A 72,089-nucleotide genomic window follows, 5' to 3' on the forward strand; every position below is an offset into this window, starting at 1 on the left:
TTCCCACAACCATCAGAAACTAATTAGGCATACATATCATGGTTAACATTTTTGGTTATTTTTTCTCTATGTGTTTTCTTTGCATTTCTACAGTTGTAATATTTCACACACAGCATGAAAACAACATTCATTTTACAGTAGGCTTCTTTGCAGACCAGCAAAAACAAAACTGGTAGAATACCTAGGTAGGATGTTCCTCCAGCAGAACAAGAAAGCTGGGGCTGACAGATGACAAGTGAATTATCTAAAGCAATATTTTCTTGTTGAAAGCTGTAGTGGTAAGCAGATAAAAGCTAGTCTTTGGCTTTTGGAAAATAAGGAAGGAAAGCAACTAATTTTATCTAGACAGTTACAGTCCTGTTCTTCATTGACATTGTCATAGTTCCTCTTGCTGGGCATGAAAGGGACTTCCAAGAGGTTTTATTCTTAGACCAATGTGACAACTCACCTTCTTGAGATTGCTGTTTCCCCAGAGGGAACTTACATGACGGTGTTAAACTGGATACTTATCCTTGGAGATGCTATGTGCTCCATACAGGAAATGGACCACAAGGGACTACATGTGCTTAGCTACCTATTTCTGTCTTCAGACAACTTAAGTTCACCACTTCAATTTTACTAACAATATGTTCACTTCACTCACAGCCCGTCTCCCCCGGTCATTTCAATTTCTTCAGGCTGACAAGTGAGAACCAACAGAAATTATGAGATCACATCCAGACACTACTGAGGGCCCCAGTCTGAGACAATTAACGTTGGCCTCTGGGTGCACCTTCACTTTAGTTTGGATCAGGAGCACACCTTTGAACAGAGTTCACTGATCATCCCCACTTACTGTGCTTTTATTCATGGTGCAGAGTGCCCTTGGAGAGTGCTCTTTCAGATGCAACGCAGTTGGCAGCTGCACTTCAAGGGTACATCTAATGTCCTCCAACTGCTAATGAAATGCACAGCAGTCACATCAGCTCCTCAGCACCAACTCTCTTGTTAAAGAAGGCACTCCTATTAGGCTGCAGTACCTGTTAATGTAGACATAAGCTCAGACAGTTAACTCCAGGAGAGAATTAAAGCACAGAAACTAATTGGAAGGAGACACCAGCCTTCTTAGGGATGGATCTTTGGTTTCCATCGCATCCCTTTTCTGCTGGCTAGCTGAGCTGGACTCTGAGGATCCCTTCCGTAGGCTCCAGTTCTTCCCTGGATGCAGGCTGAGACCTGCATCTACCGCAGGGTTCAGGATCCATCAAGTGACATGGCTTCTAGGAGCCAGCAACCATTTAATACCCAGAGAAAGTGTGCTACGTGGCAGTACTGCTACAAAGAAGTAGCAGTACTTCCTTCAAAAACTACTTACCTTCAAAAACTATAAGATAAATCCTAGGATATTTAAGAAATGACCTTGTTTATATGCCTCAAGTTTAATTGTAGATAAATGAAAAGCTTTTTACTCCACTAGGTGGTGTAATTTGTCTTTCTGTCAAATGTGTCCTTACAAATATTCCCCCTAATCCTTCATTCAAGATGGGGCCACAAAATATCATACGAAAAGTGAAACGGGAATCTGGTCTACAGGAGTCGGGTTATCCTTCTTTGGTGTTTCTTATGATTCCTTAAAAAAGCTTCTGTCGGGAAAGGATAACTTACCTTTAGAATATTCCTAGATCCATGAAGGAATGAAGCAGGAACCTGAAACAAAAATATAATGGTCACCCTCTATTTCCCCTTACACCCAGGTGCCATCTAAGCTGTTCATGTGATTCATCTCAAGTTTTTTACAGTGTAACATTCCTAGAAGCTCTCACCTTGGTTTATGTCAGAGTTACAAGACGATGCAGTCAAACATACCCCTGGATCTTTCTTGGCCAGTTATGCTTGCACTTGTGTGAGTATAGTTACATACAGGAGAAGCAGAGAATGCTAGCCTGCGTAACAGGGTGTATCTTGGAGGATATACCCTGGCTAAATGTAACCCTGGTGGATATATCCCTCTGGCTGAAACAAAAACAACCTCCTTGGCTGATGCCATCCAATTCTTGGCTTCGACTGAAGTCCAGATTAAAAAGAAGTATGTCTGGATCACAGCTTGCTATTTAGACATTTGCAGGCATTTATTTGTTCATGCTCACTAAGTAACATCTACTGACACACATACATTAAAAAAAAAAAAAAAAAGAAATCCAGGAAGCAAGATGCCCAACAACCCATCAGCAGCTTACCACTCTTCCTAGGGTTCTGTAGCTACTAATCTGCTACGTGGCTCAGGTCTCCCTAAAGTTCAGCAATAAAGTAGTCCTTAATGGGAGAATACAACTGGATAATTTTTATAGCATTTCCAGGATGTCTTGTAGGTATTAAGCTTAAACAGAAACAAACCAGAATGAGAAAAGAGACAGTTTTTCAAAGCACAAGACTGAACTGAACAAAACCCATCTGGTGAATTGGAGGAAGCTCAGCTATCCTATCAGCTGCAACTGCTCTTATGCTATCCGCCCACAACTTTGCCTGCTTGCCCTTGGAGAACAGATACTGGTAACACAGGCATTTTTTAACGAACAAACCCATGACAAACCCAATCAAGAAACATATCCAACACAGAGGGAATCATCAGCTTTCAGCCCTGAAACTTTCTGGTACTTCCTCATAGTCACAGTCTGCACAGAACCCACATTAATTCAGGTTATTTACAGATCCAGATACATTGAAGATTAGCCAGAGCAGATAGCTCTGAAGAGTCTACATGCCCACCGTACCCTGTCCAAGCACAGAATTTAAAATACAGGACTGCCTACTGTGCATTATTAATGGCATTTCTAAACATTAGTGTCACTAGAGGATTTCTTTCTGAATGCAAATTTAGCAAACCAACCATTTCCTCTCTGGACGATTGATGCGTAACAGATTTGAGGTATCTGCATCTACAGTTGTGAGTACTACATACTTAGAAAATTTGTCCGGAAATATTCTGCTAAGTATTTCAAGCTTGGGTGGAAACAAAACCAGAAAATTCCTCAACAGCTACAGTAAAGGCTTTAGTCTCATGAAAATAAACAGTTAGCAACTGGATTTGTCTCATAACCACTTCTACAGCTCCAGTTACTCTGGAATAATATTGTGTCTAGAGAAGGGTCTGTATGGTACTGCATTGACCAAAGGTTCCAGAAGTATAGCTCTTGATGTGACAGAAAAATGGGTAAAGGTTCTTCTTGGTTATACGCACTAGATAAACGGCCTTCTTAATATTATCATCTTGTGCACACATTTAATCACAAGAAGAGGAAGAAGTGGTCTGTGCAATTGTAAATTACATACATGTAATAATCTTCACACTAAGTATTATACTGCTCTTCGAAAAAAGAAATCTGAGAAACACCATGACAAGTGTATGTTGACCTGTGCTGCACAGAGAATGTATATGCTATGTCTATTAGTGATTTTGATCAATTTAAACCTGATTTACGGTCTGCTGCAAAATCTCCTACCAGAAGACTGCTTGATAGCACTACCAATGTACATAGCTCTATCATAAGAAAAAAGCACTTTGTGCTGGGAAACACACACATTCTGAAAAAAAGACATTAAGTATTTACAGGATGGAGGTTTGTGATCTAATAAGTCACTTTCATGCTGTCGTTAGAATATGCCCCTAAACAGAGGTTGGTTTAAGGGGTTAAGAAAGAAAAGGAAACTTGGCACAGAGAGATACCTAATACTGGCATCGCATCAACAACATAACTGCACTCCACTCTCAGCAAATGTGAGTTTTGCACATTTCACTTCGCAAATTGTGACAGCAGATGGTTGAAACCTGCCCCCATACAAATCCCATGCCTGAAACGGCATTGCCTACGTTTACACACCCTGAGAAAAGAGACTTGGATTTCCAAAGAACTGAGTAACTTCTATCCCGCATACTGGGAGCCTGTTACAGAGGGCACAGGACACTTGAAACAGCAAAGCACCTGGTCACTATTACGTAGCCAATAAACTTTTATTTAGATGTGGAAGGAAAACATGTTTACAAGAAGAAAGATCTAGGAAGATTTATTGCTCCCCTGAAATTCGGAAAAGTCCCGCAGGCTCCCTGTCAGCATGTCAGTGCTTGAGCAAAAGGATGAGCAGGTTCTTTAGATCACAAGCTAAAGTCGGTATCAGCATAAATTGCACGGAGACTTCACCTCCACGTTGCTTCTCGATTGATACAATCTGTGTATGAGGAGTAATCCAAATATTGGATTGCACATATTTGGCAGGTCTTGCACCCCTCTTCACAGACAATGGTTTTGTCATAACTCACAATGAAGTTACTGTAATACTTCTCGAACAGTGTGCTGTCTGGCACAGACAACTGCTTGGCCATTTCATATAGGCTTTCTGGCTTCAAGTCTTCAATGCCGTAAGCTTTAGTCAGGATGTATTCTAATTTCCAGTTCGATTCATTTTTTTTGTTGGCGTCTCTGAGGTCCAAATAAAACTGCCAAAGATCCTACAGTTAAAAAAAAAAAAGAAAGAAAAAATAGGCACGGCTGTATTGCTTTCTTCCCTGCTTCATTAAGTCTCTAGAGTGATATATTGATTAGGAAGCTGTCACTCCTCATTATTCACAACTGAATAGAAGGTCACGTCCTACCCCAAGAGCTGGGCTTACACCCAAAGCTGGTACTTGCAGTGCAGTAATGGTGGGGGGATGGGGAGGAGAAGAAAAAGGAGCCACAAAAGGCAGCAGTGGCACTGTTAGAGGTGTTTCCTGGCCAAATTGTAAACCAAACTCCACTGTCCTCATGCCTGCTTTAGGAATGGGGCAAAAGGGCAAGATCCAGAAGTTTCTTTTCTCTGGGCACTGCTTGAGGGGCAGAGTGGGTAGAAAAAGAACAGCCCAGGGAGAATTCAAGGGAAAGGGAGAGATAGAGATGCGGGAGTGAATTCTGCACAAGAAAGGCACAGCCTGTATTAGCATAGGTCTCCAGAGAGAAACCTCAGTTCCAGTCAAGCTGCAGAATGCATTGTCACTGAACTCAGAGAGGTCACAATTTTACCCTGAATTACAGAGAGAATATCTGAGTCATTCGGAGCCAAAATAATTATACAGGATTCCCTTCATCTCCAAAAAACACATGAGACTCCAGAGGTATTCTACTTTTTTTCCTTCTAAATTTATCTACAATTTCCTATAAAAAGTATAAACTCTATATAGGAAGGTGCATGATTATGAAAGACATCACATGGTGAAAAGTGCTTTTCTTCCTCTGCTCTTCTACACCCTTTAGCAGCATTTCATGGGCTGCATCCCAAAGCTCAGGCAATCGCCAGCGAACAACACTGGTATGTAAACAAGCCCAGGATTTAGGTGAACCTTTTCCACCAAGCCCAGGATTTAGGTGAACCTTTTTCACCATTGCAGAGCTCCCTGCAAATAGTTTTCGGATTCTGCTCAGAAAATTTCTGCCTGTCTTTGATTCTATGTTGTAAGAATATTCCATAGGGAACAGGCAGTACTGGGTAGTCCTGCAGGCACAGGAAGCCTGACCAAGTTACCTTTCAGATTTCCTTTCCTTCGCCCAGGAAGAAAAATAAGAGTAATGATCAAAGTTCCACCAATCGCCATAATACTACAACAGCTGACATCTCGCTATAATTTTTAATGACGCTATATTTAAAGTCTTAAACAATGCTTTAAAATCTTTACTTACCAGCAAGCTATAATCAAGAAGATCATATTGATACAATCTGACGCCAGGGTTATTGGACTCCATTTGCCATACGCTCTTCACTGGGGTTACAGCAGGTGCGACAAACAAGGAATTTACTGGCTTTTCTGCAGGAAAAGGGAAGGTGAGGGAACAGTTTCCTTTCAATCAGTTTCTTTCTCAAACAAATACTTTTATAGAGAACCAACACAGAAAGAACCAGAGTGAGTGGCTTAGGTACATTAGCATTTTTTTCCCTGTATTAGCTATATCACTGTGATCTCCTTCTGTACTTCCACCGGATATACCAAAATCTGAGTAAACTACCACAATACACATTCCACTGTGCACCAGTTAAGCTCGCCTATACTAGAGGCTTCCCACCAATTCAACCACCTGTGCAAAATAGTCTTGCCTATATGTAAGGTCTCTGTATTTTGCATATGTCTACTGAAGAAATATTCAAAACTTCTGATTGCTGCCTCCATGCTATATTTTACATGTTGCTTTATGCATTTATGATGTTATTAGAAACACCAGGGTATCATCACCTGACCCTGACTTCACTCATCTGAACTAGCCCAGCACCTAGTATATGAACACCAATCTTTACAGCAACTGAAACATGAGGATGTACACGGGTTTTAATTAGACAGAATATGCAGGTAAGTATATTGAGAGGTTCTCTGTGGAACAGAAAAGAAGCCCTATCTATTCCTTTCTCTGACAACATCACAGCAGTGAAATCACAAGGCCAGTCTCCACATATGAGCAGAAGCTTTGAAAGCTTGGAAATCAGTAGATTCTTCTGGAGAAGATAAAACTGAGCTCTGCATCTCACTACACTGATGTTGGCTACAGTATTACATTTATCTTGAATTCTCTGGAATTTCGTCAAGAGGAAAATGGCATGAATAGAAGACAGCCTAAAACTGTACAGATAAACACAAACTGCATTTAGCTACATGCAATTTCACTGTTTAAATTTTCTCAAAAGATACAAAATTATTAAAATAATTTGGAAGCAGTTGCACATGCAAACTGTAATGACAAGGCACCAAGATCAGTCTGTCCTTGGTGAAATTTGCAGTAGAGGTGATGATTTCATGCACAAATGGGACAAGGTACAAAAATATGTAGGTATAAGACTGCCTTGAGTAGCATTGTAAAAAAAATATAAAAAGCCAGTTCTTTCACTAGGGCTGGATTCCTTTTTACTGGAGATTAATTCCATGATAATGCCATGTAAAAAGGTAAGTGATTTAGAATACTGTTACCTCAGTCAGCATTTTGGGCATGGCTTTTATGAGTTCATATAAAACATACATAAAGAGCCAGTTAATATTTGGGTATTTTACATAAACCAAAGCAATGGACCTCTCACTATTCTATGGTACAGACACAAATATTTAACCAGTTACTTGTTAGAGTTCTTTTGTTAAGAGATGTTAGAGTGCTCCATACGGCCATGCCCATGGGATTTCAAAGCAATAAACAAAACTTTCAAAGCTGGGTGCTTTTCTTGAAGGGAAATTAGCTGATCTAAGAGATGCAACAGGCAGAGACTTTCTTTCCCCTGCCTCCTGCTTACCCTTATCTTAATTAACTTTGAAGCAGCAGGGAACTCAGCGGAGAGGCACAGTAATGATGCAGGAAACACAAGAACATAGAGCATGTCTAGTTGGCCTGAGAACATTCCCTTTGACACATTACACAATAGCAACTGGCTAGTATAATTTGCCCATGTCACTGAGAGAGCGGAAAGACTAGAAATTCTTGTCTAGGCGTAAGCATTCATTAAAAAAAACTGGGGAGTCTCTTCTGACTCCAACAAAAAAAGACAGTCTGCCTTGCAAGGTTCTCTTTGGAAAAAAAATTGGGAGTTTGTGAGGCTTGAACTCTTGTAGGTAAATAGCAGTATTTCCCAATTTCCTTTTTCAATTATTTATAACAGAGGCTGACTAATAAGAACATGCAAGAAAGTATTAATTTGCTTTTAATCAAGAAGAAAAAGATTAAAGATTCAACAAGCATCATTACCTTCTTCATCCAGGAGGACCATGATACTATCTCTATGGGTATGTCCAAAAAACTGCCCCGCAATAACACTACTGTATTTGCGAAAAATCTTTACCAGTCTCTCATTGTAATACTCCCTGATAGCTGTAGTATTCCTTGCATATGGCAAGTATCCTATTGGCACATGTCCTATTATATATACCTAAGGAATTAAGATACAGAAAGCACAATTAGCACCTTCATTTGAAACTTATATTTTTAGCTGTAACTTAGCATTATTATGAAACTGTGGTAACTACTTCTCTCTTAGAAATGGCATTCTGAAAGCTAGAAATCACAACAGTTTTGTTATACAAAATACAAACAGTAAGAATGTTTAAATTCATAATAAGAAAAAATAAATAGATTTTTTTTTTTTAGTGAATCCAGTATATTCTTGGGAACAAAGTTCTAATAAGTCAATGTGTGATTTTAGGCCAAAGGAAAATTTGATCAATTATTCCTAATGAAAAAATAAATTCCTAGGGCAAGACTTACGATTTGGCATCTCAAGGGGACAGTAAGAAAAACTTGTGTTAGAATATTACAGAGCCTGCATGGTCAGAAAGTCACCAGAAACATGGAAGAACTAGGTAAAACCCCTCTGAGGTCAAGACTTGGTTCCAGCTGCACACACCAACTAATATGCTGCAGGGTTTTATGAGGAAGAGAAATCTCTCCTTTCCCCCGACTGTAATATAATATTTTTAAAATTACAACACCATAGCGAAATGTAAACATGTTTCAAATTAAACACTTTTTCTGGTCAGATGATGACTCAATCTCTGCTCCAATCAATCAAACACAGGACAATAATTTATAACCTCACTTCAAAACCCGAGTATTATAAGACAATTTATTATAACACTCAAATCATAGCAATTGCTGCAGCTTGGCTAAGTTTTGTGGTTGACAACCTCCTTTCTAATTTCTATTTTTGATACTTGTAATCACATGAAAATGAAATATGCTAGCTTTTGTCTCAGGCCAAGGGTGCACATTTTAAAATTAAAGGCTATGAGTAAAAAGAGTAACAAAAGTGAAAGTATTAAGTATTCTCATCCTGGCTTCTATAGTATTTTACATAGTAGGAAAGAAAAGGTATTTTACTGTGTAATTTGAGAAACTGCATTCAACTACTTTATTAATTGTAGTATAATGTGCATATTCAAGGAAGAATTATTAAAAAGATTAAATTTTGATTTTGCAGTGTCTTTGGCAGCATTAATGTTCTTCTAGTATCATGCTTATGTTTTCCTTGTCTCTACTTCTTACTTTTTTTTTTTCTTTTCAAAGTTTAAACAAATAACACTGACAGGTTCTGTTCACAGCCCCTACCTTTTCCTTCTTTTGTGAAGAGGTTTCCAGTATTCCCTCCAGCCAGGCAAACTGGTTGGCTGGGTCAGTGATATTCACAGTTACACTGTTGGGGCTGTAATATAAATTTGTGTTCAGACTGATTATCCTGAGTGGTTGACAACTATCACTGGATTCAAACAGCTGTGTGTAGAAGCCACCTGTGAAAATAAGACCAACATCATCTGAAAAATGAAAGGCTTCAAAGCACAACTTCAGAATGAAAGTACAGCACTGACAAAGTACCCAGCCTTGCTCTTTCTAATAAAATGGAATATGGCATGTTTATTCAAGCCATGCATCACCTTATCACAACAGAACATCTTAAGAATCTGTTTTTAGCAACATTTTAGGAGAAGCTGACACTGTATTTTTTTATGAATTCTTGCCTGTAATTGCCTTTGTGTTTATTTGACAGTTTTCAGATGGAATTATCCCAGTGACATGCCAAGAAGTGCCCTGTAACATTTTTTCCACATTGAGAGATGCAGTAATTGTTAACAAGTCCACATTTCTTGAAATACTGCAAACATCTAGGTTTCTCCAGGAAGAACTGTTTGAGTTAAGTAGCCTTGTACTTTGAAAGTCATTTAACTTCAGACTGGAACGTGATGAAAAGCAAAGATCACGTTTTTCAACCCAAGCTCCTAAAACTCTCCATGGCATACAAAGCTTCTTCAATGGATGCAATTTCATAGTTCATGGACTTCAGTGGAGCCATGGCAACAGAGCTATAACAATATACCTTAACTGAAGGTCTGCCCCTTTGAGTTTTGTTTTTCCTATTAGAGTTTCTACTTCCACTCTTACCCAGAGTTCCTTCTCATTCAGGACACAAAACCACAAATTAAACTTCCAAATCCCTAATGTTTGAGTGGATTGGAAATTGGGTTGAATTTTTCAGTCCTTTGCTAAAAAGAAAAATCTTAATTAGGATATCAATATTTTCCCGGTTTAGTAAGTTGGACACAAATATGATGCAATTAACAGTATAATCACCAAGACTATGTGCTATCATAACTTGAACAAATATGTGCCCATTCAATACACTCTGAAATACATATAGTATCAAAACAGAAACAGTTCATTGATTTTTTACAGCCAAATTTAAGTTTTCTTGTGCATCATGTGCCTTTATCTAAAAAGTATTATGAGGTCTTGAAGGCAATATTTCACATGCTTTGCTACAAAGCCAATAATACTGTGCATATTACAAGAAGCAATAATTATTGCATCAGAAGAGAATAAATGTACCCTGAAGATAAGCATTGCATTTCAAAAAGACAAGTAACTTCTTCCAGGAGAAGCATTACAGATAATCCATTGTGCTGATTCATCCTACAAGGTTTAGCTAAACAAACGGGACAAATCTATAGAAACATTAGTTCTCTAAGCCCTAGCTTTACAATGCGTTACTGGCATATTTTACCTTTTCTGAAGGTATTGATTGCTTCATCTGTTAGCCAAGGTTTCCAGAAATCTGCTACAGCATTGTAAACTTCACTGGTAGTTACAGGAAGCTGATCCTGTGAGAGAGCAGAACCTGCCTAAGTTTTAGCGTTCAGACACACAGATGAAAAAATCACTATATTATCCCACCTGACCTCTGGCATAACATGTAAGTGTATCCAGTCAGCACCCGGAGGAATTCAAGAAAGGAAAAAAACTTCTGAACATCCAGTATTGCTGATCAGGAACAAATGCCTGAACTGAGAACTGACTGCACGGCCTTGTTAATGCACTGATAAACTAATGCCAGAAATATTTCAAGCCTTAGGAGCACAGCGGACTAGAAAACCATACATTCTGCAAAATTAATAAATATATAAACTGAAGATTCAAAGTCTAAAAAGAAAGTCCCTTGGAGGAAAGCTTGAACATAAGCTTCTTTTATAGAAGGTGAATTTTTCAAGTAACTCGGGGTTCATAGCAGCTCCTCAAAACTCCACTACAGCCCTCAGAAACATTCTGGTGAAATTCACAAATATTTCCATGATATCCTGTAGTTCTAGTAACAAAGCATTTAAAACGTAGAAGAAAAGTTTTGTCAAAGTTTTCTCCCACCGGCTCTAATTAGGACTGTAGCACTCTTCAGTCTGAGCCAAGCAATGCCCAAGCGCCACAGCCTGATAAGAGCCATGCTCTCATCTAACCCTGACAGGAAGATCCCAGCCTGCCCTTGCCTTTCCTAAAATATCTGCTTGGATTCTTGGTGCTAGAAGAAAAAAACAGAGGTTGAAAAACAGCAACAGTATTACAGTGCATGTTTTCTCAAACATAAAATTTGACCTTTCTAAGATCTCTGAAACTAAACCTACGTTATTAGAGGCTTAGGCACTAAGTCTCTGTCTAGGAGTAGTGCAATCAGAAGTCTGTTCAGACATTTGTTGCTTGCAGTGCACAGAAACCAGTTATTAAGAAAGCTTTGAGCCATACTAGTTCAGCCAGAGCTAACAGTTGCTAACAGCCATAGCAAAACCTGATCTCAGATAAGAGGCCACGTTACGGACTGAAGGTGGTTTGGTCCCAGGCAAGTCAGCGCTCTGTGAACTTGGGGATTAGACAGCAGTTCGGGAATTTGTTTTAAGCAGGGGCAAGGATGTGAAACAAATAAGACCATGCAGAAAGACCGAGGTCACAATATACGATCTGAAAGGTACCCCAATGCTTGATTAATCTGAGTAGTATTTTTAATAGGCTCTGCAAGAAAAATCACCCAAGACCATTAAATTGTTAAGACGGACAGGTCAGAACAGAATAGAGAGCAATAAAATTCTCCGGTGCATGGTGAGCACGCCGCTTTCACACTTGCTCTGGAACAGCCTACAGTGTGTGGCTTGCTCCACGTTGCTTCCAGTCTACGGGACATTTGCCAAGCATGTCCATAGGAAACCCAGAAATGTCATCAACAGCCAAAAAAAAAAAAAAAATCCAACAGCCTGAAATGACCCCATAGTGGGGAATTTCTGATCCCGTGGTCTTTTTCAAACAGTAACAGAAAAGTGTGTCAGCTCCGCAGATTGGTGAAGCCTGCCATTTGAAAGCAAAGTATCACAGAAACACCCCTGTGTGGTTTTGTGCAGAGAGAACTACAACAGTTATTCCAATCAGCAGCCAGCTTCAAAATACTATTTGCTGCCCATCTGCCCCTCCTGACCATCTTTTTTCTATCTTCAGATTTAATTTCACAAACAAAACTCATATTTGTTGGAAAAGTCACTACATTCTTTGTCTACAAGGTTATTGTATACAGTTTTTTTCTTCTATATCAAAGGAGACTGCTGAATGACAACTATTTGCTGTTAAGACTTTAAAAAAAAAAAAAAAAAAAAAAATGAAAACAAAACACTGAGTAAGACTTCAGTTAAGGTGTTATTTATCAAAATACTTTACCAGTGGTTTCTGGTGAACCAACCTGGCCCCCTGTCAGTGCATTTGACCAGCTGACGCTGTCTTACCAGAGTAAGAACACAAGAGAGTGAAGTCCCAGCTTGGTTTGTGCACGCACATTTCCAAGATATGTTTAGCTCTTATTTTGTCTCTCACATTTCCCTTTCCCCTCTCTGAGCACCTCTGTTACTCCCTGATTTGGGAATGATACAGGCAATGACACAATCACCTACTACACCAAGATATACCCTGATAGGCCTAATGAATAACACAGAAAGCTGGAATATTAAGTCTTTGGGGGTGTGAAGGAGTGTTACCAAATTCCCATTAAGCATTTCAAACAAAATATTTTAGTTGACCTGCTCCACATCTCCTCCGATCCCCTCAGATCCAATGACAGAATTTGTTTCTCTAGTCCTGTGTGCTGCCAGATCAACCCGCAATATGCTTTAAAGGGCACATGAAGCAACTGTTTACTTTTGAGCTATGCCAAGAACAATATTCGCAGAACACTGAAAGCAAAAAAGCACTGTCCTCAGCTGCAATGGCACGCATATGCAGTAAATCATCAATGCAAATATTTCTAAGTGTTCAATAAGGAAAGAAAAAAAGACATATTTTTAATAAGAGTGGGAGAACTATGGGAACATTACAAAAATTCTGCCATTAGTCTGATAAAAAAAACCCAGTAATCTCAGCAAATAGATTTCCAGTAGGCCTTGAATCTTACCACGGGCTCACAGATCCATTAAGGATGTCATTTCTGTTAGATTAAGTTATTGTACACGCATGCATGACTTACAGAGCATGAAAAAAATAAGTGTTTATTTACTATGATGACACCTGATGATTCTAAGCCATGAGGAACAATTAGCAGTAAATTTGCATGACCTCAGGCAATGTGCAGATTTTACCTGGCATCAACGTTTGCTCGGGTAACTTAACACAGAGAAAGAGATGTACTTTCTGTTCTTGATTGGAACTATTTATAATTTTAAATGCTAATTGGAGAATTGTGGAATACTGTTTTCAGAATAGTAGTTACACAAATTTAACTCTTATTTTTCACACCTGCTTTCTGAGGGATTAGGAACACACTCAATATGATTCATAAACAATTTTCTAACTTGTTTTACCTGTGGCCAGTAGTCATGATTGCCCAAGGCTGGGAAAACCTGAAGATCTGGAAAGAAATTACGAATTGTAGAACTCATATTGCCAATGATGCTAATGACCAACTTTGTGGAGAGTTCTTTTACAGGAACATGAGGAGGGCTATCTCTGAAAAAGGAAAAGGCTTTATTAAGAAAGGCTTATTAGCAACATAAGGAGAGGCAAAAAATTCTGCACACACATCTACATTCTAGCATGTAATGCTACTATAGACTCTTTAATTAAAATCATAGAGTTGCCTGAAAGGCTCTCTGCAAAGGCTTTTTTTTTAAAAAAAAAACAAACAAGTAGACTAATATTTATCCTATGATTCACATTTATCATAACTAAGATTTCTTAGAAACTAAATTAATTCAACTGCATCATTTTGAGCTGCTGTGCAGTTTGGGTTATAAATTTTCCGTCATCTGCACAACCTTGTCAGTTTATTTTTCCCCTTTTAACAACATCCCGTTGAAAATGAAGTACAATAAGGTAAGTGAAATAAATGAATCACTTGTCTTTACATATTCATATTTCTTAACACCCTTCCCCCAGCAAAATGAAGAGACATACCATATATAACCTTTCCAGCAAAAAAGACCCTGTTATTGATAAACAAACTAGTTCTCACAAACACTCGAAGATACTAATCTCTTTGATAAATTATAGAATCATAGAATCATTTAGGTTGGAAAAGACCTTTAAGATCATCAAGTCCAGCCGTTAACCTAACACTGCCAAGTCCACCTCTAAACCATGTCCCTAAGCACCACTTCTACCCATCTTTTAAATACCTCCAGGGATGGAGACTCAACCACTTCCCTGGGCAATCTGCTCCAATGCTTGATAACCTTTTTGGTAAAGAAATTTTTCCTAATATCCAATCTAAACCTGCCCTGGAGCAACTTGAGGCCATTTCCTCTTGTCCTATCACTTGCTACTCGGGAGAAGAGACCAACCCCCACCTCGCTACAACCTCCTTTCAGGTAATTGTAGGGAGCAATAAGGTCTCCCCTCAGCCTCCTCTTCTCCAGGCTAAACAACCCCAGCTCCCTCAGCCGTGCCTCATAAGACTTGTGCTCCAGACCCTTCACCAGCTTCCTTGCCCTTCTCTGGACACGCTCCAGCACCTCGATGTCCTTCTTGTAGTGAGGGGCCCAAAACTGAACACAGTACTCGAGGTGAGGCCTCACCAGTGCCGAGTACAGGGGCACTATCACCTCCCTGGTCCTGCTGGCCACGCTATTTCTGATACAAGCCAGGATGCCATTGGCCCTCTTGGCCACCTGGGCACACTGCTGGCTCATGTTCAGCTGGCTGTTAACCAACACCCCCAGGTCCTTTTCCGCCAGGCAGCTCTCCAGCCACTCCTCCCCCAGCCTGTAGCGTTGCATGGGGTTGTTGTGACCCAAGTGCAGGACCCGGCACTTGGCCTTGTTGAACCTCATACAGCTGGGCTCGACCCACTGATCCAGCCTGTCCAGATCCCTCTGTAGGCCCTTCCTTCCCTCCAGCAGATCAACACTCCCCCCAACTTGGTGTTGTCTGCAAACTTAGTGAGGGTGCATTTGATCCCCTCATCCAGATCACTGATAAAGATATTAAACAACACTGGCCCCCAATACTGAGCCCTGGAAAACACCACTTGCGACCAGCCACCAACTGGATTTAACTCCATTCACCACCACTCTTTGAGCCCGGCCATCCAGCTAGTTTTTTACCCAGTGAAGAGCACGCCCATCCAAGCCATAAGCAGTTTCTCCAGGGGAACGCTGTGGGAAACCATGTCAAAGGCTTTACTAAAGTCCAGGTAGACAACATCCACAGCCTTTCTGTCATCCACTGAGCAGGTGACCTTGTCATAGTCAAGCAGAACCAGGCTTTCATAAACCCATGCTGACTGAGCCTGATCACCCGGTTGTCCTGTACGTGCCACCTGATGGCACTTAGGTCGTTCTGCTCCATAAACCTTCCCTGGCACCGAGGTCAGGCCAACAGGCCTGTAGTTCCCCGGATCCTCCTTCCAGCCCTTCTTGTGGATGGGCATCACATTTACTAACCTCCAGTCAACTGGGACCTCCCCAGTTAGCCAGGACTGTTGATAGATGATGGAAAGTAGCTTGGTGAGCACCTCCGCCAGCTCTCTCAGTACCCTTGGGTGGATCCCATCTGGCCCCATGGACTTGTGCGTGCCTAGGTGGTGTAGCAGGTCGCTAACCATTTCCCCTTGGATTATGGGGGCTTCATTCTGCTCCCCATTCCTGCATTCCAGCTCAGGGGGCTGGGTACCCCAAGAACAACTGGTCTGACTATTAAAGACTTAGGCAAAGAAGGCATTAAGTACCTCAGCCTTTTTCCTTGTCCTCTGTCACTATGTTTCCTCCTGCATCCAGTAAAGGATGGAGATTCTCCTTAGTTCTCCTTTTGTTGCTAATGTATTTGTAGAAACATTTTTTGTTGTCTTTTACAGCAGTAGCCAGTTTAAGTTCCAGCTGGGCTTTGGCCCTCCTAGTCCTCTCCCTGCACAACCTCACAACATCCTTATAGTCCTCCTGAGTTGTCTCCTCCTTCTTCCAAAGGTCATAAACTCTCCTTTTTTTCCTGAGTTCCAGCCAAAGCTCTCTGTTCAGCCAGGCTGGTGGTCTTCTCTGCTGGCTCATCTTTTGGCACATGGGGATGGCCTGCCCCCGCACCTTTAAGATTTCCTTCTTGAAGAATGTCCAGCCTTCCTGGACTCCTTTGCCCTCCAGAACTGCCTCCCAAGGGACTCTGTCAACCAGAGCAGGTCAAAGTGTGCCCTCCGAAAGTCCAAGGTAGCAGTTCTGCTGACCCCCTCTCCTTACTTCTCCAAGAATCAAAAACTCTATCATTTCATGATCACTATGCCTAAGACGGCCTCCAACCATCACATCACCCACGAGGCCTTCTCCATTCACAAGCAAGAGGTCCAGCAGGCGCCTCCCCTAGTTGGCTCCCTCACCAGCTGTGTCAGGAAGTTATCTTCCACACGCTCCAGGAACCTCCTCTCTGCTGTACTGTATTTCCATCAGGCATCAGGTAAGTTGAAGTCCCCCACGAGAACAGGGGCTAGCAATCGTGAGACTTCTCCCAGTTGCTTACAGAATTGATTATTATCCATTGATGTATACCATAAAAAATTATGTGATGGTAGAATGGAGAATTTTGCTACGGCAGAAGGGTAAATTAATGCTATCTTTTATGAATACCTAGAAAGTAACAGGGCATGGTACTATCGAGCTACTCATATGCCTCCCTTTCACACTTCTTTCTCTAGTCCCACTGCTAAGGCCCACAAAGCCACACAAATAACACCTGTGAAAGAGAGAGTAGTATTATGCCCATTTTCTAATACGGAACATTGGCACAGAAAAGGTAAATGTTTTACTCAACAGGGGACTGCACACATCCAAAATACTGCAATGAGGGACTGTGAAACCACACTTTCTTTAGAAGCACATGCCGCTACGAGCGATAGTAATGAAGAGAGCGACAGCAGCATCTACAACACTGTTATCCTCTCCCCACTAGCCCCTGATCTAGAATTCATACAGCTACCGAACCTGAATGGTAACTTTATACACTTTAAAAAAAAATAAATAAGCTATAGTGTTGCTTGATTCTAGTTGCCTCTTAGAGAACCAAATAAAATATAGTCAAAGGGTATCTTCTAAAACGGGATGCACTTTAATGACCTTAAGACCTACAAAATCCAATACCTCCCATAATAATTCATTCCAGTCAGTTATTCCCTTGACCTTTCTTTTTGCTTTTTCCACTTCCCACCCTCCCTGCACTGTTTCCATTAACTTACACTAATACAGCCATGTGGTAAATGTCCCAATGAACAGTCCAACAACATCCAGAAATGATTAGAGATCGAAATCTGTTCCTGAGGCCTTATATTCTCACTCAGTCTCCTACTTATTAGCCATTTGGACAACTAAAGAGACTGTTTAAAAGTAGCATTTGTGAGACACTAAACTCAGATCTGCTGGTGCAAATATAAGCTTGTGAATTACTGCACTACATAGTTATCCAGCTGTTAAAAGCTTTAACTGCAGAGGGACTTGAACACTTACCCTGTCCAAATCATGAATGAAACCTGCTGTTTTGAATCTTTCATGAAAGCAAATGCTGACAAAATAAGTTGATATGGAGAATCACACAAAAAGTCTCCAAAAGGGCCTGGGTTGGAGGCATTGGCTCCTTTGGAAGAAGAACAAACTTTGGTGCGATCAGGGGTAATGTGGTAAGTCGGATCTAAATGTAGGTCAGATACATGCCAGAACTGCCCTGTTTTCAGAAAACAAAGATTAAAGAAAAGGCATTATTTGCAGTTGAACTGGATACACATGGGTAATGCCAAGTTTGCTCCAGTTTGTCTACTGCTATTCCTCTTTCAAGTTTTGAAAAGGAGAATAAATTTAGCAAATTGTTGATTAGCCTGTCTGATAAGTGTGGGCGAGTTCTGCATTCCTGACAAGAGTCCTTCATGTAGTCCGCTTAGAAAAACTGAAAACAGAAGCAGAGGCATAGGTTTAAGCTATTCAGCAGAAAAAAAATGGAAGTTGGTAGGGACTGGAAAATCAGCTCCTTTTCATTAATAGCAATCTGGAAGCTGGAGAGTAGAGGAGGCGATAGAAGGACTTCCCCGCTCCACCACCTGAAAAGAGAGGGAGTTGCATTTTAATCATTTTTCCAGATCTTCCCTGGTTGGAAGCTACTATAAAAGATCACGGTCTATAAAGAAAGGCAAGAAACAGCATGTATGCAAAAATTTCAAAGCTCCTCTTCTCCCCAGCAGACGCAGTAGCAAAGAGACTGGGCTTCTCACCAGAGAGAGGTGTGTCAGCCTTACCTACTCACTGCTTTCCAGGCTGACACATTCTTAGCCACTGCTACATAGCACTGCACGGAAAAAGGAGCTGAGAAGTACAGGAATATGGTGAACAAGATGCATTAAGCTTGTTATTAGACTACCAGCCTTCAAGTTTCATGTAAAACAAGAGTAATTTCTTCACGTCAGTTTCCTAGCACTCGGGAAAGCCACATGAGTGTCTGGGGTTGTGGTTGTGAAATCCGGAGAGATACAAACTGGTTTTTCCCAAAGTCACATGCCCGCTCCGTGGCAGAGGAGGCACCCTGCGCCTGGACCCCGTGGAGTTTTATGTCAGGAAGCAAAGACCAGCAGCGATCTTCACCATCTGCAACGCTGAGACTCCTAGCAACAGGAGACACCGCTGCGGCTTTGGTCCGAGGCACGTATGAGTCACAGGGAATGAAAATCCTCTGGAAACCACTGCGGAGCACTCACCTGCGTACGCTGCCGTACCGCGGATCGCGCCGGGCAGAGCATGTGTGTGTGTGCTGACAGCACAGAAACCAAATTTAATGTTCGCAGTGCGTGCCTCAGGACGCCACGCCACAGGCAAGGCAGGGCTCACCTTACCTGCCCCCGTCCTGGCTGACTAAATACGAACCCCACTGACCCCTCCCGTACCTGGACAGCCATGTATTTACTTATCTAAAAGTCACATGAAGTTGCAGCCAGTTGGGACCGGGCGTACCACTGCAGCAGCCTACGTAAGGGGAGCACTGAGACGGGGAGGGAAAGGAGGCGCCGGAGGGGAGCAGGCACCCCGGGTCTCCCCCGCCGCCGGGCCCCCGCGCCGGCAGCACCGAGGGGCGGCCGGCGCCCCCCGGCCGGGCCTCCCTCAGCCGGGGAGGCACCGCGGGCCGCGGCTGCCGCCCGGGGCCGGGCTGCCCCTCACCCGCCTCCCCCGTCCTCCACGGGCGGCCCCGGCCGGGCCCCTGCCCACCGTCCCCTGCGCGGGGGCGGCCCCGCTCAGCCGCTGCTCCCCCGGCGGACTCACCCACGGCGGAGCGGGGCTGCGGGCCGGCCGGCGCCGCCTCCAGCGCGGAGCAGAGCAGCGCCAGGCCGAGGGCCAAGCGGGCGGCGCGTCCCCCCCGCAGCTCCATGGTGGCCGTGCCGGGAGCGCCCTGCTCCGCCGACGGCCGCTCATGTGACCGCCCCGGCGCGGAGGAAAGGGGCGAGTCCGGGGCGGCTTCTGCAAGCCCCGGCCCTCCGCTGCCTCCCCGGGGCTGCCGGAAGCCGCCTCCGCGCCCCGCCCGCACGACCGGGGGCCGAAAGCCGCCCCTGGCCGGGGCCCCCCGCTCGCTGCCGGGCGCCGGGGGCCGGCGGAGCCGCCGGCCCTGCCAGGGGTCGGGGTGACCTTCAGGAGGTGCCAGCCCCGGGTCAGCACTGAGGCGCTGAGGACCTCGCAGGAGCCAGCCTGGCCGCGGGCAGGGCTAACTTCACGGTACCGGCAGGTTTGAGGCGGCCTCGAAGGAAGGTGAGGCGGGCGGCGGAGTCCCTTCCCCGCTCGGCAGGTGGCCCGTGGCGCCCGGCGGGCCGGTCCCGTCCAGCCCCGGGCTCCCAGCAAGGGGTTACGGCTCTCCGAAGCGGCGGGGACCTGCGGCTGAAAATCCGTCCTCCCCCCAGAGCTCGGGCGCCGTACGGGAGTCACCGGCGTCTTCTGGGAGGAAGGTTTCTCACGCTATACATGTAAAAATGCATCCTGGTTACTTAACATGCTTTAATTTTTTTTTTAAAAAAGCTGATGGAATATGCCATCAAGTACACCTTTAATACAGCCTAAGGAACATGCTGAGGTGCATTGTAAATACAAGTCTCCATTGCTAAGGCTTTATGGTAGCGGAGCTGCTCTTTACTGCTGAAGTCAGAGCAGTTTCCGCTGAGGAAGCGGACTCGGTGTCAGTTTTAGGAGCAGACCAGAGTAATGATGTCACGGACCCCATCGCTTCCCCCAAACGTCCTGCTGCTCTTCAGATCTGCTTTCCAGGGCTTTGCAAAGCCATTTTAGCAGCAGCTGGAAGTCCCGTGTGTCAGTATTTTCCTCGTTTTTTCACTCCTCTGAGCAGTGCCGCAGGCACTTCGCAGGTACCACTTTGCGTTTTTCTCTCCCTTATTTAATTTGACATTAATATTGTTCATCTTTAGAATAGCAAAAGACTTCACCAATACACTTCATGATGGTTTCACGTGACTTACGGAACATATGTATGTAGGGAAAAGTAACCTTTGTTTAAAAGTGACTGTAGTAAATATTTACCGTTCAGGGTTTATTTGTAAACCAAGTCTTAATCTGTCTCTGCATTCCTTTCCTCATATTTAATACAAATGACTTGTCATGAAGACGAATGCCAGTACTGGGGACCCACGTCTGTTTTCCGCAGTGACGACGAAAAAGCAGCTGCTCCCACCTTTCTGAGAAGGGGTGGCTGGGAAGGACAGTCGTGGCAAATGCACCCGTGGGCAAACAGGCAGCAGCCGAGGGGAGACAGATGAAAGCTGTATTAGGTACTGAAGCTGAGGATTAAATGAGCTAATAAACTGAAGGGCAGAAGATGCTGTTTAAAGATAACTTGCACTATAGCAGCTGAAGCAGCCCAAAACAGAGACTGCAACTCCCCATACCACTGGAATAAGTTGTACTTTTCATTTCTCTGATGAAAAAAATGAGCTCCTAAATTTTAAAAACAATCAATATCCACCAAATAAAATATTTATAATGGTTCACAATTAAGGACTCTTAGTGTTCCCCACAAGAGAAAACAGACTTGGATGTTCCTCTCAGGCAGCCTCTTTGTGAAAAAGTAAAGCTAACAACATTAAATTTTGTATTGGTGTTGGTTGGGTGCCATAGTTGTGTGTGAACTTTTATCAGATGAGGTGAGCTACCCAAGTTATCCTTGCTACCCAGGGAAGCAAGAAGCCACTTCCCATGATGCCAGGTAGCAGATCTGAAGGATGGCACAGCGCAGTATTAGGCCCAGGGTTTTGGTGGGCAGGAGGCCCCTCCAGCACCGCCCTCCGCAGCCGCACCCCCACCCCGGAGTACTGACCAGCTGAAGTCACAGCTCAGCTTCCTTCGAAAGCTGGTAGGTAGCTACACACCCCTCCATGTGGTCCACCGAGTCAGTGTGTCAGAAAACATGAACTCTCCAAACAATCTCCTCCGTGCTGCCAGCAACCTGTTTCAATTTTCCTAAGAATCTGAAGCGTAAGGCAGTTTTTCCCACCCTGGTCTTTTAGGGAATATTCTTCAGGAATAAGGTTTTAATTTCTCTCTTTTAAGCAGCATTTTATTTTAAATTGCTTACAGTGCAAACTGTTATCTCCCATACATATTAGCTATGAAACTACAGCTCAGGGAGGGGAATCTCAGAAGGTTTGTCTTGTACTGTTTTCCCTTTGTTTTCCTCCCACCTCCGTGGAGACTCATGAAAGATAAGCTTTGTAATTTAGGTTCCCCCAGTCCTGCCCTTTATCATGTTGGTCTGTTCCTCCCATCCTGTGAAATGCTTCAATCTTTGCACTTTGATTTACTTCAATCTTTTGTATATTAGCAAAAAAGCCCACCAAAACACATGAAAAACCTCTCGTAACTATTAAACCCAAAACTACAGGATTCCCCCTGACATGGAAGGCTGTCTATTGGCCTTAGCATACACTGGATAGCAAGTTCCCAGCAAACAGAGGAGCTGAAACTGGCTTGAGCCTCTCGCTTCTCTGCCTACATACATGAAGACAGGGGCTTTAGATTTCTCCAGCAAAAAGAAGCCACTGAAGTAGAGTGAAAGAAAGTTTTCATTTCCCATATACTCTCATTCATCACACGGAGAGTCTGCTGCAGCATTGTATACCACGTGCTTTTCTGTTTAACTCAGAAAAAGGAACTTTCGACAACTCCCTCCAGAACACTGGAATATTAGCCAATTAAATGCAAAAGGAGCACAGGTTTAAAACACTTTTTACTTTGTTTGATCTGCATTCCAAAACAATTCAAATATGTTCCATCTACTGTAAAAAAACAAAAAAACAAACAAAAAAAAAACCCAAAAAAAAAGAGAGAGGCAAGTGTTTCAGAAATTTAATGCCAAGTTTAACCTGTTTCACTATACAGCACAAGCTTGCCAATTTGATGGCATAAAGTTTTTTTAAAAAACACCCCCCCAAAACTCTTTATTAACCTTTCATGCCAGAAACGTGCAATTTAGCTATGTTCGATTATGGACGGTACATTAATCCATCCAGCAGAAGTAACATCTGGACAGAGGTCAGGTAAACTCTACGCTTTCTCATAGTGGCGAACAGCAACCACATCACCAAAGGTGAGAGTCTGCAAGTCCAAGGAAAAGACAGACACGTTAGATGCTGGAGCATTTTCTGTAATGACTTAACATATTAAGAAGCCTATGCTAGAGCAAGGTTGATTCACATTATGTAATTTATACCTAGTTAGTCTAGATTATTGATATTTTAAATGAACAAGAGGCAAAACCTCGAAATTATGGATCCCATAATAAACATAACTTTCTCCTTGCTACTTTCAACCCAAGAAGCACAGAATGCACATGTAGAAGGCAACTGAAGTGAGACTAGAAATGACTGTTTAATTTTTCTCATTTCGTGAATGTAATTTCTTAAATATAGCACTGTTTTAATACAAATTTAACACTTATTTTCCCAAAGCTGATCACACTGCAAAATGTGCCATCTAAAATCCAAGTCCTCTATACCCATATTCTATACCATTATGCATAGGCATATACTTAAGGAGACCCTTGTATTAAAATAAATGCATTTTGTGCACTCATGGTGCTAGAACTACGGAATATTTTAGTTACTAGAGTTGTGCGGAACACTAACTACAGTGTGTGAGCTTTGGAGGTGTTTCCTGAAGTGGAACAGGGCATCTCACCATGTTCAAATTCCAAACGAAAAGGTTTTCTGTATATGCATGCAGCTGTTTCCAAAACCAAAGCATGTATTTTCCCTTGAATCGCTTGTCACGTTGTGTTGCGCTGACTGTATGCTTTAAAGTTTTAATTATTTGAAAGTATCCATCCATACAGATACTCTCTGAAGTACTTAGAGAACAAGCTAACTGGTTTTCTCCAACAGCCAAGTCACATAGTATACCTAAAGAGGTTTCATTTTTGAAAGTTACATCTCTGTGCCAAAAATAAGCATGAGAAGTGCCACCCTGGACATTAGATATAGTAACTTACATCATTTATTCACCCCATACTCCTGTTTTTGAAAAGTCAGGAAAAGAATGTGAATTTAAAACAAGACTTTTCTTCACACAATTGCTGTTTATCGTTGTTTTTAACAAGACGGGAGGAATAAACCCTTTATTATTAAATATGAAAATGCTATTACCTCCTGCAATATTGTAGTTTTATTATCCTAGGGAAATATTTGTTCTATGGAATTAAATATTATGCGTGCATATATAAAACAAGTTTTTAAAGAAATCTAAATTAGCACTGGCAACAGATAATTGCATATATACTCAAGAACTCTGTATTACAATTTCCAGGTTACCAGGACCTTTTTTTTTTTTTGCTTGGGCATTTACACGGACTCTAGAAAGAATGTATACACTCTGGATATCCACTGGCTGGCCTGCCTAAAACCATTAGCAATTTTTCAGTTGTCAGTAAATCAAGGCAAAACAAAACTAAATATTTGAAAAATCTCTGCTAGCTTCCCCCACCAACTGCTTTAAGGTTTTGTGTGTAAGTAACACTATCTGATCATAAAGCTTGAGATAAATGTAAGTGAGGAGCGTTAGCTGTGTATCTGAATGCTCGGTGAGCTGTATACTTACCATTACCATTTTGCCATCCTTTATTTCTCTCACAAAGTTTGTCTCCTTGCCGTCCCACTTCTGTACGTGCACTAGCTTGTCTCCGTCCAGGGTCACAACTGACTGTGAGATACCAAGAAACACAAAGACATTAATTTATTTGAGGTATTTGGGATTCTGCTCACACATTCAGCGTGCACTATTCTATTGAATTCTCTTCAATAGATGGATGTGGATCTAGAATGATAAAGTAGTCCCAGCCATTTTAAAGCCAAGCCCATGAATCATCCTCGTTTTAAGCATGAACTCCATACAACACTTGTTTGTGTCAAAGGATGAAAAAAGTTGTTTCCTTTGAGTTCCAGCCTCACAAGAACCACCGTTTCAGATGTGCTTTGGGATAACATTTAGGTTAAGCCCCCAAAGATGCAAGGAAGAAGGCATTTCCCCATTTTGACTGGAAAAAGTTACACCAAATGATACTTGCATTGAAAGAAAAGTGGGCAGCTAACACAATTCTTCGACACTGGAAGGCAGAGAGGGGGCTGGCGACACAACACATTGCTCCAGACAAGACATGGCGTAAGCGGGCAAGTAAGATGCAATCTTGTCCTTTTTTCCTGTCCTTCACAGTGCTACAACTGGCGGTAGCAGAGGTTACTTTTTTTTTTCCTTTGACCCTACCAAAGATACAGCCGCGGGAGTGGGAAGGAAGGGGAGAAAAAAGAAGCCATTGCAGCCCCAGAGTTCACTTACTTTGCAGTTTCTGTCATCGGGGGTAGTTTCATCAAATTCCTCTCCAAGTTTAAAGCTGATTTCTGTGTTTTTGAAAGTGCTCTGAGTCCTGATCACGACTTTGTCCCCCTCGCTGCTGATAATCACAGTGGGTTTAGTCACGTTCCCCACCTGCCGCGTTGCGAACCCCACTCCTGGACCACCACGGGAAAAAGAGAAATCCATCAGACATTCGGGTTCTTACACCTTTTTTTGCCACACATCCAGGTACAGAAACCTCTTCCCCCGCTCTCCAGCTTTAAGCTATCACAGTGAAACGCTACTTTCTGCTTGGCTTGTGCCCTCATAGCCACCCACAGTGGCCGCAGGTGCCCCCCCAGGTGCAGCTCTGTGTCCTCCCTCGCCTCCGAGCGCGGTGACGAGGTGACAGAGTGACGAGGTGACTGACGAGGAACCTGAGGCCCGAGCGGCGCCGCGGAACGGGTGACCACCGCCGCCGCTGCGGATTTCAGTTCCCTACCACTCCAGCACCACCATTTCTTTGCGATTTGTTTCCAGTTCACCGGCAGGCAGCCTGTGCCCGTCCCTCACAGGCTCCCCCTCAGCCGGGGGCCCCTCCCGCGGCCCCTCCCGGCGGGACGGCTCTCGCTCCAGCCCACCCCGGCCCGCCGCCGGAACGACCCGCACCAATTCACTCTGTCGACAGAGGCGCGGCCGCCCCAACCTCCCCCGCCTCTGCCAACGCCTCTCCTACACCCCTGGCAGTGGGGGGGGGCTTTTGAAGTTTTTAATTTTTTTTTTTTTTTTGTAAGGATGGTGCAAAATTCCAGCTGTCCTAAGCGTGCCGCTGCCGCCCGGCCGTACCTACCCAGCGCCTTCATGTACTCGTCGAAGTTGTGGCTGTCCACCAGCTTCCAGGTGGCGCAGAAAGCCTCGACCATGGCGGCCGGCTGCGGGGGCCGAGCGCGGTGCCGGGGGGTGCCGGGGAGCGCCGCTGCCGCCGCGCCGCCCCGCATTTAAAGCCGGCGCCCGGCGGGGGGCCGGGAGGCGGGGGGCAGCCGCGGTCCGCCCCCGCCGCCCGGGATGGCAGCGGCGGGACGGCGCCTCCCCGCCCCGCCGCCGGCGGGGAAGGGGCGCGGGGGCCGGGGCAGGGCCGCCCCGGGCCGCGGGGCGCCGAGGGGGAAGCGGGGGGGGAGGGGGCCGCCTCCGCCGGCGGCGCGGCGGCGTGTGCGGAGCCTCCCGGCGGCGGGGCCCGCCCGGTTGTCCCGGTTAAAGCAACAGGGGCAAAAAGAGAAGCGGACACCAAACGGGAAGCGCTACGGAACAAAGACACGGGATCGCAAGGCTACTGCAGACACCGTCCCCGGAGGCTGTGCCGTGAAGATTTCCAAGCCCGGTTTGGTACCGGCCAAGTACGGACGCCTTCCCCTGCCAACACATGGCATCTGCGCGGGCGCTCTCCGAAACTGGCATTTGCTGTTGCCGGCTGCAGACAGCATCTCGCCTCCACCACTGGCAGCGCTTGGAAACGAAGAATGACGAAAGAGGGAAAAGAGCTTAAAACTGCTTCATCTAATACGATTTTTTTTTTCTGCTAGAGAGGGACTGTTTCCGTCTTCTAGTTGTTTGAAATTCATTGAAGGCACTAGGTAGTCGTCTCTTTGAGTGTTTTTCAGAAATCAGCCTGTCTCCACGGGACAAGCCACGCTGTCGGCTTTTCCAGGCCGATGGCTTGGACGGACTCCAGAGTCATGAATCTAGCTCTTCCGCTCCCCTGACAAAACTCGGGGACTAAGTAAAAGAGACTTTCTGTGATTTAGGAACAAAACCTCAACAATTTTCTACTTGGCCCAGCCATGCGAAATATAAATAATTACTAATATTTTCCTAATATTTTAAAATTTGTTTTTGACCGTCATTTGCATTTATTTCAGGCTCTTGTAGTATGGCACGTTCTTTGGGTGTAGGGCAAGTGATGCTTCTGATGGGATTTTAATTTAATTTGCCACTTTTTCACTTGTCCTCAGAAAGAATTAACCCCAGGAATATAATCCTAATTTCTCTTACCACACAACACACCTTTCATTAGTCTTGATAACCTAAGGGTATGAACTAGTGCATCCATTTCTCTTTAACCTTCTGTCCACTTACTTTTAAGTAGAGAGAGAGACAGACGGTGCCCTCCTGCAGCTGCTCAGTTTGCGTCTGCCTTCCCTCTTCTGAGACTTCTCAGCCAGCGCTCAGAAAGCCAGGGAGAGGAGGAGCATCACTTGAAATAACAGACCGACAATTGTTCTTCATGAGGCTGAAAGGAATCAAGTCCCTTTTTTTTGTCAAAGTCGAGTAATGCTGTCTCCCCAAAGTTCGCACAGAAAACCAGCCTTACTGGCGCGGCTCGTACAGATGCCACTAACCTAATGTCTGTCGTCAGTCAAACCCTCGATAATGAATGAGGACTATGCTTTGTGATTGGCACGGTCACGGCACGGGGTACACAGGGTTGATACTGTGCATGGGTATCATCCGTGACTCCAGTTAAGTTTGGGAATTGTGTTTCCTCAATACAGTAACATTACCAACTGTTTCACAGTGTTCACCACCCGTAGCCAAACTCTGCAGCTGTGGTCTCACAGAGCTTCATCGCCGGCACCCGGGCAGCTGACATGCAAACTGACCTCACCACTCACCTGCTTCATCTGAGATGCATCATATTAAATCCTAAATGATTTTACCGATATCCTCATAACTGACAGCGTCTCCTCTCCCAGTACTGACAAGACAGAGTTATCTGCTCATATAGGTTCTGCTTGCAGAAGCCCTGGAGCCTCTGCTGATCCTTCTGGTGCAGATGTGTGCACAGAGCCCTGAGAGAGCTCCTTCCTCTCCGTGCTCACCGGGGCTTGTTGCGTAGAACCAGCCTCACGGGCCCTGTGTGATATGAAACCCCTGAAAGTGATTCAGCGCCACTGCCGGTAGCTGGACTCCCCAAGGACACTTCTGCCTTGCACCTTCTTCCAGATGGCGCTGCAGCCTGGCCCTTGGGAGGCAGCCACTTCAGGATTCTTCATAATTTAAGCAATCATACCTACACTGATGGCTCAGTTCTACCAGGAGTTCTCAACATTCTTAGCTAAGACTAGTACCTAGTCTTAAGAAAAATATATTCTTTAACACTTTGCACCACGCTTCAGATGTAAAACAGGGTCTGCTAAAATGTTCGCATTCTTTCTGCTGCTTAGATAGATTGCCAAAGTCCTCACACCAGGTTTTACGATGGTGAGATCCCACCTGTCTGTGTTAGTGATGATTTGGGAGGAGGATAAATCAACAGTAGGAAATGTTACATTATTGACACTTTGTGGGGTGACAAGCCACAGCCAAAAATGTTTTCCATGGCATCTTATGTCCTATATTTGCTTGTGGATCCTTATGTGAGAGTTGTGTTAATGTCAACAGCTAGTACAAGTCATCCTGATCTGTGTAAATGCTTTGCTACAGCTGGAACAGAGATAGCAGTGTGAAATACACTGACCTGGTGTGCGTTTTAGGTTGCTGCACAAGAGACCAGCTTGGAGTTTCTTTTACACCGTCAGCAGAGTTTGAAGGTTTTAACAGACTGCGTACTCCCCTGTAAAAAGCCTGTGTGACGAAAGATGCCTCCGGAGATTCCTCTCTGAACACCCAGGGACTCATTCTCGTTTACACTAAACTCTTTACACCATCTGAGCAGTGTAAGTAGGCACATTCGCATTCTCTGTGCAAGGCCTGCTTGAAAGATGAAAATGCTGCGGCAAGACATCCCCGTGTAATAAGTAATCCTTGCTTCCAAAGGCCATCCAGGGTGAATGTGACACTGCTCTAACCTTCAGCCTTTGAATATAGGATACAAAAACTGCTTTTGGCTACCTTTCCCCCCTGTTATATCCCTGCTTCGCATGCCCTCAGGCATTCAGAGAATGAGGTGCTCAGCCTCATTCAGCCTTCATTCAGTCCTTGAAAAAAAATTCACTTGTTCAGGAAAAGAAAAAAAAAAAAAAAAAAAAAAAAAAAACGGCACCACAGGATGGCCACCAGGCTCCTGTGGTAGAAGAGTCTGACAAGGAGGTTCTCTCATGTGTGGATTCCCCATAATCAGTGTCAGGAACTGCTGAGCATCTAATCACTGCAGCCAGTCACTAAGGGCTTAGTACTCTGGTTATGGGAATGTAGTGAAATTGGTGCAGCTAATGTTGGAAGTCAGGTTTATCTGTCCTTCTGCTGTGTCCCTCTGTGGATCTAACACAGGAGGGGCACTCTTGCTACACCAACTCAGCGAAACCTATCCTTTCACCATCCTTGCAGTACAATAGCCAGGAATAATGTATTACTCCGTGGAGTCTGATCAGCAGTTAAGGGGATACTATGTTATAAGATCTTCAGATAATTTAGTGATGACTGCATTATTCAAACATTTCTGTGTTTGGGGCAACAAAGACCCTGGAACTGCAGAGCGTCTTGTACCCATGTGTGCAACAAAGGGTAGCAGTGACACCAGGGCCTAACTCCCCTGGTACGAAAACAGATGTAGGCATTCAAAGGCCTTTTAGGTGTTAAATCCTGTTGAAAGCCAACATGGTTCAGGGTCCTAACTCACTTAGGCATTTTGGTAATCTCTTAGCATTCTGAAACATATAGGGGGCTACTTTTGAATTAAGAAAATTGAAAATAATGTGTAGCTGAAAGTAGAAGAGATTTGCTCCATTTATGGACAGCAGACTAGGGTATTCTCGGCACATTTAAACCTTGCTTGAAGCTCTGCTGTGAATCTCTGTGCAGCTTTGACCTCAGCGTAATACAGAAACGACCAGATTTTAGTAGCTACTGTGTCAGATGGGATGGTGTTGCTTCAGGGCTGAGTGTGATTTGATTTTTGGTGCTGCAGAAAAAACTAATGTCAAACAGGGCAGTAGAATGTTCTTAACTAAAATGATCTCATGTGTCCTCTAGCTAAGAGATTTGCTGATCCCCCTAATAAAAATAAACTATCTCAGTGCTGTCTGTGAGTCACAGAAAATCACTAGGTTTACTCTATTGATGGGCAGCTCTTTTGAAATCCCAGTTTAAACAAAAGAGATAAGTGTCTTATGGAGAAGACGCCCAATTATGCAGCTGCACAAGCAAGTGGTCATAGGATGGCCCCAGGTACAAAGCAACTGTATGAATCCAGTCTTGTGCTGCGTAAATGCCACGGGAAGGGCTTTGCTGGAACTGCAGACCAGTTGATAGGCAAGGTGCAAGGTAATGCAGGCAGGAGCAGGGAAGACGTATTTTTACTGTATCCCTTCTAAGAGCACAGCATACCTTAGGCAAAGCTTAGGAGCGTGTTCAGCAGGCTTCCTGCCACTGTAAAAGCTCAATCGAAATAGTGCCAGGACAGGCTAACATTAGAGCACAAGTCATGTTAAGGTCTAATTCTGGTGTCTCTTGCTAATTGGTGAAAACAAAATGGTCTGTGATCATGCATTTCATTCTTGTAGGCTCTCTCTTAGGTTACAAATTGGTGTGACATGAGATTAGGAGAGTCCTGGAAAGTAAATACCCGCTAATACCTCATTATGAACTATTAGACATTTATTCGGATTGGTTTAAGCTGAGAGGACAGCTGGTCTACAATGGTTTGAAGAAAGAAGCAAATACTACTAAATATCTCTGGAGTCTTCTCTGCTTCTTAAAGGCATTTGGGGGGTTGTTATCTGTTGTCTAATGTTACTATATCTACCATTTAAAGGACTCAAGTCAGAGGCTCTCCTCAAAGAATTAGCCTGCGCTAAAGCCCGCCACCTTCCTGGCTCCCAGTTCCATTTATTGAAGATGCAGTTATTTTAACTTTGTACCATTAGGCCTTTGGTTATTTTAATATTTATCTTTCCTTTCTTTTGTGTTTAAGTGTAGAAAAACTATTTAAAAGCCTCTAAAATGTAACAGAAATGTCTGATACTGGGTGTCACTTACAATAGCTGTCTGGTTATTGTAAAATCAATACAAGAAATCAGCTTTCCAGACTTACACCTTCAGCATGGCCAAATGTAAGGTCATACACTGAGGAAAAAAGAAATACAGTCTTATAAATAAGCAAGTATTTCAGAGGTAATAATGACTCAGAGAAATTTAGAAGGTGTATGAATAAGCTGAACACACTAAATTAAAATAATCCTTATGTGCATAAACGGAAAAATAGCACATAGGTTTAAGGAGATTAGGTGACTTGCATTTGACTTGTTGCAACTGATTCTGGAAGACTTGTGTAGATTTGGTGTTCAGAGCAGCCTAGTGAGAATATTAGTGCAGCAGAAACACACTCCGTATTAAGGTCCAAGCATTCTATATTATAACAAAGGTAGGGAATGATTTTTATCATCATCAATACAAATTTTCTGTAGGCCTAGTATATGCCATGGAGGCTACCTAACACTTAATAAGTGCAACTATTTGGAATTCAGTATAATCGATCTCAAGCTAAATCCTTGCAGCATAACAAAAGACAACTTTGCAGTCTGCAGGGATGGATTTAAGAAGCTTTTGGAATAGCTCAATGTACCTTCGTTCTGTTTGTCCATACTGAAGCACACCATTTGCTGCAAGATCCCGAAATCACTCTCACTACCAGCTGAGATTTAGCCAAAAAGTAAAATCAGTTTTATTTGACTGAATTACAAATTTAAGAAAATAACTAGTGAATTTGGAAAACAGATGCAAAATAATAACTCATTAACTACCTGCATTTGGATATTCCCAGGGTCCTCTTCTGTTCCACTCAGCTATGGACTGACAGGACAGAGACACAGACTGCTGGAGCCAGAAGTGATCCCTCAGATGCAGCTGGAGCCACACTCCTCTGCGTTTGTCTCCTCTAAATCGGAATCTCTCAGCTGGAGCAAGCCGTTTCCTCCAAAGTTGTAAACTATCAGTGGGTTACAGGGAGTGTTAATGCACCCCCGAGAAATGTCCAAATTCCACAGTCTTGATAAATAATTTGATTATCAATTTATGGGCCTGTCGTTGATGAAAAAAATGCCTGACACAGATTAGGCAGAGGTGCTTTCGAAATGAAACCTCATGCTGGGTGACCTAGATAGAATTACTCACCTAACTTGATTCATTCAAAAGTGCAACTATATCCCCGCTTTACATATTCGTTTGTGACCAAGCATTGAGTCATTTCTGAGTTTTCATGAGTCTAAATATGTAAACTTCCTGGAACACAAAATTCTAGAGCAACTTGAAGCATTGCAGGGCTAAGATTGCTCATTACTAGCTTTAAATAGGGACTAGTACCAAGACAAACTTGGGGGAAACTTTGGTCATCTCAGCTGCTTGGAAACAGTCCCAGAGAAACAGAAATAAGAGTGGTCTCTTCAGTCTGGTATACAAAACTTCAGTCACTGGAAGTTAAGCCTAGAGAAATTTATATTAAAAATGAAGTGCATATTAGCTGAGACTTAACCCCTTGACCAGCTTTCAAACTGCCTTACTAGACTTTTCATCCCTGCAAGTTGTAAACTATGCTAACAACCACAGCTATTAGACATGATGCAGGAAGTAATTCAGAGAAGTTCCGTATCCTGGATTATGCAAAAAATCACGAGATGGTCACAATGGGCAAGTCTAAACCAGAAAACTTAAAAACACATCCTACTTGCTGAGTGTGGGTTTATACTTTGCCAAATCCAGAGTCTGCTATAAGAATAGATGCAGATATGCACAGAAAGGAAAATAGGCATGTAGTCCCTGCCTGGATAATCATGGCACTCACTTTCTGGACTGTACTGCAGCAAGTGCCAGGGGGGAAGTACAGATACATCCACTATTCCTTTAATTCTATACATCCATCTGTACATGTTTCAAAAGATATCCCCCTCAGCGTGGCAGTGGTAAACATAACCCAGACCCTCTACGTATCACAAAATCCTTAACTACTCTTGTAATAGTTAAACAAGGCTTCTAAGAGTATCTTCCTCCAGACCTTTGAAACTTTCTTGAGCGGCTGATCAGTGCTGCAGCCAGAGCTCAGAACATCCAGAGTCCAGAGCCAGCGGAGGGTGCCGGAGCAGGCTGACTCGCTCGCACCACAACTGGCTCAGCTGTTCTGCTAAAAGAAGGGCAGAGAGGAAACATGGCACAACTTTCACACCTTTAACTCCATCTCATTGTCCTTTGTCTCCCCTGCCCTTAAATATATGCCTTCTTACATGTCAGCATTTCATTTTATCCTTTATAAATCTGCCTAGAAGTTTCCACTCATAACAGCCCACGTTAAAAAAAAGAAAAAAAGATGCAAAGTCAAGAGTTCAAAGGCTGTCTGAAAGAACATGCCTGAAAGAAACTTATTTCAGCACTTTCTTATATTGCAACACGATCTCTATTTGCATAATCACATGCTATTTTTTTTTTTTCTAGAGCAGCTTTCCCTCCCTCAGTGCTCAAGACAAAGACTATTTAGGGACTGGCTCAAGACTCTTTAATTCTGATATGTAAGATCTCTACCCAGTACTGGCTGGGGGGAATGTTGTCCTTCTACCATCTCATTTTACCGAATATGGAGGCAATTAAAGAGATGATTAGTTTCTTATACTGGGTGTTTAAAGCACTAACAGTTGACGTTGGGCATAAGGAGGTATACGTGAGCGAAGCAAGGGGTGAGCACTGAAGAAAGGGAGTGAGTAGATGGATGTGAGCTTCAAACGGAGAAATTCCAAGGGATGGAAGGAATAGGATGGGATTGTTGAGCAATTAAAGTAGAAGATGGGTACAAAATTGGTGGCAGGAACAAGCACGTTCAAAACCTGTAGCTCTCCCGCGAATATACATATGGCAGTTTTCCTGTTTTTGACTTAAAGGGCGCTTTTCTTCCGTGGTGCACAGCACACCGTTGCTCGGCCCCTGCTGCCTGCTGGAAGCTGGAGGTGGCCTAGGTGGCTGCCGGGAAGGGCCGGCTCCCCGGTGCGCTGGGCAGCTGTGCGCGGGTGGCTGCGGGGCCATGGAGGTCCCGTGCATGGGGAAGGGGGTGCAGGAGCGACAGCTATGCTGGAGAGCAAGAAGTAACGTTATTGTGAATAAACTGCTTATTTAGCTGGCCAGGCGGATGCTAGTGCGGTCCGTGTGGAAGGCTGCTCTGAGGGGAGTTCGCCTGCCCTCCGCGGCTGCAGCTCAGCAGGAGGAGCCCGAGGGGGTATGGAGGGGGAAAAGGACGGCGTATTTCAAACCCGTTTCCCCCATGCTTTTGAAGACGCGGGGACTTCTGGCGTCAACGAGCCGTTTGGAGGACGAGTCGCCGGGGCAGTTCAAGGGGCAGCGCTGGGGCGGGAGAGGCTAGACGCAGCCGCCGGCGCCCCCGGGGAGCCCCGTCCTTCGTCCCACCGGCACCGGGCGGCCGGGACACTGCCACAGCTCCCCCTCTTTTTCACGTTACGGTCCGTAACGAAGGAGGCCCAAACTCTGCCACTTCCGAGGCGCTGCGAGCCGGGAGGCGAGGAGGGGCGAGGCTGTGAGGAAGGCGAAAGCTCGGCCGTTGTGCCTGGCGCGGGCTCGGGCGCCATCTTGTGCCCGCCGGGCGGGAAGTGCGCGGCTGCCGCCTGCCTGCCTGTCGGCCTGGCGGCTGCCGCGCCCCGGGGCAAAAGGTGCTCCTGAACCCTTAGGAAACTAGGTGCATTATTAGAAAATTACTTCTGGAATATTGCTGGGGGTTAAGAGCCGTTTACGTCCTCCTTCTTTTTGTTTACCCTGCTGATGGATCATTTACAAACGTGGCAAAGGGATCTGGAAAAAAAATAAAATCTATAGGAAGGTTAAACCAGTTTCTCACAGATTAGCTTTTCTGTGGTAAAAAAAGCGCTTTTTTTTAATGGTAAGCACTGGATTTACATCAGCAGTCACTGCACAGCAGGGTCCTAGGAATAAAGCACCGGTAGGAATTGTCCAAATCCTCACATCAGGGCGCTTTACATTGCAGGCAACTGCTGAATATATGTTTAATCCAGAAAAACCCACAGCACCCAGGCTTTGTATCAACAGCCAAAAAAACTATTTTCCTTTAAACGTAAGTCTTGCATTAAAATCTGGAGATCTGGCATTCAGGCGTGGCACAGGATGGGGCAGAGCGACGGCCTTCAGGCCTCAAGTCGCTCCTGGCCATCTTGGGATAGGAACTGGTCCTCCCTAGGCTGAAAGGGGAAATAAACCAAAATAATAAAATCAAGGAACAGCTCTCAGCATTTATTGCTAATTAGTAGCTGAAGTAGAACAGCTTCAGGTGGGGAAGATGAAACTGGGTTCTCCCTAAAAAGGTCAAAACCAGGCATCTATGGCACTATTGGCACCCTCACCCAAATTGCAGAGCGGGCATCTAAACCTGGGTAGGCTGCAAGCCAGACTTAGACACCTGTTTTATGACAGGGTTTACGGGTTGAAAATGCTTTTGGCTTGTTCACCCCTTGGTGCCGAAGCCCGGCATCCTTCCTTTGCCCAGGCAGTGTGAGTGAGTTTCCACTGGGCCTCCGAGCTGGAGGTGACGCGCTCCTGCTGACTGGGCGAGGAAGGAAGCTACGAGGGGCAGCGGGACGGAGCGCCGCACATCGCCGAACGGCAGCCCTGTGGAGTGGGGAAGCTTCAGCTGGCGTTGTTCTCCCAAGCTTACGTAAGCCTTCGGAGCAGTGCTCTCAGCCACGTGAGACGTCTCCTGTTACGATCACCCAACTTTCTGAATACACAGAGACACCAAGGTACTGGACCCTTAGCGAAACCCTTGAAGTGAACATCTCAGATTAGCCGGAGACAGTCTACCTCTCACCAGGCCAGCTCGCACCCTCTTTGCACTTTCGCTGTCAAACAGCTGCCTCCCAGCTGGTTTTGAGGTCTCTTCAACTGTCTCCCTCCACTTTTGCACAAACTACCTGGCAGGTTGAGGATCCCACTAGATGGCAGGACAGTTTAAGCCCTTGCTATTTCTACCCAAACCACTTCAGAGCAAGTGCCCTGGGACCCCAGTGGGCTCAGCCCCACTGGCCTGTGCTGTGTGGACCCTGGGGAACCCACACGCACCATGGTGGATCTGGGCCTTACGCTCACTGATCACAGCAAATCTAGCCTGTGCCAAACCGGTGGAGAAATCCATGCAGAAATCTCTGTTCAATTCCTTTTCATGGGCTTTATCACACATAGAGCACCAGCAGACAGAAGAGAGGAATATGAACTAGTCCTAAGTAATCTGCTAAATCTTGAAGTATTCCTCTTTGTATGTGTGATACATAAAGGATATTTGGAATATTGATGGTAAAGTGTAGTTTAAACCTCTTCTAGCCACTGCTCTGTTGTCATTTTTAACTAATGCAAGTGCAGTTATATTATTTTGTATGATCACCATTGTATGAAAGCTTCACAACAGAGAAGTGGCCACTGTGGGTCAGATCGTAGGTCCATATAACTAAATACGATGTCTTGGATAGTGCAAACATATATGATGTTTCTACTGGCTAGCCTCCTTGCCTCCGAGCTTTTGTGTTCATGGACTTCCTGAGTTGGGGGAAATTTTCTGTATGATTAGTAACTCATGGATTAAAACTGAAGTTGGATGTAATTCACGCTGTAGTTGTTAGTATAAAACCGATCTTGGTCTTCAGTGACTACTAGATCTGGCCTGGTACTATCAAAGATTTGGAAATTTCTTTTAGAATATACCACCTTGCAAACTGCTTTGCCACCCATTTCATCCATCCAAGCTCAGCCTATGCAGTATTATACCAGAATGACGGTATATGGCACATATGAGGAATAATAATCAAATAAGCTTCATTTTAAAAAAAGCTTAATTACTTCTCTTAATCTCTCTAAATGAGAACATTCTAACAGTCTTCTACCTCAAAACCTATTTAGCCCTTTATTGCCTTCCAGATAGATAACAAATTGAACTTTCCTGTTTTATAGCAACAAAAGATACACCTCAGTGTGTTCATCCACCTCTTACATGAAGCTTCTGATGAAGGGCTGACCCAAAGAAAATTACCTGCTTAATGACATCTGGAAAAGATCGAGGCCAGTTTTCTGTAAATTCAAAGTACCTAAATTGTTTTATCTATGCACAATGAAGTTACAAGGGTATTCCCTACCTTTTTTTTTTTTTTTAATATGCAGAGTGCCTAAGAATGAATAATTGCTTCATTAAGTTCTAAAATTTGGAGACAACAAAGTTATCTTTTTTGCTTGGTACTAAAATGAATTTCTTTGCTCTGTAAAAGCCCAGGATAGTGCTGTAAGCTGATGAAAAAGATGCTATTACCTGTGCCACACTTACTGGAATGGAAATTGGGATTAATGCATTATAATACCAGATTAGCCTTAATAGAAGTTTGCCACTGTAATTTATCAAGGTAATTAAGTATGTACCTAATTTTAGGCACTAAGTAGTTCTATTGACTTCTGTGAGACTAGTCTGCATTTAAAATTAAGCATGTTTTAAAATACTGTGCTGATTCAGGGCCATAACTTTGTTACCTTGTCAATTAAGAGAATGCACTGTCATCAGTTACCCATTAGCTGAGGCAATGGGAGGGTCGTATAGCCTGGATAACAGTTGAAAGTGGATAACTTGTCTCAGTGAGAAACATATTCAGAAGCACTTCATTTGCTCTTTACAGGCTCAGCCAAAGTTTAGTAGGACTATTACCTATCTTCAAGATAGTAACGAGAAAATGAACCAGAGCTTTCCCAGCCTTAGCTGTGCTTAAGATAATAACCCTGCCTAAACCCCAGACTACTGGACAGCATGGCGTAGAGACCCCCAAACAGCTCTAAAGGGGCTAGCTCCTGCCTGGGGGAGTGAAGCGTAACGCACAACTAATAAATGCTTCTGGACTGAAGTTTATATGGCACGTCTCCCACACCAACCACTGTGCTTCTGTTTATACTGGTCAGAAATATGCAGATCACTCAGAACTGGAAAGGTTTATTTGACAAAATCCAGGGCATAACTAGATATTCCTCTTCCATATCTGAACTAACTACAAATGAGCTCTCTCATGCAGCCTAAACTAATAATTGTTTAGACACAGACTGTACATGCATGTGGCAAAGAAGTATTTCTGCATCTGTAACTTGGTTAATTTGCAACTAGATTAATATGCAGGCAAATGAGGACTGTATAGATCAAAAATGTTCACTGTGCTTTTAACTGAGTTGCATCTTCCTCTTAGTTTTTACTTCTTATGCAGGTTTTTCTAATTTTCTGTTAAAATTCTTTCTACACAGAGTTCTCTCAATGGCAGGTTCATACAGCTCAAGTACGAAGTAAGCACCAGTTTTCCAGAGTGTTGAGCACTCTGACTAGTTCTAAGCTGTATGTCTGTGAGCAGTTAACTCCATGGAGTATGTAGCCATGGAATGCTTTTTATAGAGTTTAGCACATGAATAATTTGCTAAATTCAGCTGGTTCATAATTGGTGTTTTAATAGTAAAAAACTTCAAAGCATCTTAGGCTAACAAAATACTTACTTTAAGTATCTACTCCTGTAACCCAAATTTCAGTGTCTGTATTCTGTAAGAGAAGAACCTAAATATATCCAGTGCTGCAACTGTGAAAGAAGAGATTTCAATATAGGCCATGACCCAGAAGAGCACTTTAGCCTACGCTCCACTTAAAGCACATAAGGAATTCTGTTTCAGTAATACTCAGCTACTTGATTTCCATGGGATCATTTTAACTTCTTCAAATTGAACAATTTAATGTACTGTGATGCTATAAAGGAGGCTGGTATATGAGAATGGGACTGCAACCCAGAACAAGACTGTGTACCACAAATATAGTTAGCTCCAAGTCCCTCTCCACTGCGGTTTTCAACTCTGGTCCTCCAATGCCAGCTGGTTCAGTCTCTCAGATTTTCTTAAGCCACCTGTTTTGCTCCAGTGGAGTAAGTTATTTTACCTTTCCAAACCTGAAAGTAATTCTAGGATGTTGCATTTGTTAAATGAATACAGATAAAAATGGAGGGAACTAAGTGTCAGCTCAGCTGGATGAAACGGAATCCTTTACTGAATGGTCCCCAAAAGACAGTGCGTGAGTAAACGCACAGTAGGAATGGAAGGTGTGCAGAGAGGCCTCTTACAAGCTCTCTGCCAGCTATAAAATACACAAATATTTTATAGATGGAATACCGGTCAAATGTGGAATGTACCCATCAGAGATGCTTCCTCTTCTGGCTACAGCCCAGCAGAGAGATTCTGTGAGCAAATAAAAGCATTCGACTATCCGTGTTGGTTAGGTTTCGAGAAGTACATAAATGTCTGCTGCCCTAGGCTTCAGGGAAGGTGCATGTCTGTACCTGAATCTTAGGTCTCCTACAATAAAGGAATGAATGCTAAGTATTTTCAGGAGCATGACCTCCATAACAAAACAATTCCTTTCAGCAGAGAAAAACTTTTGCTTAAAAATCTTTGTAAAAATCACAATAATTGAAACATCTTCGTTGTCGACAAACAATAAAGCAAAATCCAGATGAAATAAAAGAAATGTATTATAGGGTTTTAAGTCTTGTCGTACAGGAGAAACATCAAGGAATCAACAGAAGACAGAAAAGATGATAGCTATTTAATTTCCACAGTGAGATTAAACAATTCTAATCACAAACATGGCTACTTTATTTTAGATACACATGAACAGCTACAATATTCAGCCTGAAAACAGAAATGACAGAAGTGGCAAGACTGCTAAGAGTGGGAGAACTGAGATGATCTGCCATAATCAAATAGAGGTTAAAGAGAGTTTGAAAACAAACACCCGTGTTTAAGTAGTTTACAAAACCTTTTGGAGACAGTAGGAGGAGAGAAAAAAATCGTTTCTTTTTTTATTTCTCACACCATCTACATATGCCTGATGAGAACAAAAATCTCAGGAGATAAATTACAGATAATGTCTGTAATCTAATATATACTTAATATCATCTTAAGGTGGAGAGAGTGAATACACCTCTGTGTCAGAGAGAAAGAAGCTATTTTGGGAAATTACGAAACAGGATTTTTATTTTGAAGCAATCATTAGTTGGTGGTACATCTGCTAGGTATATTAATTGAAACTGTCAAAGAAGATTAGTTAGGATGAACACTAGAACTATGAGAAAACCCAAACCAAGAGATACATTCTTTAGTTCTCTTCCCATTTGGATGTGTAGAACATTGGCTTTGAAGGATGACAGTAGAAAAAACAGTAGTTCCATGTTAATGTCATCTAGGTACAAGTGTGTTGCAAAATCTTCTCTGTGCTGCTAAATTTGCTACCAAACTTCAGAAGGGGTGACACTGGGAAACTGGAAAGTCTGTCGCTGGGTTTCATTAATCCAGCAGTCCTTAGGTGTTAGGAATCATTGCTTTTTCCTTCCGCCTCTTGACTTTCCAGCAAGGCTTTGGATGATGGCACTTCTCCACCCTCTGCTCCTTCATCTAAAAAAAGTCAGAATTAAACATTTATACACACACATTCTCACAGCTTTTGTAATGCAGCCAAATATTTGGGTTCACTGATCATCTCTGTTTGGATTGGCTCTTTATTACCACACTCGTGGGTGCTTTAGAAAGAGAGATTAACTCGAAAGATAAAGAACTTGCAGAGGCATCTTGCAAAAGCAATTGCCTGTTGGTGTTGATTTGCCTGCTCCTTGCACATGCTGATCAATGTGCATTTGGTTGTGAAACAGACTGGAGATGATAACTTTTTATTATTGTTATTCTTTTTTTCTGGGTCATTTCCAAAGTCGAGTTAGAATAATGCATTCCTCTGAGCATTGCTTGGTTTCAGGTAGATAACATTACAGTTTATGAATATGCCAGTTATCTGGCTGACCTTCTTTATCAAGAAATACCTAGGAGAATTCACCCTGTCTTCACAAGATGAGGGGATTTTTTGTTACTCTGATTTGGAAGTTCACTCTTCCATAGGTTAGAGTTGAATGCTTACATGACTAATGTAAGTAAAAGCTCCCCAGCATGCGTGGTCATTAGATGAAGAGTTCCATGCTGTCGCTTTTGATGCTCAAATTCTCTCACTGAGAAACAGGAACTCCTCTTGCCTCAATTTCCTTGCAAAGCATTACTGAGGGAGCTGGCAGAGGAGCTTGCCAAGCCACTCTCCATCATTTATCAGCAGTCCTGGTCACCCAGGGAGGTCCCAGCTGACTGGAAGCTAGCAAATGTGATGCCCCTCTACAAGAAGGGTCGGAAGGAGGATCCGGGGAACTACAGGCCTGTCAGCCTGACCTCAGTGCCGGGGAAGGTCATGGAGCAGATCCTCTTGAGTGCCATTACACAGCACGTGTGGGACAACCGGGGGATCAGGCTCAGCCAGCATGGGTTTATGAAAAGGAGGTCCTGCTTCACTAACCTGGTCGCCTTCTATTTCAACGTGACCCGCTTAGTGGATGAGGGGAAGGCTGTGGATGTTGCCTACTTGGACTTTGACACTGTCTCCCACAGCATTCTCCTGGAGAAGCTGGCTGCTCACGGCTTGGATAAGTGCACTCTGCGCTGGGTTAAAAACTGGCTGGACAGCCGAGCCCAGAGAGTGGTGGTGAATGGAGTGAAATCCAGTTGGCGGCCGGTCACGAGTGGTGTTCCCCAGGGCTCAGTGTTGATGATCTGGATGAGGGGATTGAGTGCACCCTCAGTAAGTTTGCAGATGACACCAAGCTGGGTGGAAGTGTCAATCTGCTGGAGGGTAGGAAGGCCCTGCAGAGGGACCTGGACAGGCTGGATCGATGGGCTGGGGCCAACTGCATGAGGTTCAACAAGGCCAAGTGCCGGGTCCTGCACTTGGGTCACAACAACCCCATGCAACGCTACAGGCTGGGGGAGGAGTGTCTGGAGAGCTGCCTGGCGGAAAAGGACCTGGGGGTGTTGGTCGACAGCTGCCTGAACATGAGCCAGCAGTGTGCCCAGGTGGCCAAGAGGGCCAATGGCATCCTGGCTTGTATCAGAAATAGTGTGGCCAGCAGGACCAGGGAGGTGATAGTGCCCCTGTACTCGGCACTGGTGAGGCCTCACCTCGAGTACTGTGTTCAGTTTTGGGCCCCTCACTACAAGAAGGACATGGAGGTGCTGGAGCGTGTCCAGAGAAGGGCAAGGAAGCTGGTGAAGGGTCTGGAGCACAAGTCTTATGAGGCACGGCTGAGGGAGCTGGGGTTGTTTAGTCTGAAGAGGAGGCTGAGGGGAGACCTTATTGCTCCCTACAACTACCTGAAAGGAGGTTGTAGCAAGGTAGGGGTCGGTCTCTTCTCCCAAGTAGCAAGGGATAGGACAAGAGGAAATGGCCTCAAGTTGCTCCAGGGCAGGTTTAGATTGGATATTAGGAAAAATTTCTTTACCAAAAAGGTTATCAGGCATTGGACCAGGCTGCCCAGGGAAGTGGTTGAGTCCCCATCCCTGGAGGTACTTAAAAGATGGGTAGATGTGGTGCTTAGGGACATGGTTTAGTGGTGGACTTGGCAGTGACAGGTTAACGGTTGGACTCGATGATCTTAAGGGTCTTTTCCAACCTTAACAATTCTATGATTCTATGATCACTTTCATGCTCCCTTCAAGTCTCACATGACATTACCAGTGCTAACAGAACAGTTTGTATACCCAAATCTAAGACAGCCCATAGCTTTCAGGGGTAAGGAGAGGTCTGCTCAGCATATGTGTCTGTACTGTCTTCCACTTTAATAGTCATAATCTAAGGGGTACATTTTCAGCTATTTGCCCTGGAGAGTTACCGTAAAATATCACAAACAGCCAAAAGAGTTATATACCTTGGTCTGTACATATCACAGCAAATATATGTATTGCTGTACACAATTCATCTGCTAAAGCTCTCGGCAGAAACCACTTGATGTTGTAAGTCTGCTCAGAGGTTTGGAGGCTTCGGAGTTTTATACTGGTAAATTAAGAACTGAGTTATTTGACACCCTTCAGCATTACGTAGCACAGCACTGTTGAGGAAAGGGAGAGAGAGCAATCTCCTCTGTTGGGTGTTTCTGTGTGGGGTTGGATGTCTAATATGGGTGGAGTCTTGCAGAGAGGTAGAGGAAAACAGTTTGTTAGAGGAAATCTAATATCATAATTGCTAGCACTTAGGTGTGCAACAGGTGCTAAGCTGCTGAGTGTATCAAGATAGTTATACACAGTCACCTAGAAAAAATTCAGGAAGCAAAGGTTATTGGCAGAATGGTGCCCTCACACAGTTTATCAAATGTGGGAGACCATTATAACCTCTTTGCTCTTAAACTTCTAGCAGACTCCTCTTCAACCTTTGGATCACCAGTGACACCAATCAACTGTTTAACATGGTTCCAGTATGGCCTCCCATGAGACCACCTCTGGGAAGTCTCAGCCTCCAAACCTTACACACCATCAGAGGACAGAGAGGATACAGATGGTCTTCATTTCAGAGTTAGGCTCTGAGATAAACAGCTGGTGCCAAAATCTCTCCTGTCCATCTCATGAGAACATTAATTTGGTGTGGCTTGCAGAGTACATGGAAATTTGTATCACACAGCTACGATCCTTGCATATTCATAAAGAATAAAGCAAAGTCTCTTTTCTCTTCTAAGCCAGACAAAAGGTATTAGCACATCCTTTCACTCTGACAGCAGCTGACAGCATTTTAGAAAGAGAGGAAATGTATGATCCAATGAGCATTAGCTAAATTTGAAGCAAGATGGAGAGAGTCCTCCTCACCATTTCCCATAATCTTCACTGAATCTTTCAGAGTAGAAAAAAAATAGGGCATACTTTATATAGCTACATGTTCCATCTTCTCTACTTTTCTCATTTATCCAGCTTCTTTTTTCTGAGCTGGAAATGGCTTTCATTTTCTTAACAACTTATCGTTAAAGCCAGAAACAGGCAAAAAGAGATGCCTGCTAGAGCCCCAAATGTTTCACAAACTGTTTCCCTGTCACAGCATTTGAACTTCCAAACTTTCTTTCCATTTTGATGAATTCTCCTCATTTTGCTTGCTGTCTCATCAGAAGTTTAACTTACAACACAATGAGGCTGTAATTCCCATCTGATACTTGTGGAATTCCCAACCCCAAAAAGCATCCAAGCAGTCAGAGTGGACCTAACTGTATCCTCTATTCATTTCCTATTATCACTGCTGCAAACTGCTGATAACAGAAACTGCTCCTTCCAGGCACGCTCTGGCACAGCTATATGTCAATGACAAAAGCAAAGAATAACTCCATGCTCTTAATTGTTCTTCAAATCCCAGCAGTGCTGGTCCTTGTATTTGTAAGAAAGCATCAGTACATTTTGCTAAAACTAATGTAGCTGTGTTTCATTTCTTCTTCTTAATGCATTGGATGGGCACCAGGAGAGGAGAATTATTCTGTCTGTAGGGCTAAGTCTTATTTTATGCTGTGCTGTAACATTTCTTTTAACAAGACTTTCACTCTTTCATGTTTATTTTTATCGGGGTGGGGAGAAAGATAGAAGAGAGAAATTTTGCATGCTTTAAAAAGTATATTCTTTCCAACTACTAAACTTTCCAGAGGCCAAAATGAAACAAACACGAGGAACGTTATCTACAGCTGTTGTATTCTTTTGTGCTTTGTTTAACATGGTTAACATGGTGCATCTCCCTCAGGGTTCACTGCTCTAAACAATACAAAGGTTAGTTACACGTAATGTAGCAATGAATATTTCAGTGGGTTGGACTGGTCACTTCACTTCCACAGCTCCTGACACTAATAACAATATAAATTCCCATCTACCTCCCCTTTGATAAGGGAAACAGTTCTCTCCTGCTGGAGCCTGACCCCTGGTCATGGTGCACGAACCGTGCCAGGTGGAAGAGCTATTTGGAATAAAAACCCACATAATATTTGAAAACCAAAGCATTAAATGTTAAGTGACTTTCTGTACTTTGGAATGGATTTCCAGTGCTGCAGTTGCACACGCCAGAAGAAAATCTGTAGGGACATATTTTCATATTCCTAGTGAAAAATCTCTCCTTGAAACAAGGGAGTTGTAACCGGACTCACAGGGCTCCCAGCTTTACTTTGAACGTACCCGGACACAGTGCCCACCGTCCTTCCCACCCGCTCTTCCGTATTCTCCCAGCTCCCCTCACTACTGCCCTGCAGCCTGAGGGTATCTGACCTTGTTGTCTTTCCCTTTTTTTCTTCATGTCCACCCTCTCTCCTTCATAAATCTTGTGCTTTCCTTTTGCAAAAGTAATGCCCCCTTCCAGCACCCATTCAGATCCTTATTTTCCTCTCTTTCCCAGGTTCAAGCCAGGATGTGGTCATTCGGCCCCTTCTCGCTCCTCCTGGAAACGTTCTCTCTACCTGCCCAGCAGTCCTTCGATGGGCCCATGTTGGGTTTAGATTACAGAACCCCAAATACCTGAATATAAATTAAATCACGAAAGGAAGAACAACTTGCAATCAAAGGAATCCCCCGCCCCAGCCTTTATGGTGCTTTAGGAGGCTGTAAACTCAACATCCTGTGATTGCTCTGGGCAACATACAAGTAGGACATGCGTCCTGGGAGCCTGGGAATCCCTCCTATAATCTACTTCAGCTCAGATTCACGGACCCACCACTCCTCAGCACAGGCCTGCCTCCCGCTGTGCTGCACCCACACCATTGCTGCTCCTGGCTGTGGGACCACCAGTTGTGGTGGCATTTGTCACAGCAGCAACAGTGACGGGCATGAGAAGAAAAACTTACTTCCAAATCAGAACCTAAAAAAGTAGGGGCAACCCACGCTCAGGGCCAACCTATAATTCTCACTTCATAGGCATTAGAAACCAGATTTTTCTGAATCTGAAAATCCCCCTGAAAGTAAAAAGAACTCAAATGTAAAGCTGGTGTTGATTAGACTTGTGCTAAATCAACAAAGCACCTATCAAATTAAAGGACATGGCAAAGTAGGACACTGATCTCATATAGCGAAGTTGAAAGCCTATGAGCAGGAGTAAATCACTGTAAACCCTGCTCTTGATGTATATGCCTGAGTTTGGATAGCTGTAACTGGATTAACAGTGCAGCTTGCTGTCTTGTGCTAAGGTATCTCACAGTGCGGGAGAAGACCCTAATTTATAGCTGGAGTGATGGTTTTCCAAGCTGCCCAGCAATGCAACTGTGTTTGCTAGTCCTCAGGCGAACTGGAATTCAGTTCCCAGCACCTTTCCCCAGGCTGCTGAACACTGAATCTGTGGGTGGATATGGAGACTTAGTCTGTGTTAAAATTAACTTGTCTCATCAGGAGGTACAAGTGGTAACTGCTTTGCAAGCTTGAATTTAATTCTAAATGAAGACAGAAATATTAGTATTGACATCAAAACTGCATGGTGGCAGAAGTCTTAAGGAGAAAGCAAAGGACGACTGCATAAAAATGTCCATTTCTTGAATGTGTAGCCTTTACCTTCTGAAACGGAGAGCTCAGCCAGTTTGTGTGGCAGGTCTGAAGTCCCCGCACCAGCAGGAGAGCCCAGAATATCTGGTAAGGCGTTCCGGCGGCCTGCCCGTCCTGATGCTGCAAAATCTGTGACCACAGGCTCCACATCAGTCATTGCTGACTCCTTTCCTCATAGCAACATCTGCATGCGGAACAAACACAAGAAGAAAACAGCTGTAGCCCGGATGGATGCTAATCACCTGCTCACCAACACAATAGCCACAGGCTTTGCTCAGTGGGTCTTTTTGTATTAAAAGCCACATATTTCAATACTGAGTGCTTAAGCTTTATTTGTGCCCCAGAAGAAGATAAAAGAATCTCTGTGCATTTCCTTACGTTGCCATGTGCACATCAGACTAGCACAATGAACAGCTCTAGATCCTACAAGAAATCTGTGGATAGGGTCAGCAACAGCCCTTTCTGCCAGCCACTGGTATGTCTTTTTATGACCTGATCCCTCTTTTTAAGTGGTTTTGCCATACAACCACTCAGAAGGGAACTGAAACTGTTTTGTCATACTGTCTCTATGAAGCAAAGCATGTTTTCTTCATTATGAATCTTGTTTAGATTCTTATTTAGAATCTTGTTAGAGCAAAATCCTTTCACAGACGAGCAAATTATACAAAAAAAAGATCTCTCAAAAAACAAACTAAAACTCTTCGTAACATTTCTTCATCATGCAGATATCAAACCATTTGTTTTCCTCTGCTCCTTGTTAGCTTGGTTTAACCTCGGCTTGTGCATGTGACTTTTATCTAATAAATAATTGAATCCTGCAAATAATAGAACCAACAGTGCTCTGCTCCCTCAATCCCTGTCTCAAAGCCCATCATTGAATTGAATGGGAAAAGTCCTGCTGACCAAAATGGGCTTTGGATCAGGCACAGAGGTGTTTGCAGGGTCACAGCCCAGGGCACCAGCTTAAGTGAGAACACCTGGAGCAGAAGGAGGTGACACTTAGCTGCAGGAGGCACACAGGGATAGTGTGTGAAAACTGCCATTAGCAGCTGTATTATTACGAATCACAAGGGACTATCATACCAGAATTGTACACAATAATTTCTGATAATTAACAGCATGATTTCTAATAATTAGACATGAATTGTTCAATTAAAACCAATATTTACTTGCTCTATATGAATGCAGTCCTGTGTGCAGTGTGGGAACAGGAATGGCGTGTCTTTGTGTAAATATGGTCAGTGCTTTGTGTGGGAAGGGGTACAGATGGGGCTGGAGACCACCCTGATGGAAGGCTGTCAGCTTTCGGTTGACAACTGGCTGTATTTAGAGTAAGAATTGGATAAGGAAAGTCTCAATCATTTTAGTGTTGTTCATATAAGAAGCAAAGAATCGTAGTCCCCTTTTTAAAATTCTGCTAAGGTTGGGAAATATCAGTGCTCTCATTTCATGGATAGAAAAAACAAGGCAAATAGAGATCGATCATGACTTGCTCTGATGTGCAGGAAGGGAGGGGCAGAAATTTGATTACTGATGCTGACCTGGCGTTTCCACCACAAAGAACATTTTCCTTATTTCCCCTCAAAGTGCCTTTCAGCTGTGTCACTCCAACAACAAGAATAAATATTCTTAATCTTCTTTGTGTCTCTAAATACTTTGTAATAAAAGAAATTAATCCTTCTTGGCCAGAAACGAAGGCATTAGTAAAATCTGCAAGCCTGAAAGATGACTTGAACATGCAAATAAACCATTTTCTTTAACCAAAGTAGGCAGCTGAAAGTTCTGACCTGGAGATTTAGCAGCAAGTTCCTGTCTTGCATGAAAACAGTCAGGTCAAGTCCAAATGAATCTTTTCCATAAGTAGCAAAAATATAAAAACTATACATGGACATTAAAGAGTGCAACTTTGAGAAAATATACACAGTATGTGTATCAACATTCTCAGTTAGATATAGCATTATACTATGTATTCATTAAAAGAGGTGAGGTCAGCACTTTACAAGAAATATCAAAAAAGCAGAATGAATCCATATTTACAGAGACAGTCTCATGGCTTTTTGTGGGTGTTCATATTTACATAACTGTAGGTGTCCTAAATATATTTCTCCACATGCTCACCAGAGCAAGTAAAGAGACTGTAAATTACACTTCAGAATAGGAAATACTCAGGATCTCCTTTCGCTTAGTAAAGCTGTTAAAATTTGTTCCCAATGCCAAAATGCCTTTGCTGCAGTTCCTGCCCATTTCATTTCAGCCATTTAGTTGGTGAGACAACAATACTGTTGTGAGCTGACTGCTGTTCACATAAAGATCTACAGAATGACATTAATAACAAAAGATACCAAAGACTTTCTCGAACCTGTCTCGTGGACTTGTTTTGTTCTCTTTTCTCTCCTGTACGGATGTTTTTGTCCCTAAATGGTTCCGTTTTAAATGGAGAAAATCTGCTCTACAACTCATGCTATATGAAATGACTCTCTTCTGTAGTACAGTTTCATCTTACCCACCTTGTGCACTTGTTTCAAATCCCTCCCTTTCCTCTCCAGCTCATCTCTTTCTCCCCTGCTGTAATCTCTCTCCATTGCATACTACTAGACAACCCAGGAAGATTATGAAGGACACAGTCTGACATGCTTTCATGTACATTAATTTTGATTTATGCACTTGATTAAAAAAGTGTGCAGAGACAAATCTAGAACATCTGTCAGACAGAAAACCAGCTGATCGTTATCCATCAGTCCGGTGGCCATAACTCAAACGTAGCTATCTAAAAATAATAAAAGTACACCATCCTTTATATACGTAGCAGTTACCATTATGTCTTCATCTTTTTTTTTTCTGTACTACGCTTAAGGTATTAGAGGCTGAGGAGAAGACTGAGTTCAAAAGTTAAGGGCTACCCCCTGCGCTAGCACAGGATATATTTCTCTAAGTGTATTTGAAAGACAAGGGACTACCCCAGCAGGCTTAGAATTGAAATTACAAATCAAAACTTAAGTCCATTTAGGTCCATATAAATCAAAACTTAAGTCCACCTCCAAACATATGACAGACCGTATTCAAAATAGCTTGCTGCTGTACTTCAGATAAACAGCATTTCATTCTTTAATGTTCTAAGGAATTTCTTCAATTTAATTCTGATGCTCTCTTATAGTACTATTTTCTAAGTCCTACATCCAAGTAAGGACGTAGAGTTTCTCCACTCTTCATCTGTTTCTACCTTTAATTTTTTTAACATATCCATCAGGAAGTAACTATCTTTTTGGCATTTTCTTGCATCCGTTATGTGTAGCATTTTTCATGCTTCCCCACAGAGTAAATAATAATAACAGCACAGCATCTATTTTCCCAGTTTCACTCCTCCTCCCACTGGCAACATCTCCTTCAGCTTCACTGAACTCATCTTGCTGTAGCCTTATCCAGGTTAAAGATACTTACCTCTTGCCAATGCCTGCACGCAGTTGCCTCTCTCAGCTTCCAAATTACTGTTGTCATTTTTCTCCTATGTCACTGCTCACCAGATTAATGGTGCGCAGCTCCAAAAGAATAGTGACAGATTTCCAGAGCAGAAGGTTCTGTACTTCCCCGGCTCCCCTTTTTTCCATAGCAAAAACCAGGCCACCCAAAAGCAGAAGGGGACTGGCTGGAAAACAGTTAAGCAGGGATGCAGGCTGTTTGCAGAGGGTCAACAGTGGGAAGGCAGGGGGAAGCTCACCTACTAAAATTGGAGACCGAAGGCTTTGACTGGCATCCCAACTAGTACACCATCGGTGCTCCATGGCACCGTACTAACTTTGCAGCTCATTACTGGGCCATGACATAGTGCTAAAGGGTTTTTGGGAGTACTAGGTTAATCTTCTCATATACGCCTCTGAAATCCCTGCAGGACCACCCAGAATGCACAACAGACCACTCAGGTGTGCAAGGGGGAAGGAAATGCCCTGCTTGTGAAAACTGGCTACGACCAAAAGTAAAACTCAATTACTGTATCTATCAGACATTTAAGTAAGTGTCCTCAGACGAGGCAATGGCAGGTAAACTGCTAGTGGGATTTTCTCTGAGCAAGACAGCAGTTTGTTAGTCTTTGAATCTTCTTTTGCTGGCAGCATAGCCAGCCTCTTGGGGGAAAATGAGTCACAGAAGCTGATGAGAATTTAAGTAAATGACAAAGGAAAAGAACAAATAAGTCTCCTGAAACACCGTGTGTTGAGGATCAAGGGAAAAAACGCTTTATGGTGCTCAGTTGTAGCAGGTGCCATGGTCCACATTAAATGTCAGTGCTGTCTCTTCCTTACGCTATCTGTTAGGAAGTAGATAAATCACCACCGTACGTATTTGTGAAAGCTCTTTTTTCTTCTGATCTTTTTACTGTCTTACACAGAGACAAAATACTGGTTTTGTTCTGCTTGGAAGGACAAACTATTCCTCAGGAAATGTCAGAAGGTTCCTGATATTGGTATTGTTGCAACTCCACGCTGGAGACTGAAAGACCAAACGCATCACTCCGTACCACTCAGGCACTTCTCTCCTCTCAAAAACTTTTCTCTTAGGTCTTAGGAGTAGTCTCTGTCTGCACTATCAGAGAAAGCTACGCTTCCCAAACACTGTTCCTTTTGAATGCCCCTGAGTAGGAACAAACTGGAAAGCATGAAATCCTCTCACAAACACCTGAAAAATACAATAGTCAAGTAGGACTTTTAGAGCCAGATTGCTTGATTTTGTGTCTTGATGGTCTCTTACTGTAAGATGCATTTCAGCATCTTACTTTATTCAGAAAGAACTTTAGTCCTTGTAGTTGCGTTTAGTTGTTTTGTATTTACTTGTAAGTAATGAGTGTTCTCCAAGCACCTTTACCCCAAAAGCTTGGAGGTTCAAAAGTTTCTAAGTAAGGAGAACAGAAAACTTGTTGAATGAAGCGCTTCCCACTGTACAACTGAGACGAAAACCACACCTCCTTGCTATGCAGTCACCATGCTTTCACATCCTCTTCTGCTGCATTCTGACGGCTTTGCTTCCTCTTCCCAAAGATCTCAGAATAGGAACATTCTCATTATACGTGCTAGTGAAATCCCTGTGCTTTATCCTGAAGCATTACTGGACCACAGAAAAGGAAAAAACCTAGGAACATTCATGCTTTTTAAGGAAGACAGTCCAGAGATTATGATGATGACTTAACAGTAACCTGGGCACTCGCAAGCCTAGTGCTGGGAAGCACACAGAAAGATAAGCAAGCGGTCTTTACCATATCTATATCAAACACAGGAGTCTCGATTCTGTTTGGGGCTTAGGACAAGAGACCACACATTTCTTAATACACAAAGCAATATAACTAACTATATGAAAGTCAGAAGTGAATCATTCAGGAAAAAAAGTAGATTTGTTAGCTTTCAGGTTTTTTAATACATCACTAAAGTTGAAACAATAGTTCCTTTTATTATTTCATGTTAGAAAGATGATTTGCATTTCCTGTACCAATGGAGCTGGCCTTTCTAGTGCATGTTCTCTGAAAAATTCAGGAATTGTTTTCCCATACAGGGAAACTAAATTATGTCCCATATCAGTAAATCTACAGTGCAGAAGCATGTCTGAGTCCTTCTGTATCTTCTGCCTCAGTCTGGATGTCACAGCCCGTATAACACATGATATTTTTGGGATGATATTTGAAAGTCTGGTATATTGTATAACAGGTTTTCACTTTTGGTTCTTTGCAGCGTACACAGCTGGACAGACATTTAACACAAATGTCTTGTGTGTTTCTTCTGCTCTGGGCACATGACCTACTCTACATTCTTGCACCAGCGGCAACATCCTTACTGATAATGTGCAAAAATGGCTTACATAGGTGATTTTCCTAGTCCCAAACTGGTCAGCCTGGGATACTAAGATTATACCATTCCTCCATTTCCTGCCTTGGTGCTCTCAGAAGCATTTAATGAAGGTCCAAGATCTTGATCATGTTTTTCAGATGCTGATCAGTTTGGGATACAGAATCTGAAAACCTTGGCCAAAGCTATAGGATAAAGACAGGAGCTGACGAATTTTGCCCCTTGGTGAGTCCAGTTTCTAGATAAATCTTGTCTATGCTTTCATGAGGAATGGTTGAAGATGGGGAATTAATTTTATTAAGTATTAGGGACCATCACAAACCTCACCAATTTTCAGCTCAAAATGCAACATATGTCTTAACTTTTGCTGTCTCCTGTATACAGTACCTAAAAAGTGTATGTGTGTCCTTGTATAGATACTGCAGCTGAAAGGGCTGGTGTAAGCCAGTGTGCCACGCCAGCATTACAAAGTATGTGTGGCATGAAACCACTTTCTATACAAATAGAACAGGATGGACTTTTTTCTTCTTCAGACTGGTACTTCAAAACTTTCAGTTGAATTTTCTGATCACTTCCATAAAGCCAGTATTATACTCATGGGAAAGACAGGAGAAAAAAAGCCCACATAACTTATTAGTCCTGCTGTTTTTATGCTTCTGGAGAACACACAGATACCACGGTGCAGTTCACTCTCCACAAACCCGTACTGAGCAGAACAGCTTTACTGTGAGCTGTGTTTGACCCTGAGTACACACGGTGCTCTGATGCAGGGAAGAACACATTACAAAGCTAATAGCAGTTCTAAGTAATGGTACAATTTTCCCATTGTGAAAGAAAATAAGGAAGAGAGGGGAAGGGGTCATGATAGTGACAACTGAATCAGAAGTTATCTGAAGCAAGTAATAAATGAAGTGACATTAGCTGAAGGCAGTCAATACCAAGCAAGCGAGCAAGTCACTTTCCGGATGTCTCTGAGTGACCAAAAGCAATGACAGACATAAACTTCAGTTGACTTCACGGGAAACACAATCCAACAGGGAGGAAACTCTAATGCATCAGCTATGCTGGAAAGAAATCAAATGCATCCCCTACTATGGAATAAGAAATGAAGCTCAATGGAAACAAACCAATCAATCAACCTAATTCTTCCTCTTATATTTTGGCCATTCATCCTCACAGAGTTTTCATTTCCTATTGCAAAATGTATAAATATTGCCTGTCCCACATGCCCACATATACACAGTACACTTTCTGAGTTCAGCCACAGAGCTCCACCCTTCCAAATCCTTTCTTAAGATTTGTATCTGGCCTGAAATCCAAGAGAAGTTTTCCCACCCACAGAACATACCTGAGGAGTAATGTAGGAATTATTTAGAAATCATTTTTAAGGCTAATTTTGCAGAGGCGCTGCAACTACAACATTGCAGTTAACTTGTATTTATGATTTTTTGCATGGCCAAAGGCACACAAGAAGATGAGTATCCTTACTGTACTACTTAGTTTTGTTACTAGTCATACATGCACCACACCTTTCCTCCAGCTTCTCCTATCTCCTTGTTCCTTTGAACAGGGAATTCTTTAGGGAAGAATCAAAGGACTCTTTCCCTCTATTTTGATACCTGCTGCCCCAGGATCCCACAAACACTTCCTGCAACACAGACAAGTCGACAGCTACGTAAGCCAGCACATGCGTATGTCCGTACTGGATTCTTTATTAGAAGCAGCGAGGGATCTGGCTCTCTGCTTGCCAGCTCTGTGGAAGAAAACTACTCTGACAAAACCACTGGGAAAGGCTGAGGCGGCATGTGGCATACTGGAGTCCACTTACACAATGCACTCCAGTAAAGCAATTAGCATAGTGCAATATAAAATGCAATTGAGAGAAGATGAATTTACAATTTAACAGATGTATCACAATGGGACAATCTTATGCACATAACCAACACACCTATGTACCCAAATTCGCTTACTGGAGAATGCCCAAGTCGTCTTGAGATCTTACTGACATGAATGAGGAACATTTTCATCTAGTTCAGAGTGAATCAAACGGTACTGGTATGGACAGGAGGTTCCCAGGAATGGAGATCGTTGTGGAAGTGCTTACAGAAGAGGAGTTCAGAGAAAGAAGAGGAGTTGCCTGTAGCAACACGTGGGCACGAAGGGCTGAAAGTCAGGAGCACAAGGAGTAAGAGGCACGGGGAGCCTGTAATGGTGGATTTGTACATAGAGAGAAGGGAAGATAAACGGAGGGTCTTATCTAAGACAAAGAAATGACACAGCAAGCTAAGGCAACACAGGAAGAAAGGAGGCCCTGGAACCTTACTGAGGAAAAGGAACAACATCAGTAACGAGGAGCTTCTTTGGAGGGCAAGCGGGATGGAGGCAGGGAGGAAAAGAGGCTTGGTAAAGTTTGGGGAGCATTTCAGGAGACCAGCTCTGCTGGAGGATGTGCACACAGATGGGCACTACGGAGAACCTATGGATTAGCAGCACACTAACTAGGTAGCAGTAAAGCAGGCTTTTTTTTTTTTCTCTTAAAAGATTATGTGGGTAATTATCCCACTATGCCCACACATAGAAAACTTGAAGAATCTGCAGAAGAAATACAAGGACAGTTTACTACACCAAGGAATTTTTTTTTTTTTTGAGGGAGATGATAGATAAATTATTATGTTAACATGACATGTGCCACAACGCCTAGTTAACTGAATATGTAGTATTTGTGATGACCTTTACAGACTGATGCTGTGCAGACCCCTCAAAAGAAGAAGCAACTGCAATGTGAGCTTCCACACAGACATGCCTCTTTTTTGCCCTGCCAGCAGCTCCCTTCCACAGAGGAAAGTCCCTGTTTATTTCATATTCAGACCTCCAGAGGGGCTCCTGGAAGCAGAAGTGGGTTTGGTGAAAAAGACGCAACCCAGTGCTTCTCTCCATCTAGCTGTTAGGTCGTAACAGTCTGGCAGTGAGCAGGATCCGTGTGTGAACAGCAGCAGGCACCTTTCTAAGTCCCTAACCCTTCAAAGCACGAGACTATTTCCATTAAAAAGCAAGGACAAGCCTGCAGAAGCACTTTATTGTTTTAGTTATGCAAATGAAAGCTGACTTTTGATTTTATTATCTTTGTCATGGCAGGTAACATTCCATAATTATTTCTAAAAACAGATTAATCATATCACATTTGTATGAGTCTTCCTCCTTCCAACCTACAAGCTGTATTTTTTATGGCCTGGATCAGACCTGAAGAGCATCCCACCCTACACGTGGACTTCTTCCCCAGTCAGCTTCAGTTGCACCTTACTGATGTGCAAATACTTGTGGTTAGGCAGTTTTGCAGTCACACCCCTTAGGGCTTCTTCGCCTGAAGACAAGAGAGGATACTCTCTGTCTTGTAATGATACGGCTCATGTCTGATGAACACTTTGGAAAAGCTAAAGTGTAACCAAATCCAAGCACCATTCTTCTCCTTAAGTTGGAGTAAAACTTTCCTCTTTAAATTTTTCATTTCTGCATTCTACTTTCATAGTGCCGAACACACACAAGGAGAAGCCACTATTTCCAGCCAAAGAATTACTCATAGCAGTCTGTTCTAATTAAAACAAAAAACAAAAAAAAAAGCCAACACCCCCTCCCCCCCCAAAAAAAAACCCCAAAAAACTGAAGTGAAACTTAGTAATTAATTGCCACTTACTCATAGAGGTCTGGATATAGCATTTAAATCAAAGTCAGCTTAACCCTCAACTCTTTATTGGACAATCGAAGTACTAATGTACTACCAAAAGCTAATTTTCTTTTCTTTAGGATAGCAAGCTGCAACAAAGCCTGCTTGTCTTTGTCATAAGTGAGTTTGTAAATCTAACACTCCAAGTTTTTATTATTCAACTAGCTTCCTTAAGCACCGGCTGGAAAGGTTGGTTGACAACTTCAGCTATTTCGCTAATGTTTATTGTTGATGAGAGCATCTTTTCCACCCTATTCACCAAGAGCAAATACCAGCCCCAGAGCTGCTAAGGTATCTTGTAGACATCACTCCAACACTTCATTCAAACATGGTTCTCAGGGGTTCAGCCATCTTTGTCTTCACCATGAAGCTCTGCATAACTATTCCCCCCCCATAATTATTTATTTTGTCTCTCACTTCAGTTTCTTCTTCTACTCCACAAACGATCTGGGTTTCCTGAACTATCCTGGCTCATCCACGAATGCTTCTGGAAATCCAATCCAAAATACTTAATTTGGCGTTCTTCACTGGATAGGACGTTGGAAAGAAAATTATGTTTGCACAACTCAATAAATGTTTAGTTAGTTAATAAAATAGTATTTTATTATTAACTCAGTTCAAGGGTAGTAAAAGGTCTTTGATTTTCCAAATATAACTGAGCTATTGTAGGATAATTCTATAAAGCCATCTCAGCTTAAAGGAGAGCTGGTCTACCCAAAAGTCTTTCCAATGACATTTTTCTAACTAATAAAAGATATTTTCTCTCCCTAAAAACTTTGTCTTGACCATGTTCCTTAGGCCACTACAGGTACTGGAAAGTTCTACAAAATCATTTTGTTTCACTTTGCCCTCAGGGGAAGATGAACCAACAGAGATCACTCTGCTTTTCACAGTAATCTGATGACTTTAAGTGAGCCCAGGCAGAAAACGGCCATTTGGGCTGTGAAGTCTAATACAAACAAAATGGAGCTCACCCCCAGCTGCAAGTCACCCTGGTGCACTGAAGCGCCTTTTAATGAGTTACTGAAGTTTCCTACTGCTGTGCTCGACGTGTCAGTTAACATTCACAAAGATGGAAAATCAATAGGACATAGGGCTACATTTCGAGATGTTACACAACTATTGTGTACTGTCTTCTAAAATTGCATTTTAAATCTGGACCCTTAGATTCCTGCTCTGTATGTTCCACTTTTATTTTATTTATGCTTTAACATATATTTTTCTTCAGATACAATATTTCTTCAATATTAAATGAATAATTTTTCATTTTCATTTCATTCTCCAACATACATCATGCCTACTCTAATACAATTCCACTCAGGTCATATCCTCTAGAGCATACCTGTTCAATCTTGGCAGTAGTCCCGTTTACTGACTTTAATGAAATTACAGGTAGAAAAATCTGCCCCATCCCACGGTGACTCACCAAGAAAATAGACTGAGATTCAACAAATATGTCTTCCTTTAGCTTTATAATTTAAGTTAAATAATGACCTTGATTCACAAGACTTCCCAATTATATTTACAGTAGACTTTTAACATGCAAACAAAAAAATAAATTCAATCAATTACAATTCACTGAAACATATCCTGATACTATAGGTTTACATTTTGATCCTGCAGTTATGCATGTACTTAACTTTATCTAATTGCAAGGCTTCTGTTCCTTCCATTGAAATGTGATAATATAGACAGGAGACAGTACTAGGAATGTGCTCTTTAACGTTCAGTAGCAGATCACTGGGTTGGATTTGTCCCGCTCAGATTTGGAGATAAGAGTTGTCTCCAGTGGATCAGACGCCCACGGATCCAGTCCCTGGGTATTTGTCTGCACCAGAAACTCTGTGACTGCACCTTAACACTCAGAGACCACAGGGTATTTACATGCACACACAGGCACAAATGATCAGAACAAGGCAAGTCTCAGATTTACTCCTCTGCCAGAAAATTTTGAGACTGGGGGAAAAACTTAACAAATTTTCCACAGATTAGGGAATATGGGGGCACAAATATTTGAGAGTATCCTGTCTTTAAATTTTCTGGGAATGAGCCAGCTACACCCTGCTCCACTGAATAGCACCGATGAAATAGAATTTCAAATAAATGAAAAAAAATAACCCCAAACCCACAATCTCTTGAGGACTAATGATGGAAACAAATAGGCTATATTATTAGCCACAGTACACACTAAGAACTTTTTCCTTGCAACTTATTTTGGATTAATTTTACGCTTCAGGTGAAGGGTTTATCTGCAGTATTACACTTGCTCCTGCCTTCCTATTTTTAGATGACTCCATTTGTTTCCTCGGCGTCTCTGCTGAAAGGATACGATTGATCACAGCGATTTATAAACCTCCCTGACTTTCATGTTATTTCAGACTATCTCTTTTTCCTATGAGAATAGGCCTAATAGGTGAAATTCATACTGCTTATAAGCCTAAACAAGTCAGTGGCATTACACCTGGGATTCATTTGGTTTAATTTCTTTAGCCTTTCAATATACTTCTATTTTATGAAAGTATGAATCATCTATATTACCCTCCAATGCCCTTAGCCTAGGACATTAAAACAGCCTACCTATCTTAGAGCTTCACGGTTATAGACTAGTTTGGTAAAATAGACATATTTCGATCAAAATTATAGTAAAATATACTAAGAAAATTATTTTATGGTCTCCCTGAGCTTACTTGGCAATTGAGGAAAATTATTGTCTCTCAAAAAAGTAAGCCCTAAGAGCAAATCCCTACCTCCAAATATTATACCCTAGCTGTTGTTCAAGAACAAACACCAAACAGTCATTTCCAAGGCATGTACTGGGCTGGCAGTCGGATAATTTCTACACAGTTGAATTAATGTATTTTAAATTAATTTCATTAAAATTATATCTAATTAAGGCAGATGGCTTTAAAAGAGTCTTTTCCATTTTGGTAAATGATCCTTCAGCAAACATGCCCTGCTGTTGAAACACCTGGATAAAATGCTTCAAATAAGGACTAAAAAAAGTGTGTTTATATCCCAAATGAGGAGGCTGTGAAAACAACCAGTAGATGCAGGAGCATTTAAAAGATGACAGAGTAGAAAGTTAAAGTGTACTTTTTATAAATGACTTGAATGAAGTACAGCTGGACCCTTAAGCTATTTTAGCTGGAATGCCACCAGGCATAGAAGTTTTATTTAACTTTCTTCATCATCTACATAGGCCATTGACACTTAAGGAAAAGTGGAGGGATGGAAACCAAAATATAAGAAAGCCATCAAGTCTTGTTCCTGTTTGTCATACAAACAACATTAGTTGGAAGGTTCACATACTGAATCTTTTGGTTTTAAAAGTTTAAGAATATCAGCTTTCTTTTTCTTCGTCTTTATTATTTTTAATTTAACATTTAGTCTGCTATATTCTGAGTGAGAGGTGGGTTTAATTTTGACATGTCAGACCAGAGCCATTCTCCCACAAGGAGTAGCAAAAGCAACAAGCAAGATCTGTCTGAGCAAATGTTTTTATTTTGCTTTCCTTTGGAGCAGAGTTGGATAGGATTTTCCTAGCGAAAACTGTTTTCCGTCGTAAAGGAATCTGCACTTCCACTGCACAGGGGTCTGTGTTGGAACCATGCCGTTCCTGAATCACATCAATTTTAAAAAACCTTTTTTACTAGGTCCAGGCAAGAGAGAGCCCGCCAACTGCTGCTGAAGAGTTGCGTGGCTGTGGTTAGGGGCTGGCACAGGGTGGGAGGACAGTCAGCTTGAATTCCTACGGATTCGCTGAGTGCTTTAATCGCTAAGCTCTTCGTTACCTCTAAAGTTCTCACTTGCTGGTTTCATCCCCGCAAACACACAAACACGACCTCACCGGGGTTTCCTTGCCCTGGGAAGAGCCTGTGTACAGCCCTGGTGGTACAGGACATTTCCTAAAACGTTAGGAGGCCAGGAAAGCCCAGACCTGGCTCGGCTTTATCACAGCAGGGTGGTTCCTTTGCGCTCTCACCTGGCACCGAGACCAAGATGGTCAAACCCTGGCAGCCACGCAGGCCATGTAGGAGACCGGGCATCCTCCGCCTCAACTCCTCCCTCCCTCACCCTGAAGGGTGCAGCACCAGCCCTGCCTCCCCTCTTCCTACCCTCCCACGGCAGCAAACACCTTCCCTCCTCTTTCTCTGCCCTTCTACAGCAGCAAATTCACCCTCCACCAACACACACCCTCCACGACACTCTCACTCCACGCAGAAAGCCACCCCCATCGAGCTTCTCCCACCCTGCCCCACAGGACCACAGCCAGAGCCTGCCCCGTCCCCACAGCGGCTCTGCCCTGGGCAGCACCACACGTGAGCCTCCCCGCCGAAAGACAGAAGAATGAGCAACACAGCCCGGAGAGGGGGAATTAATCACATCTGCCCTTTCCCTCGCTCGCTGAAGGCACTCTGCTGCCGAGGAATGAGGCGCCTGAAAGAACCCATTTCCAGTTGGTTAAAGATTACTGTTCAGCGCTGACATTTTGTAGCCTTCGGATTTTATGTTAAATGAAAAATACCACCCTTGCAAGCTCCTCTTACAATTTTGCAGCCTCTGCATCATTTGGCCAGTGTGTATACATACCTGTGTAACACATTGTGTGAGTTCAGGAACTGCTGAATGCTCAGAAACAGATTTTTGCCATCTGCTAAGCTAATGACCTCTTCTAAAATGTCTATGAGCTCTGAACATTTCCTTTTTTAGCTTTGCCGGCATAATCATATTACAGCCTGACACCCGGCAGTGTAAATTAATCTCTCTTTTTTTTTTTCTTTTCCCCATGCAAATTCCTCAGAAGCGGATTTTTTCCCCCGTTTTGTCTTATTAAGCACAGACAAGGAGAGAAGGAGCAAAAGAGACAGGTGTTATCACTGAGCAAATCTTTTTGCAAAATGATACTTGTTTCTAGACAGACTGAAACCAACACCAAGACCGTTTTGGAGGACACATTCTACAAAGATGCGTCTTTCCTAGAAACACACAGACCTCACTGCATTGCTTAATGGAAACTCCATGGGAGTTTTGTTTGTGGAAGTATGGAGTTGAGCTTTTAAAAACAAAAACCTGGAAATGATACTGGCTGACAAGTGAAGATCTTTGGGGGTTATGCTGATGTTGTTGTAGTACTCAAAACATTTACTCCTTGTTTTAGGTACTGGCATTTACTTCTGCCTTAAGACCTGTATCTTCAAAAGGTCAAAAATAAGAAGGGTGCTTGCCATGCTTTCTTGTTGAACACATATCCTTAGAGATGGTGGATTCCCTTTTTCTAAACTCCACTCAGCACTGGAGGCGAGCAGAGCCTACATCTCCTCCCTAGAGTTTTGCATGAATCTGGGTGGAGAACGGCAGATGTTGTGATTTCAGGGGACTCTTTTTCTGCATATGACCTCCTGGTCTTGAGGAGTTACAAAAGACTACAGGCGCCATAGGAAACATTTTTCTCTGGTCGTCTCTGCTACATTTTTATGGCTCACTTCAAAATGAGCAGTTGAAAGGTTTGTTTCATTTATATCTTGCGTTCTTGTAAAAAAAAAAAAAAAGCAGAAATAATTCTGAATTTTCTTGGTTGCAGATGAAAAGAAATGACCTTTCACCAAACACACCTGTATGCTACACTCATTTTGAAACTATGGGTCACATTCTGTTCCTTATAACATCAACCAAACCACTACAAATTTGCTCAATGAAACAGATGTTTAGGAGAGAGCTGACAGCAAATACATCTCTGCAGATATCCCTCCACAAAAGCCCTGCTCATTTATTCTGATAGGGGAAAAAAAAAAAAGGCAAGATTTGTTCCTGCCTCAGAAGTTTTAACACTCCTCCCTAAGCTGTAAAGAGTCCCTCAAATTTGTGAGGGCTGGGTGAAGACCCGATAGGCCAGGTGCAAGCACAAGCAGCTATCTGTGCTCAGTTCACAGCTGTTCAGGGCCGGTGCTCCATCTCACACTCTTCCTGGGCACAGAGAGCTCCAGAAACCTGGCTGTGATATGGATGTCTCTACAGGACAGACATGACAATCCGCATTTGAAGGGGCACGTGAACGGTGGCTCTCCCCGGTCTTCCCTGATGAACCCCTCTTCCCCTCTGAAGAAGGAAGAGATGCACCCACCGAGAAGCTGTACCCGTTGCTGTACTTCTCAGCAGGGAAATCCCTAAAGCACCGACAGTCATAGCCAAAGAACAGCATTTGAACATATAATCTAGAGTCTTTTTTTTTTAATCTAACCCCATTTATTATAGCAAACAAGATTCTTACTCTAGTGTTTCAGTGGAGAGCCTAGAAAGACAAAGACAACTTCTGAGGTGCATGAAGTCCCGCCAGCAGGAGAATACCAGCAAGGAACATTTAAATAAGACGGAACTTTTCTATTTGCTTAGTTTGTTCAGAGCAGTATGGAGACAAGCACAGCTCTTTAACCAAAGTTCATTAGGAATGCTAGATCCTTATGAAACCTTGTTAAAATAGTTTAAAAACAGCTGAAAAGAGGTAGAGAACACAAATGGCAGAATACAGCAAACGAGAGAAAAGAAAAAAAACTACTTACAGGACAGCAAAAAGGGGTTGATGAATACCAGAGACACCCAGAAACAACTAGAACATGATCTCAATGTCTGGCTTCCAGCTGACTAGAGCAAAACGCTAAGGGAAGGCTGAACTGTTGCCAAGAGGGAAATGAAACTTGAATACATTTAAAATAAATAAACAGACTACAAATTCACATACAGGAGCACATGCCTTGCAGGTAGACTTCTGGAGTTCAGCCTTTCCATTCAGGGCATTTCTGGTACAAAAATAAGTCCTTAACAACCGTGTCATAAAATGAATTCTCCATCCTCCCATAAAGGAGGGTGAATCTCTCTGCACCAGCGGTGCCGCTACATTCACCCCAAAGGCGGCAACTGCTGCCTGGACACTGTGTAAGAAAGCAAGCTGTGTCTGTTCAATGGCATTCTGCTGTCCGAAGCGGGAACACGTTACCTACACGTTACCTACACGTTAAGTTCTCTTACAACTGCTTTCACGCTGTTGTAAGAGAAATAATACTTTCCCACTGCATTTTCAGCAAATGTCTGCAACAGAGTTAATATTTCAGCATCTACACACGGAGAGTTTCACAGCGGACAAGAAAGCTACCTGGAAATAACCCTACTGCTTCATTTTGTATTAGCTGTCAGCTGATTTGCATGGAGAACCAACCGGCCTGCAGAGAAGAGGGCTATCTAGTATGCTTTCCTGGCAATCTGCCCGATTCTGTCCCCCAAAATGCCAAGTACCTTAAAGCTCGCGGTTCAGGTATGCCTTCAGCCCCACAGCATGGTCTTTCTTGAAGAGGGGCTGGGCGTGAGCGGCAGAAGAAAGCCACCGCTCGAGCTGTGGGCCATCACAGGGAGGAACATCCAGGAAGGGGCCAGCAGCTCTGGCTTCCACTGTCTCCTCAAAAATAACCTGCCGTCACACAACTACCAGGGAAGCAAATCAACGCTGGAAAAGCCTCCCTGCTTTTAAAAATCAGAAAGGCTGAAACAATTTGAAGCTATACAAATAAAAAAAGCTTCTTGTGTCCCAAGTACGTCAGCAGGGGAAAAAAAGGAAAGGAACACTGAAGAAAAATTAATTTCTCAGTTGAGGAAATGACTCAACGTTTTGTACAAAGTCAAGATAGTCTCCACCTGACATTTCTCAAGGGTCAGTCACTCACAGGTGGGGGACTGGGGGCAAGGTGGGCTTTTATTTACCACTGGATTGGTTTCTTCCAACACAGAGGACCCAGCTGAGTACAGCTCAACTGCTGTAAATCTAGAGCAATCCCACAGAAGTTAACGTTCCTCTGGATGTATGCCGGGGCACTTGAGAATTGGGTCTTCCCACAAACTGTTCACATCAGCCAATTACTTAGTTACTGAAGTGAAAATGGGACATTTCAGTGGATGTCAGTGGGATCATAAAGTCAGGTAGCAGAAATAGAAATTAATCTGCCTAGATACATATTCCTTTTTTGTACGGTGTCATCTCTACTTCAAATGTTTAACCTAGACATAAAAAGAAGAGAAAAAAAGAAACCGTTTGTTTAAATGGTTATATTGTTAGCCTTCAAATCACTTATGTATTTGGGTACAGTATGAAACCACACTAAAGTCTACACAGATCTATTCAACAACTCGGCACTTGCTAAGTATAACCTTTACTTCCCCATATTCTGTCTCAGATGAACATTCTTCCCTCTGCACTTTCATATTAAGTGATAATACTTCATGAAACCCAGTACAAACTTTGTGAAGGGCTCAGAGAACCCCCGCCTGTTCCACAGGTACTAGTTATAAAACATGCTGCTCCAGAAAGTTATTAGGATAATACAAAGAAAGATCAACATTTTGAACTAGAGAGGGGTTCAGTATGGAGAGATTACTGGATTTCAAAATACTGCAAAATAAATTGTACCCCTTCTCAACCTCCACCTCAACATTTCTGCAACAGTAACTGATACAATAAAGAGAGCATAAATTTACAGGAAAAACTGCAATCTTCCCTGAAGCTTTTAGCACTCTGTAAAATCTGTTTTCTTCTTGTGCTTGTCGATTATGCCTATTTTATTGGCTTTGCTTAATTAACACTATCCAGAAGAAACTTCAACGACATAACTGTCCTTGGCCACCGGTTACGAAATACGCTTCATTTATTTTACAAGTCTAGTTGGCAAGGCAAAGCAAGACTGGGTTTCTAATTAAGAATCAGGATCTGAAGAGACTAGCATGAATAAAGGTAGACAGAAAATGTTATCAGGGTCACATCGACCAGTGCTGCAGTAGCAGAAAGGAAGTATGTGGTGGTTGCCACCATGCTGATGCACACACACAACCCAGCTGGGGTAATGCAATGGCTAGAGCCCCATTAGCCCCCTTTTACAACCTATTTTCTTTCCTTCTATTCCCCTGCCCTTCAATAAATCATGCCTGGTATCAGCAGGGAAGCACAAAATTGTAAATGTTATCTCAAGTTAAAATGCTCTCGTTCCAAATCTGTTGCTCACCTGAAGACCAAAAACCATGCATTTACTTCAGCTGATATATTACTGGACAAACCGTTGGTACAGTCAGTGCTCTGAACCACATCCTTAGCCTGAAATGCTTTCTTTGCACACATGCCCTTTCAAACCTGACATTTTATGTGTTGATTTTAGCTGCTTTATAGTTACCTAAGTGCTGAGGAGAGGAAGAAAACAACATGTACATACAAAAGGTCTGTTGATGGGTTCTCTCTTTTCTATTTTAAAGTTCAAAAGCATATATATTATACATCTTTGCAGCTCTCCAGGGTTTCTACTAGCTAAAGGATAGATTTTTCTGAACTGTTACTGCAGCTTCCAAAGCTGTGACTCAGCAACCACACTTTCACACTTCTTAGAAGTTTGGCAAGTGACTTGGTGCCAGATAAACTAATGATCTAGCAGCTTCCTAATATGCAGCAGGATGCTTTAATGAAAGTATGCCCATTACATATGTAAGGACAGATTATTTGCTGTAAACTCAGATAAACTTTGTTGGTCTTGCAGTGCTGAGAGCATTCAGAATCTCCTAAACAACATAATGTTTGGGTTGTGGAAAGTCTATTCTGGCATGTCATCATTTATTAAGAAATAACTTTTGCACTTCTCATTTCAAGAAATTTATTTTCCAAATAATATCGCTGAGACCTTTACTTGCTGACTTTTTCTACAACAAGTTCTATTTATTCATTTTGTAACAGATGAAGAAAGTCGTCTCAATTTGTGTTCAGTGCACTTGAGAAGCTCAGTTAAGTTTGAACCGTTCCTTTTATAGATCAACCAAGTTACCTTGTACAAAGTTTTTAAAGAAATGAAACTTAGACCACGAGATATATTATTGGCTTGATGTCCAGAATGCTCTTAGGTTTATAAATAAAATACTTACCTATGCATATAAAAGCATTTCAGGTTATTTGTAATTTGCATTTATTTTGCATTATTAGGAATGGATACCTCCACATCTCCTACACTGAAGCCTAAGGACATACGTCATCCAAATTCTTTTTTCTCTAAATGCTGTTGCCATAGCCATTAAGGTGAGATGACTACACTGGATATGGAACTGCTCATGCTCACACCACAGCTGATGAAAAAAACCCATCTCTCTAAAGCGAATAAAGGTGGAATCAAGCCTACTGCAAGCAGCCATATGCAAAGTCAAGCTTTTTGTGGACTGTCATGATGAAGGCCCACTACTGTCCCTGGACCTCATCTTGCCTCTTTTCTTGTTCCACACACCACAATTTTTCATAGCACCTGGGATGGATTTTCCTTCGCTCTTCAGCCAAGAGCATGTGCACGTATAAGACAGGTGCCACGACACCTTTGCTTGAGGTACCAGACCTGCAAAGTAGAAAAAAGCCAAACCACAGAACTAGATGACAGATTTTCCTCTACTAAGTTGGATGTTTCAGAAAACTGCTTCAACCTACAAATCTCACACATGAAAGGAGAGCTACCTGGAACTAAACAACAGGTAATACCTGGGAGAAGGGCATGCCTAGGGATCCTACCCATCACAGACTTTGCCTTGCTCTGGGTTGCCAGGAAGCACCCACATCTACTCACTGCTCACTTCAGCTGGTGAAGAAATCATCACCTCTGCAATGACTCCTTCAAATCACCAGGCAGGGTTCATTCCTCCTTTTGAAAACATGCCCAGAGGAGAATACCTAGTGATTTGAAGAAAAACTGCCTTGAGTTTCTGTCTCCTAGGTGAATGCTTTCATCCCTAGGGAAGAAATTAAGTTGAGCAATAGCACTTTCCACTGTGCAGAAGTATTGTAACTGAAATTCTGCTCTTTTGATGTCAATGTAAGTTTTGCCCTAGTCTTTACACTTTAACATCTAATACAATGCTTTCTTTGAGGGGGAAAAAAAGTATGTAACAGAAGTTGGTGGTCAGGACTGGCATTTGTCAGGCCACCACTTGAACAGAGGAAAAATATCATGCTTGAAACCTAAAGACTGCTTCTCTAATTTATGCAGTGACTATTTCTCATACAAGAAGAAAGCGGCCTTGGAGTCAGTCCAACATTCACAACTTCCACATTTCCAGCTGCGTACCATAATGACCGTGCTCATTTTGTCCCCACAAACCATGAATTCTTACCTGTCCTCTTCTCTAATTAGCTCCCAATTGGCTGGATAAAAAGTGTCCACAGCACTGAGCTGTTAGAAAGAGGTTAAACCAAACATGAGTAAAACCAAAACAAAATTAAACCAAAACACTGTGTGTTTATTTAAGTAAGACTTGAGACTAAAAACATTGACCATGCTGCAAGGAACTGCTGAGTATTTCTCTGAAAGAATATTTTCCTTGCATTGCCAGTATTACATTAGCAAAATACTGATAAAAAAGCACTAAAGAGGACCCCAACAAGACGCTGTTCTCTTGGAGACAACAGTTGCAAAACATCTTAGGACATTTACATGCTTCTTGTAACGGAAAGTAAATGAGATCAATCACAACACAGACCTGCTAATCTGAAGATAGGATGGTTTTAATTGCCTCTGTTGCTACATGCTATGTTGACTCACTGCAACTAATAGTTTGACTTTTCTGATCCCCCTAGGGGAATGGTTATTAGAATTTGTCCCTGCCAGTGAGGACTTACCACACCTACAAAGAAAGGAACAGGATTAAAAGAAAGGTGAAGAATCAGTTTTCAATTGTATGTATTATTTGCATGTACCAAAGTCAAATAGTGACAGTTTTAATACAACTAAACTCAGGGAAAAAGTTATGCCTCTTGCCAGCCTTTGGTGAAGTTTAAATGCATTGCATACATTAGTTTGTCAGGAATACTGGAGTTAGAGTCCTGAAAAAAGTAGAGGAGGTCAGTGTAAATTGTTAGGCACACAGTACTTCAGAAAAACTGACCACTAACATGTCCAAAATAAATGGAAGATAATTATGCAATTATTTGGGAAACTCTGAGCATCAGTTTCAGTGCTTATCATTTCTACATCACCTGTGTGTCTCCTACTACCACCTCAATCGCCGAACACTGACAAGCCACACTGACTTCCAGAGCTGGATCATTACATAGTGAAATCTGAACTGATGCCAACACATCCTTCATCATACATCAGAAAAGGCCCCTTGTTTTGTTCCTGTCACCACACAGAAAGCCTATTTACCCAAGCTCTGCAAAGGCTTGTTTGCATTCTTTTTTTGCAGAGTTCTCAGGCACATCCCAAGTGAGTCACTAGATTTGAAGCTGGTGAACTCTTAGCAACCGCTAAGAAAACAGTGAAGACTAGTAGTTGTCAAGGCGGACATAACTGGATGAAATGAAGTGACTTTTGATAGACAAACTAATGATCCTACCTCACTGTCAACTCGAGGCCCTGTGTTTTCTGGGAGAGACTCTTTGCTCTCCTTATTGTCAGCCAATCTAGCAAATTTCAGCTCCAAAACTAACATTTTTGGGGACAAGATGCAATACCAAACATTCAACAGTGGTCCAAAAAGAAAGTGTCTTTATTATATACTTTACTTCATCACAGTTTTAGAAGCTTTACATGTCACTAACCCTCATTAGAAATCTGACCTTTGAGTTCCTTTAAGTTTAGGAAAGAAAATAAGTTCTGCAATTTTCCTAACTGTATTTCACATTTATTATGAAGTCATTATTTCAGGCTGTTCACGGGTACTTTTTAGATGGTGTCTTTGTATCTTCCCATTCTAACCCTAACCCTAACTCTCTTGCTGAAGAAAAGCATGAGCATTCTGAGTTTTTCTCAAAGTCAGCGGAGGAGGGGAAGGGAAGAAGTAACATAATTAGGAAAAATACAAACTAGTTCAACTATCCTGTTTAGTCTTCTAAAAAAAGAGTTCTGCATATGAAAATGAATTAGGGTCACTGGTTCTGGGACAACTCAAAAACCTAATTAAATCAAAGGAAGGAATCCTACTTAACTTTGCCGAATACTTTACAAACAGATGGGGTGAACGAGACATGAAGAAAGGTCTGGAGGGAAGCAGACTCTGGTGGCTGCCCAGAAGCCACAGTCCACTGACGCTTCCTTCAGAATACCAAACACAAATAAATTTAGGGATATCCTAAAATGTCAGTCTCTTGAAAAAAAAAAAGGAGCAATCACCTCTTTCGCAGTGAAAACAAATTAACAAAACAAAGTTTTTCTGTTCAGATGGGAGTAAATGGCTGAGGCAGCCAGGTGGAAATCAATAATTTACACTTCCAGCATTGGTCAGAACCGTCTTCCTCACCAAGCAGATTTACAAGGGCACAGGGACAGACTGGCATAGGTTTGAACTCCGGTACAGAATCAGTCAAGGTGATGACTGGGTGTGGAACACCTTTTACACTTCTCTGATGCAGGAAGTCACTAAGTCTCTCGCCAGTGACTACTGTTCTGTTGTACAGGGCTTATTATTTTTTCCATCCGTTGCAGGCAATACACAAAGCAGGACAAGACGGTCACAGTTACCAAGAGTTTTCCAGTTGAGTGGCTCACCCTGACAGGTGTGCAAAAGATGGGGAACTATCAACTGATCCAGCAGGACTTTGTATTCTAAGAGCCTCCATCTTTTGGAAACTGGGCACAGTGACAGATTTCCAGTTTGGCTGTGAGACATGTAGAACAGAGCATGTGGCATGCCAAATCAGGCATCAAAAATCAGCTTTTTTTATTCTGAATGGGGCTGGCACTGAGTCTGGTTTCCAGATGGTTTTCTGTTGTGTGTTTCTGTTGCTTAGAAGAACACAGCAAAATCAGAAGGGAAAGCCCTTCCCCACAGAGAAGCAAGAAATCAGGGAAACAGAAGTAAAAACGTGAAGAATAAGGCAATAATTAGTAAGCTAAGTCACTTCCTGTGTCACAGCTTTCTCAAGTAAGGAACCAGCTGTGGAAGCTCTCACTTTTATGCCAAACACTTCAGTGTTTGACTGTCCTGTCTGTAGTAGCTTTGGCTGGCATTTTCCGGTCTTATTTATACAGTTAGATGCAAAGCAGCCAATTAACATGCTTTTATTCCTTTATTAACAAACATGGTCTTTGAAAGGACAGATGCTCTTGTTGACCATCCCCTCAGATTTTGATCAGCCTCCATATCGATGTTTGAGCTCTATGCTATACAAAGTCTGACTTCTTTTGCTCTTTGTCTGCTTTTGATATTTAATTTTTCAAACTGCTTGATGCTTGTATTAGAATCTGTTTTAATTTTTTCATATTTGGAAATGTTCCTTACAGCTCATTGATCTCAAATTAATTCATGAATATCATTAAAAGTCAATGGAAAAATTCAGTTTAAGAATTTGACCCCTGGAGTAACTCTGGCTTCTAAAAGACTCCCAGCACAGCTGAAGGGCGCATACTTAACACAGTGGGGACATGACAGAGTTGACTTAAAGGACTGCTAACTACACTCACCTTTAACTATGACTGTGTTCCATTTATTTATTGTATTAGAGCCCACTTATTACCTAGCAACAGACAACTCAAATACAATAGGGGATAATGTCAAATCAATAAACTGAAGTGAAATATAGAATCAAATGACACTTTAACTCCAAGTTGTAGCCCTATACACCATTGTACTGCCTAGCTCCAGTACATAGGAACACTCAGTCAAGGGTTTAATTTTTGTAGTTGCATGATTAAAAACACATACTTAAGCACTCTGTACAACTGGGGCCATAATCACTTATTTTATTTTATTTTCTAATTTCATCTTTCAAAATAGCAGTTGCAGGCTTAAGAGAGACCACCAGGATACAACAGGTCCAAATATTCAGCTTTCTATTCTTTCTCTGAAGAGTGCTGAGTATTGTTGACTTCTACAGATATTGGAGAGAGCTGAAGTTATTTAGCAACTTAAAGGATCAAGCCCTATTAAAACTCCAGGAATGTGCAAGACTTCATCAGAAAGGTTTCTTTCAACAGGGAAATTTTCTTTTCAGGGAAAGTAGACCTTTCCCTGACATCTGATCTCCTGTAACAGTCTGATAGACAGACACACATTCTTGTAGGTCTGTTGTGCTGCCGTGGCCTTGAGCCCAGGCTCTCTGAGGAGACAACAGAGCAAAGATGCAGCAAGCCATGGAAAACAGGATTCCCTTTGCTGCTCATACCATCCTGCCTACGGGCAACCATAGGAGGCTGAGCCTCGAGCTCCTTACTGCTGCTGAGAAGCAGTAGCTGGGACAGAGGAATTGGGGCAGGAGGGCACATTACCTTCTAACTCTACTGCTCCTTCAGCCCTTGCCTCTTGACCTTGAACCCATGGTATACTTTCCTCACTCCTTACCAACTTTTCTCTTTTCGCTCCATCTTACTGATGCAGGATTCAAGCTAATAAAACTCTGCGAGCTTATTACTTTTCATGTCAACTACGACTTACTTGGCTTGAAGCAGAAACCCAGGAATCTACAGGCTGTGGTAGCCAAAAGGTCAAACTACCTTTGTACAGGCATAAGCAGTGTATGGACAGCGGGGCCAATTAACCTGTGCCTCTAACCCTGCAGAGGTTAATGAACAAGTGTAACATTACTGTCAGCTGCACTGTAAAAAGGCAAATGTGTGGTTTCAGTGTTAGGACCCATGAAGTACAAAGGGTGAGCAAGAAGCATTTTGAAGGGTAATTTAATTTTAATCACTGGTCAGAGATTTGTGGAAGGCAGAGAAGGCATTTTGGGCTTGCCACTGTCCACAGTACAACCATGCAGATGCCAGTATGGCAGTAAAACACCTTTTTTCACATGCCCTAGCACAAGGTGAACACAAGCAGAGCCATACGGACATCAGCAGAGCACCGACCAGGCCTACCTGTGGGCCAGAGACGCAGAAGGAGCCATAGACTCAAAAGGGGCCGGGGAGGGATGGTGGTCAAAAGGATTTAGTCTTTCCTCCTATACCGCAGAGCCGATCCTGCCTGTTTGTCACACAGAAAGGGAGAGGGGAGAGACATCTCCCCCAAACATGTGTAAGCAATCTTTGGTGGCTTCCAGTTGCGAATCGTCGAA

General features: G+C 42.8%; 3 protein-coding genes across 3 annotated transcripts; all 3 read right to left on the reverse strand.

Moving 5' to 3' along the window:
* Nucleotides 1–4,030: 4,030 nt before the first annotated feature.
* Nucleotides 4,031–19,643, reverse strand: SMPDL3A (sphingomyelin phosphodiesterase acid like 3A; the record flags this gene model as incomplete). Its single annotated transcript, XM_082305903.1, has 8 exons — nucleotides 4,031–4,483; nucleotides 5,688–5,812; nucleotides 7,725–7,905; nucleotides 9,081–9,259; nucleotides 10,528–10,624; nucleotides 13,625–13,769; nucleotides 17,744–17,957; nucleotides 19,538–19,643. 8 exons carry the CDS (start codon nucleotides 19,641–19,643, stop codon nucleotides 4,172–4,174), a joined length of 1,359 nt encoding a protein of 452 aa, XP_082162029.1. The 3' UTR covers nucleotides 4,031–4,171.
* Nucleotides 19,644–22,603: 2,960 nt separating this feature from the next.
* On the reverse strand, nucleotides 22,604–26,047 carry FABP7 (fatty acid binding protein 7). Its single transcript, XM_082306273.1, has 4 exons — nucleotides 25,947–26,047; nucleotides 25,100–25,272; nucleotides 24,365–24,466; nucleotides 22,604–22,867 (listed from the first exon to the last, which is right to left on the reverse strand). Exons 1-4 carry the CDS (start codon nucleotides 26,017–26,019, stop codon nucleotides 22,817–22,819), a joined length of 399 nt encoding a protein of 132 aa, XP_082162399.1. The 5' UTR covers nucleotides 26,020–26,047; the 3' UTR covers nucleotides 22,604–22,816.
* A 14,171-nt stretch (nucleotides 26,048–40,218) lies between these two features.
* On the reverse strand, nucleotides 40,219–46,652 carry PKIB (cAMP-dependent protein kinase inhibitor beta; the record flags this gene model as incomplete). Its single annotated transcript, XM_082306305.1, has 2 exons — nucleotides 40,219–40,540; nucleotides 46,505–46,652. The coding sequence occupies 2 exons, from the start codon at nucleotides 46,650–46,652 to the stop codon at nucleotides 40,455–40,457; spliced, it is 234 nt and encodes a 77-aa protein (XP_082162431.1). The 3' UTR covers nucleotides 40,219–40,454.
* Nucleotides 46,653–72,089: the final 25,437 nt, after the last annotated feature.

This window comes from Platalea leucorodia (genome assembly GCF_965183815.1).
Source record: "Platalea leucorodia genome assembly, chromosome: 3".
NCBI classification, from domain to species: domain Eukaryota; kingdom Metazoa; phylum Chordata; class Aves; order Pelecaniformes; family Threskiornithidae; genus Platalea; species Platalea leucorodia.

What these genes read in the sequence shown, in the direction of transcription:
- FABP7 (XM_082306273.1), bottom strand. Translation starts at nt 26,019, where the DNA reads ATGGTCGAGGCTTTCTGCGCCACCTGGAAGCTGGTGGACAGCCACAAC. An exon ending in CGAGTACATGAAGGCGCTGG is followed by an intron (nt 25,273 to 25,946) that starts GTAGGTACGGCC and finishes GTGGTGGTCCAG; the next exon opens with GAGTGGGGTTCGCAACGCGG. An exon ending in AGGATGGCAAAATGGTAATG is followed by an intron (nt 22,868 to 24,364) that starts GTAAGTATACAG and finishes TTGGACTTGCAG; the next exon opens with ACTCTCACCTTTGGTGATGT.